Here is a 71,893-nt window from a genome sequence, read left to right on the forward strand (position 1 = left end):
TCTCAAGGGGCGAGTGTCAAGTGATCTTGACGACCTTGTCAACCGGACTGACTCGCCATTCACGGCAGCCGTCAACTCCTTCCCCCTGCCAAGTAAGTTCCGTATGCCAAGTATGGATAGTTACGACGGAGTCAAGGACCCTCTAGATCACTTAGAAACCTTCAAGACCCTGATGCACCTTCAGGGAGTGGCAGACGCGATTATGTGCAGGGCCTTTCCTACAACCCTGAAGGGCGCAGCGAGGATTTGGTTCAGCCGGATAGCGCCCAACTCCATCAGCACCTTCAAGGAGCTAAGCGCTCAATTTACTACGCATTTCATCGGAGGACATCGGTATAAGAAATCCACGGCTTGTTTAATGAATATCAAGCAACGGGAAGAGGAGACGTTAAGGGCCTACATATCACGCTTCAACAAAGAAGCACTCTCGATCGACGAAGCTGACGACAAGATATTGGTAGCAGCATTCACAAACGGGCTGAAGGGGGGTAAGTTTTTGTTCTCCCTATACAAAAACGACCCCAAGACCATGTCGGAGGTCCTTTACAGGGCCACCAAATATATGAACGCTGAAGACGCACTACTATCGCGAGAAGATAGACCCAAGAAAAGAGATAGACCGGAGGATTCCCGACAGGACCAGGGGCGGAAGAAAGGAAGGATGGGAGACCGAAGGGAGGACAGACGTCCAAAACCAATGAGCGGAAGGTTCGCAAATTTCACCCCGCTAAACGCGCCAATTGACCAAGTCCTAATGCAGATTAAGGACGAAGGGTCCCTGACGTTCCCAGGAAAGCTGAAGAGTGACCCCAGCAAAAGGTCCAGAGACAAATATTGCCGCTTTCATCGTGACCACGGCCACGACACGGCCGATTGCTACGACTTGAAGCAGCAAATCGAAGCACTTATCCGACAAGGGAAGCTGCAGAAGTTCGTCAACAAGGGGAGAACGGATCAACCCCCACAAGAACAACACCTCCGCCGAGAAAACGAGCGACCAAGACCCCCAATTGGAGACATAAGAATGATAGTCGGAGGGACTGCTGCGGCCGGATCGTCAAAGAAGGCTCGCAAAACATACCTTCGGATGGTACAGAATGTCCAGTTGACGAGCAGAGTGCCAAGGATAGCAAACGGAGAAGAACCTATTGTTGGGTTCACGGAAGAGGATGCACGGCGCCTACACCATCCACACGACGATGCCCTCGTCGTCAGCGTGCGGACAGGAGACTACAACGTGCACCGAGTGTTGATCGACAACGGCAGCTCGGCCGACATATTGTACTATCCGGCATTCCAGCAGATGAGGATTGACAGGGACCTGCTAATACCGACAGACGCCCCGCTCGTTGGTTTCGGAGGGAGTAAGGTATTCCCTCTGGGTTCGGTAACGTTACGGGTGACAGTAGGAGATTACCCCCAACACATCACCAGGAACGTGACATTCTTGGTGGTCGATTGCTCGTCCGCCTACAATGCTATCCTTGGACGACCTACGCTCAACTCGTGGAAGGCGGCAACATCAACTTACGCCCTAATGATCAGGTTCCCAACGGAGTATGGGGTAGGAGAGCTACGCGGAAGCCAAGTTGCCGCACGAGAATGCTACGTCGCTATGATGGAGATGCAAGACCAAATCCAGGCCTTGAACATAGAAGAGCACCGAACGGTGGCGGAACCAACAGAGAAGCTGGAGGAGATAACTCTTGACAGTTCCAATCCGGACAGAACAACCAAGATCGGAACGCTTGCCAAACCCGCAATCCGTCAAGAGCTCGTAGCTTTTCTGAGGAGCAATAAGGATGTGTTCGCCTGGAGCCATGACGATATGCCGGGAATCGATCCCTCCGTCATGGTACACAAATTGAATGTATTACCCTCATTTCCACCCGTCCGACAAAAGAAGAGAGTGTTCGCAACGGAACGAGACCAAGCAATAGCGGAGGAAGTCCGCAAACTCCAAGAGGCAAGCTTTATCAGGGAAGTCTACTATCCCGATTGGCTGGCGAATGTGGTGATGGTAAAGAAAGCGAGCGGTAAGTGGCGTATGTGCGTGGATTTCACGGATCTTAACAAAGCGTGCCCTAAAGATAGCTATCCCCTTCCAAGAGTCGACGTCCTAGTAGACTCGACGGCTCAACACCAATTATTAAGCTTCATGGACGCTTTCTCGGGTTATAATCAGATCCGCATGCACGAGGCCGATCAGGAAAAGACTTCGTTCGTAACCAGCCAAGGACTATTCTGCTACAAAGTAATGCCATTCGGCCTGAAGAATGCGGGGGCAACATACCAAAGGCTAATGAACAAGATGTTCGCGCAGCAGATCGGGAGGAATGTTCAAGTCTATGTCGACGACATGCTGGTGAAGAGCCAGAAGGAGGAAGACCACCTCGAAGATCTTAAGGAGACGTTCGGTACGCTACGATCTTACAACATGAAACTCAATCCGGGAAAATGCGCATTCGGCGTAACGGCAGGCAAATTCCTAGGTTTCATGGTATCCCAGAGAGGGATTGAGGCTAACCCGGACAAAATCCGAGCCATACTAGAAATGGCACCCCCGCGAAATGTGAAGGAGATACAAAGCCTTAACGGCAAGATAGCGGCGTTAAATAGATTCGTGTCGAGAGCCACGGACAAGTGCCTGCCCTTTTTCCGCACATTAAAGAAATCATTCGAGTGGACGGACGAGTGTCAGCGAGCGTTCGAGGAACTAAAGGCATACCTATCCTCACCACCCCTATTGAGTCCCTCGCAACCTGGCGAAGAACTTTTCCTCTACTTGGCTGTCTCCTCTGTCGCCGTCAGCGCTGCTTTAATTAGAGAAGAGGATAATGCACAGAAACCTGTATACTACGCCAGCCGGGCGCTCCGCGGCGCCGAAGAAAGATACCAACCAATGGAGAAACTCGCTTTCGCATTGATAACGGCGGCCCGCAAGCTCAAACATTACTTTCAAGCCCACACCGTGAACGTAATGACCGACAAGCCCTTGCGAAGGGCACTGAGTAATCCTGAAGCCGCAGGTCGACTGACACTGTGGGCAATAGAATTGAGTGAGTTTGATATCAAGTACCGTCCGCGTGTGGCCATTAAAGGACAAGCTGTAGCCGACTTCATAGCGGAGTTTACGCGTGACGAGGACAAGGGGGCAGAAGAACCCCCCAAGTGGAGCATCTTCACCGACGGGTCATCCAATCGGCGAATTGGAGGGGCCGGCATAGTGTTGCTGTCGCCCGAAGGGGACAAGATCGAATGTATGGTCCGTCTCGACTTCCCCATTACCAACAATGAAGCAGAATACGAAGCGGTGGCGGCAGGACTCGACCTAGCCAAAGCCGCCGGAGCTGAAAGTGTGGCCGTCCATTGCGACTCTCAGGTCGTGACCAATCAAGTAAACGGAGACTACGAATGCAAGGGGGAAAGGTTGAAGAGATATCTTGATCAAGTGAGAACGAGAGTCAACGGACTAAAAGCGACGGTCGTCCAAATCCCCAGGGGAGAAAATGAGCTCGCCGACCGGCTAGCCAAAGCCGCCTCAGCAGAACATGTGATGACACCGGGTAATGTACTTTCCTTCGTTCAACTCTATCCACTAATAGACCCCGACAATATGCAGGAGATACGCTCCGAAAGAAACTGGACCACCCAGATAGCTTCATACCTGAAGGACGGGTTACTGCCACAAGAGAAGGAGGCAGCGAGGAAGCTGAAAGTCCAAGCGGCGAGATTCGTCTTGATAAGAGACGTTCTTTACAAGAGAGGATTCTCCCGCCCTTATCTAAGATGCCTCGGGGTTGAAGAGGCAGACTACGTAATGAGGGAAGTGCACGAAGGGATATGCGGGAATCACTCTGGATCGCGGTCGTTGGTGCACAAACTGGTACGAGCTGGGTATTACTGGCCGACCATGCAGAAGGATGCCGAGTCGTACGTTAAGAGCTGCGACAAATGCCAGAGGTTCAGCAATTTTATCGGACAGCCAGCTGAGGAACTGACCCCTATGACGGCTCCATGGCCGTTCGCACAATGGGGACTGGATATCATGGGACCCTTCCCAACTGCGGTAAGGCAGCTCAAGTTCTTGGTAGTGGGTATTGACTACTTCACAAAATGGGTAGAAGCGGAAGCCTTGGCCACCATCACAGAAAAGAACATTAGAAGTTTTGTCTGGCGGTCCATCGTATGCAGGTTTGGTATTCCTAGAGTCCTTGTCTCGGACAACGGGAGGCAGTTCGACAACAGCCACTTCCGGGATTTCTGCACACAGCTAGGAATAAAAAACCACTACTCATCACCCGCCCATCCTCAGGCCAATGGCCAGGTTGAAGTCACGAACCGATCCCTGCTAAAGATTATCAAGACTCGGCTCGAGGGGGCAAAGGGAATATGGCCCGAAGAATTACCGAGCATACTGTGGGCGTACAGGACAACGGCGAGGACTCCGACAGGAGAGACGCCATTTCGACTGACATACGGGAATGAGGCGGTCATCACCGCAGAAGTTGGCCTCACAAGTTACAGTGTCACCAACCATGACGAAGCAGGGACGAACGAACAATGAGGCTACGCTGACCTATAGCATGAGGAAGCGCAGCGGAAGCAAAGATCGCAGATACCAGAAACGCCATGCCCAGACATACAACTCCCGGTCCGACAACAGAGACTTCCAATAGGAAAAGAGCCTCTTACTCAGGAGTCACTGGTGCACTAGAACCCTGTACACAGGGAAAAGCTCCCCCAACTGGAAGACACTTACCATCACTGCATGCGAAAAGGAAAGCAACATACCACTGAGAATACGGAGGGGAAAAGCTTACGATCCATGGAAGCGGAGCCATTTGAGAAATACACTACCAGTATAGTAACACTGCGAACGGGCAACCCAATTTTCCATGCTTCTTTATTAAACTTTTATAAGTTATTTTCTTAACATGTCTGTTCTCTTGCACAACCTGTCGTGCCTTTTTTAAGCCCAAGGGGGCAGGCACTTTACCTTTACGCAATTAGATACCATTATAATCTTCTTCTACTTTGATGTCACTACAATTGTCCTCGAACTTAACGAATGCTAGTTTAAAGTCCATAATGTGGACGGATCACCAAAACGGTGAGAATTCTACATGTCCACAAAGTAGACGGATCACCAAAACGGTGAGAATTCTACATGTCCGCAAAGTGGACGGAGCACCAAAACGGTGAGAATTCTACATGTCCATAAAGTGGACGGATCACCAAAACGGTGAGAATAATACAAGTCCAAAAGTGGACGGATCACCCAAAACGGTGAGAAATTCTACAAGTCCATAAAGTGGACGGATCACATAGACGGTGAGAATAATACAAGTCCACAAAGTGGGCGGATCACCCAAAACGGTGAGTAAATTCTACAAGTCCGGAAAGTGGACGGTATATGCGTCATAATGTGGACGGATCACCAAAACGGTGAGTAGTTATACAAGTCCACAAATTGGACGGTGTAGCCTCCACAAAGTGGACGGATCACAAAGACGGTGAGAATTATGCAAGTCCATAAATTAGACGGTGTATCCGCCACAAAGTGGACGGATCACCGCAATTCAACACTTCCACAAATTGGACGGTGTACTCCTCAAAGTGGACGGATCACCCAAAGCGTTTAATAATTCTACATGTCCATAAAGTGGACAGATCACCAAGACGGTGATAATTATACAAGTCCATAATTTAGACGGTATCAGTCTCAAAGCGAACGGATCACCATAATTAAAATTAGAGATATTTACGCACCTAAAACGGTGAATAATTCTACACGTCCGAAAAGCGGACGGACCTACAAAACGTTTAGTAATACTATGTGTTTGTAAAATGGACGGTATAGCAAAAACGGTGAATAAATTACGTACGTACATAAAGCAGACGGCTCTAAAACGCCCACAAGGTGGACGGACAACATGACGATATAAGTCAGCTTCAATAGTTTAGCTTATAAGTGGACGGATCAACAGACGAGCTTGTGCAAATTAAAATTCAAAATAAAAGTAGACGGAGAAAATCCTTAACGGATACAGATCACGAAAAGACAATGAATGAAAAGCATTGTTCAGTACAAATGAAACTTCAACCAAACCGTCTACAAATTATTAACAATACATAAAAAGGGAGACGGATCCTCATCAACAATTATATGGGTTACTCTGCTTTATTGGGGTTGACAACAGCGACCTCATTCGGCATAGCGGACTCTCCGTCACCCTGAGCTGCCTCTTCTCCAAAGAGATCCTCCGTATTTTCGGAGGCGACGGGTAGAGCAGACGTCTGACCTTGATCAGTTAGTGTTATCATGGACAAGTCCAGATCTGGGTAGGCCTTCTTCACCTGACGGAGCGAATCGTCGAAGCCTTGAAGGAACGATCCTGCCAGCTCCTTCAGCAAAGACTCGGAGTTGCGACATTCGCTGACGGCGTCATCCCTTGCATGACGGAGTTTTTTCTTCAGATCCTTTACCTCGTCTGCTTTAACCTTCAAGGCCTTCCCAGCCTCCTCCGTCCTCTGTTCAAGTTCTTCTCTTGTCTTCTCAGAGAGTTCGAACTTCTACTCCATCGTGGCCTTCCACTTGTGCAGCTGGCTAAGCTCCTCTTCCGTCTGCCCAAGCTTTGACCGTACCTGTTCCAGAGCCGCTTCACGGTTGAGGCAGCGGTCCATCAAGCCCTTCATCATAACCAAGGACTGAAATAGACAAAATTAGAAGTGTCAAAAATGAAACTAGGGAGTGGACGGACATAAACTGAAGGATAAGGAAAGTTACCTGTCCGACGGCAAATAACCCCGTCTCCCCCATCACCTCCGTCGAATGATTCCCAAGATCCTCATAATCCTCTGCAGAAAGTATGGACGTAAGCTTCTCCAAAGCGAACTTCGAGTCCTCACGGAGAAGGGGAGGGGGCTTCTCCCCGCTGACGGGTGGAGCATGCATTAGGCCCTTACCGGCCCCTTGTTTAACTTGGGTGACGGCCTTAGGGCCCTCAGCCATCAAGCCCACCACGGGCTCCATTGACACCTTTGGCTGCTTGAGTGGACGGTCGGACTTTGGTGGCTGCTTCCTCTTACCCGATGACCCCGGCACACTGGGAACAACGATCTCACCCGTCTTCTTTTGCTCGACGGCTAGAGATTTTATCATTGCCCTTCTCTTGGCGTCGTCCATTTCTGCAATACAGGACGGATGATGATATTTTTTCAAAAATAAAATTTCAATTTCAAGGGTAAAAGTAGACGGACTCACGTTTGTGTATTCTTTCGTCGTATGCAATGGCCTCACGGGTAGGTTCTGGACCGTCACAATACCAGTGTATTGTCTTTGGATTCACTAACTTAGCCCAGGTCCTTTCCTCTGGCCTAGTTTTTCTGCAAATCTCTTCAAGGAAACTAAATTCCTCGAGGCTAATCTGCGGACGCTGTCTACCTGCAAAGACAGACGGTCAAAATACGCACATAAAAGTGTACGGATATGTAAAAAAGGACAAGTAAGACGGATATATACGTAATTGGTTTATTATTCCCCAAGTTGTATCGACGGGCATGTACTCCGTCTCTCCTGGACAGGTCCTCATCCCATCTGTCCACCCTCCAGGAAAAAAGTACGGACTCTTCGCAGTCTCTATTTGAGTCTGGGGTCTCAAAGTTATAATCTTCAACAGGGACTTTCGACTATCCAAAAACAAAACCCCTTAATCTGACAATCTCATCTGGAGGAACAGTGAGAAATTCACGGGTACCCCATCTCCTTCTCGTCTGACCATTGCACCATAAGAATCCTCCATTGCTATGAAACCTCCAGCGCGGAGAAGACTGTGGACGGATCAGTTCCCATAATGAAGATTCTCTTGGATGCTAGATACGGAACCGGCAAGTCCAGCCTTCAACACTGCTCTAACACTCCAACGCCGTCTACCCCAATAATAACATTCTCCGACACGTAGGGAGAACGATTGGAATGTAACTGATCTGAAATTTGTTTAAAGTTCACTAAGTCTCTCCCGGATGACGACGTATAACCTATGCACTGATCCACTCTGGAACATGATAACGCCTTAGTCATCAGCACCACACACGACTCCATGCTTTATTCGTTCCTCGTCAGCAGACCCCCTATTTCAATATCCCACATCCTCACTGTTGAGACGAAGAGGATGCAAGACCGACCCTTATCTTCGCCTGACATCTTGGTCTTTATGACCGGACGGGTATACACTCTCGTATTCCGTCCCGTCACGAACCACCGATTGGTTACTTGACGCACTAGACATTTCCTACAATTAATGATGAAACCTAAGACTTGATGGGTTTAAAAACATTGACGGGTATAGTAAGCCTAACAACAATGCTTGGACGAAAATGTAACTTGAAGAAATTGAAGTAAATACTTACCACACCTGGCGTAGAACGGGTGACGGTTGTGGTAATTGGTGGTTACCAGTACTCGACGGATTGCTCTGACAAGGTTGACGGTTCTCTCTGACAGACGTTTTCTGTTTGGAAATGCGAAAATGAGAGATTGAGACGCCTCATATATATAGGAGATGCACGGAAGACGAAGCGACGCTTCGATCCTATACAACGGCCATTCAGAGATTGACACGTGGCATGCTAATAAATGCTGACAACCTGTCTGCTCGCATCAACAGTTTGTAACCGTCGACTCGATTTAACCGTCTGAAATTGCAAGATACCCGTCATCATGTCTGACGGTTAAATCCATATGAAACCGTCGTCCTATCTGACGGTTGGATCCGTCAAACATTTTCAACCTTCTGTTTCGCGAATCCCACTCCGTCATCAAAATACCCGTCACGCCCATACATTAGAATCGTCACTCCATTGGTCCTTTGACCTAAAAGCAGACGGACCATTGGGGTGAAGGGGGCAACTGAAGATAGTAAAATTTAGTCTGATGGGCCTATCTTAATGGGCCTGACGGATGGGTACTGTTTGGTCTTTGTAAAGATGGGCCCACGCGCTCTGAAGGCCCATCGCAGACAGACATGGTAAGGGCCCATGATCCGAAATCTCTATTTGCCTAGAAAAGCCCTAAGATCCAATAAGGGAAATTGTATCAAAGTCCCATATTGGAAAGATCTGGAGGTTAAGAAGAAAAGCAACTCTCTACCACTATAAAAAGGAGTAATATTCACGCAAATCAAGGTAAGATGATTTGACCCTCTCTAACGCCTCAAAATAACTCAAGGGACGAATTCTGACTTGACCTTCGGAGGGCTTTTGGCCGACACCACACCGGTGCTCTCTAAGGGTTCTTCTTCCGTTTGTTCTTGTTGTGCAGGTTCGTTGACTCGCGAGTACGGTGTGACTTATTGGTGACAATTCTCAACGTCATCAATAATAATAATAATAATGATGATGATGATGATGTAACATGAAATATGAAACCAAGCTATTGCTTTACGAAATTGTATATCTAAAAGAACGTAAAGAAGTTGAAAACATGTTCATACTTCTGACCCTTTTTACCCAATTGTTGGCGCTTGGCATTGCGAAAAGTCACTGGTTTTGGGCAAGGTTATCACAGTCATACTATGCTCTTACGTATAAACTATATAGGCAAATTTTCACCATCACATCAACCAGTATTAATAAGTTGTTTATAAGCTTTTTAAAACATTTTTTTCCCTTTTGATTGGGGTGAAATCTACAAAATAACCTTCCAAGTTAAAGCATGCGAATATTTTGGACTAAATGAATTTTGCTTGTGTTTTGATTAATTAGTTTAGTTTCCAATTTATTTAACTTATAATTTGATTATTAGGTATAACTTTTTTAAATCTTTATTTTTAAAAATTTTAGTTAAAATTTTTTTTTATCCAATTTATTAGTTAAGTAGATTGTAACTCGTATTTACACACAAAAATATTTATCACTAATGATGATAAGATAGTCTTATCTAAGTGAGTGAAGTTGTCATCTTAGCTCTTCTACTGAGTATTATGAATGAGTCACTTGTACTAAAATTAAGAAAATTAAAACAAAAACTTGGCACAAAATTAGACTACAATTAGAAGCTAATTTGGATTTAATTTAGATTATGATATGATAAAACCTCTTGTTGTCAAATAAAGAACCTAATTGATCAAAATCTCGCCTATACTAAAAAAAAATTATTTGTATTTTGACTTAATGATAAAGAAAAATAATCATTGAGTAAACATTATAAATTTCAAATCCTATTATATCTTTAACAAAACGAAAACAAAAAAGCAAAAAAAAAAAAAAAAAAAAAAAAAAAAAAAAAAAAAGCCAATACACGATGGAAAAAGTAAGCTCAATTGCCCAAGTCCCAACTACACTTATATCCAATCGATAACAGAAAAGAAAAGAGAGGTGCATGGTAATACCATATTATCAAACACTCATTCTTGGTGATAAAGAATCCTGAAATCAGGTTTAGGTTTTCTTGTTCTTGTTCTTTTTTTTTTTTGGCTAACATGTGTTAGACATATTAAGACCTTAGTAATTCAAACCAATTGTAAGTCCATATACTTGTACATAAAACAAGCATATTAACTTTAGGTTAGTCTATAATTAGACTAATGTTAGTTAAGTATTCTTTAGTATATAAATTATACATTGAGTTAATCGTAACACAAATGTTTAATATTAATATATAGTCGTCAAGAGTTTTCTTATCGTAACGTAAACCGTCCGATCAAACCATGTAAATTTTTGTATGTTTTTTTTTTCTTTCATGCTTCCACTCATCGTTTAATCATCACATATAATTAGTCACATAATAACTTCAACAATATGAATGGATGGAGTGAGATATATATCTATCATATTGTTGTGGCATATATGGATATGATGATATAAACGCCTACAAGCAGGTCAATGGAAATAACATGACCCGGGCCCTTTACAAAGAAGGGTACAAACTGCTAAACTTTTTTTTTGGTTAATAACTGCTAAACTTGACCTGACAAGAATTGAGTTCTTAATGACTACATTTATATGTTTTTTTTTTAAAAAAGAAAGTACTACATTAAATGGCATGATGTACATTATTACCGAGGAGCAGATATATCGTATGGTTTTTAAGGAAAATTCTGGTGACACAACCATTTGTACAACTTTATGCACAACTCGTCCACGTGGCGAGTTGTGCACAAAGTTGTGCAAATGGTTGTGTCACCAGAATTACTCGGTTTTTAATCATCACAAGATCTCACGAGATCTCAGTTTTGGACCTTTTGGCTATAAAAATCGAAAATGATATCTTAAAATATCGAAAAATAATATCTTAATTGAAACATTATAAAATTATAAGCTATATTTTGGTTAAAATATCAGTTTTCTTGAAAATATATTTCTAGTAAGTTTTTCTCTTAACAATCTAATAATAATAATTATTATTTTGCTGAATTCTTACCATGATTTCATTTACTTCCTTTTTTGTTTTTTTTTGTTTTTTTTTTTTTTTTTGAGAGAGAGAATGATTTTTTTTTTTTTTTTTGGGAGTAACCAGTAATACTTAGTTTACTTATAGTGAGAGCTTTTTTACATTACTAAAAGAAATGTTTTTTTTTTTTAACATATATACAAAGAAATTAATGATCTTAAATGAAGAGTTTTTTTAACTAGTCCCAAGTACTTGAAAGGAGGCTAAGTCCATAGAAAATGAAGTGATATCAAAGGAATTTTTTTTTTCTAATCTCAATGGTCACTCTTTTTTTGTTCTACTCTATATTCACAGTATGATTCTAAGAGTGAGAAAAAAAATACTTTGGATATTTAAAATTGGACTCAACCCTTAGTTCTTTTCACTGTGTTACTTTATAATCATTTTCATGATATTTACCCCAATAAAGTAAAAAAAGGAAGAACAATTAACTTTTATTTGGACTTGGTTTGTAATATTTCAAATATGACTGTATGGCTATTTAAAGTCAAGTTTATAAATTTTTATTGCTCACTCTTATATTAATTTATTATATTAATTATCAATATATATGATATTATAGATGCATGAAAATCATTTTGAAATATCTTCTCGAAAAATCTCCAATTTTCATGGTCGAGATCTTAAAAATATATATATATAATTAAATATTAAACATTGGTTACTACTTACTACGGTATTTCTTGGACTGAGTCTCGATTTTACCAGATTATTCCATGATCATAAAAAATTCATAGATATTAAAAACCTTGATAGACTAAAAAATCTATATGAAATTTCTAGAACTTGATTTTTTATTTTTATTTTTTTGTCTTTTCAAAAACACACTCCATATTGGTGAGTCATCTTTCCTAAAAACCCTTAATTATATTGCCCAAAAGTCGATTAATAAGGTAAATCAAATATATAATTACTTCAATAATTAAGCAAAGGTTACGCCATAGAAAATGACAAATGAGGCTACCTGCCACAAAGGCAACTAGGTTACGCATTAAGACTTTGACTGTTAGCCTTGTGAGTTGTGACATCGTCTATGCACAAGTTTCAACCATAGTACCACTACAATATACACAGATTTATTAAACAATGTATCATACTAAATTTAATAATTTATCCCGAAAATCCAGCTCTCTTAACTCCTTAAAGCTCATTTGTGTCTTACCTGTGAAACGCTCAAACTTAATTCTTAGTAAATAGTTTATTTTTGTGATAATAAGAAAAAAAAGTAGGAGACTGGGAGCGTGGTTAAGGTGTTGACATTTTAGGTATGACTGCGCATAGGGCATAGATAAGCACTGAGATTTGTATATTTTAATAACAAGTGTGAAAATAGTTGGATCGATTATTTATTTATTTTATTTTATTTTTTGTAAGGGCCGGTAAAGTACTTTAAAGATGGGGTGTATATAAAGTTCGAAAAGCCAAAGAGATCTACTTCACAAGCAATGGATTGCATGTCAAAAATGCCTAGCTCTTGTGGTGAAGCTAAAGAAGAAAAGAGCTTTGAATCTACTGGCAACCATGAGAATCAAGAGGCTGGACAGGTATGGTAAACCCTTCATTCATTTCTTCTTGTGAATTCTGGATTCGGGTTTTCTTCTTACTTTTAAATTCTTGAGGTTTTTCTTGGGATCAATATCATAGAAAGTATTGGTTTTGTTAGAAAATCTGAATTCTCACAGATAATATGAGTTTCCCTCTCTCTCTCTCTCTCTCTCTCTATATATATATATATTTGAAGGGTGTCTTGACTTCATATAACAATGGTTCTTTTCATGCATATTTGATTGAATTATGAGTTTTTTGTCTTAAAATTTTCTTCTTTCTTCAGGTTCAATGAATTTAAAGAACCTTGGTTTTTTTTTTTGGTTTATGAAGTTGCTAAGCATTTATAATATGCTTTATTTTAATACAATTTTTGGGAGATCATGGATATAACAAGAGTTATTTATGAAATATTCTTATTGTAATTTTAGGGTAAAAGTAGAAGAGAAATATTGCTGGAGATGGGTATCTTGAACCAATCTTCACCACAATACAAGGCCTCGGGAAATGTTAAAAAGGTACATATATATACGGTATAAGTTTTTAGTACTAGTATATGAAACATGCATGTTCGTTGAAACTAGTTTTGTAGTTTATGGTTATTTGCTTCCACTGTCATTTAATGCCTCTCCCTCTCTCTCTCTCTCTCTCTCTCTCTCACTCTCTCAAGAATTTTGCACCTCTTTTGTTAAACATATGAGACTCTATGCGTGTACTGATGTGTGTGATAGAGAGAGAGATATTTTATTAAGAAAAATTGCACCTCCCTTGTAAAGCTTATGAGGGAAAGTAATAGTCAATGGACATGTTATGGAAATGAACAGATCTAATTAGTCAAAATCCATGCAAGCTATAGCTATGGCTGAAAAGTCATAATTATATGCTCAGTTGTTCAATGAACGATTGAATAGGGTTTGCGACTAGTTCAATGAATATGAACCTTTTTCCTCTTAATTTACAAAACATGATGCTGAATTTCTGCTTTACTGTACTTCATCTTTATGCCGGGATCCGAGTAATTACCACTTTTAAATCCATGAATTTCTAATAAATGATCTCAAAAAAATTATTGAACAAAAACACTAGAAGAACATATATCATATATGTACTTGTTATCCAATTGAATTTATTACTTTTAAATCCATGAAGATATGCTCTTAAAAAAAATACTGAATGAAACCATATATATATCATACATGTATGTTGATAGTTAGAGCTCATTTTCGGCTTTTGTTACATGAATGTGCTTTTTTATATCCCTTTATTTCCAAGTTTAAATTGTCTATTAATTAGTTTCTTTTTAATTACATAATCTATTGTTTTAGTTGAAACCCTAAATTTTAAATTAAACCTTAGATTTAAAAATTTTTTAGTTGAAACTCTGAATTTTTAAATGGTTTCAGTTCATCCCATCAAGGAATCATTGTTAGATAAATGTAAAGAAAAATAAAATAAATTATACACATTAGACTTACCTAGCTAGACTTGCCTTGTCAAATGAAAATGATAGCATGTTCATTTAATTATACTTATCGTTTACGAAAGTCATTATATATGCTCCTTTTAAGAGACATAATACTACGTGCAACTCAAATGAAAATAATTTTGGTATATAAATTGAAAGACGCTATGTTTATAATATTTTTACAATAAATCATAGATGGTTAGTTATTATTGGTTCAAATTTGAAATTAACACTAAGATTACTTTTTTGCCCTAACAATAACAACCAGTAACAACCTATCACTTAGGATTTGTTGTAAAAATATTGTAGACATATCATTTTTCATATAAATTAGTTCTACAAACAACTTATGTGAATTTATGTTACTTTTAATTAATAATAACTTGCTAAAATTGTGAATTAATCAACGATATAAAATGTTTATAGTTTAGTTGAATTTAAAAAATAATAATAATATTCAAAGGAAAATTATGTAGTTTTACCATTTTGTTTATAACTCTTATGTTTTAATTTCTGTACGTGAACAAAAGGTGGGTGAATTCTAAATTCTAAGAACTTTCATGACTAATTTTTTCCATCATCTAGGAGAATGAACTTGAATCTGCCAAAGCCAAAATGGGTGAGGTGAAAGAAGAAAATGAAAGATTAAAAATGAGGTTACAGCAAATTGAAAAGGATTACCAGTCTCTTCAGCGGCGTTTCTTTGACATCATTAAACAAGAAACTCCCAACAACTTTACTGAGTCATCAACTCCCTCACATAATGAAACTGAAGAACCTGAACTAGTGTCTCTTTGCCTTGGAAGAAGTCCAACTGAGCCTAAGAAAGAAGAGAAAGCTAGCAACCCTACCAAAATCAGTACCAAAGATGAGGAATGGAAGGCTAGCCTTTCACTTGGATGGGACTCTAATAAGTTTCAACTATCTACAGAGATTGTTTCTGATCCAAGCCCGGAGACAAGTTTGGAAGAAACTAAGCAAGCAGAAGCTGGAGAGACATGGCCACCAAGTAAGACTCTAAAGACAATGAGAAATGGAGATGATGAAGTTTCACAGCAAACACATGTGAAAAGAGCTAGGGTTTCTGTGAGAGCTAGATGTGACACTCCAACGGTTAGTACTAATCCATGTAGTTCTTTTTTTCTTTTTCTTTTTCATTTAGGACTTACTAAACCATAAGCGATTAATAATTTAATGTATAAGTGAGGAAGAGTGTGTTAATTCAAATCGATGAAACGAAAAATGTAGAAGAATACCTAAAATAACATTAATAGAAGTAGTAAAAAAAAACAATTTAATTAAGGAGGTAGTTGAGAATATGATTTTAAATATAACAGAATGATAGAAAAGAATATATTTGACTGACCTTGATTAGTCTATTGATGATTCATTGCAAACCTTAAAATTCTGGGATTAAAACTGAAGTATTGGTTAGTAAATCATAGAGTGCTTTCTTTTGATAACTTTGATAAATTAGTTGTAATAGCATGCAATACAATAATACATGTTTTTCCAACAGCTGAATGATGGATGCCAATGGAGGAAATATGGACAGAAAATTGCCAAAGGAAACCCATGCCCTCGAGCTTACTATCGTTGCACAGTTGCACCAGATTGTCCAGTAAGAAAACAGGTATTGCTATCTTGTTTACAAAAGTTCCTTTTGTTTATAAGTTGATATTGAGGCCTTATTGCATAGGAATGGTAGTCCAAATGTTTTCTATGATTCTTGAAAGGGTTTAACACTTTTTTAAATGATTACAGGTGCAAAGATGTGCTGAGGATACTTCCATCTTGATCACCACCTATGAAGGAAATCACAACCACCCACTTCCAGTTACTGCCACTGCCATGGCTTCCACCACTTCCGCTGCTGCTTCGATGCTATTGTCTAGCTCTTCAATGTCTAAACCAGGCCTTGGCTCCACAGCTGCTGCTCCTGTACCTAATGGATTACATTTTAATCCCCTGGATAATTCAAGAGCAAAACAATTTTACTTGCCAAACTCTTCCTCACCCCTTTGCCCAACAGTCACTCTAGACCTCACTACCTCTCCACCCTCTTCATCCACTCCTTTTAATAGATTATCTTCAAGCTTTGCTTCAAACCCAAGATTTCCTTCAACAAGTCTAAGCTTCTCATCCTCACAATCCAACATTCTACCAACAGCTTGGGGCAATGGATACCCTAGTTCTAACTCAGTACCCTACAACAAAACCCACACTGGGGGGTCCTTAAATATGGGGAAACAATTCCAAGAGCAGCAGCTTTCCTACCAATCTTATTTGGAAAAATACCACCAAGCTTCTTCTCAAGAGACTTTAACAGATAACCTAGCCAAGGCAATTGCATCGGACGCAAGTTTCCGATCCATGATTGCTGCCACAATTTCATCAATGGTAGGAGGTCGACCAACCCCAGGTAGTAACCAAGGTGGAGGGGAAAGATAAGGCCAAAACATGAAGTGGGGTGAGCCAATTCAGGCTGTTTCTACTGATTCATTGACCCAAAACGGAAAAGCATGTGCATCAAGCTACTTCAACAGATTGGCTTCATCCCCTTCCCAGACATCAGGCTTGATGCTTATGCAGCCTCCGTTGCCATTATCCATCTCCAAGAGTACTCCTACATCTACTTCTGCCATTGGGGATCAAATCAATTGAATGGTCTTACATATCACCTTGGATGTTACAATGGTTGAAGCATCCTTTTTCTCTTCAATGCCTTGCAAACAGGCGTTATTTTGCATATTTTCTATACATGAAGCTGGTCATATGGGACAAGCCAACATTGCACCAAGACCATGACAGTAAAAGTCATCCTTTGAGCATATATTTTCTTTTGTTCTTACTTTTTTTTCAATATCAAGTAAATGTAAGTCTGAACAGATCAGGTTTTGAGCCATCCATACCAGAGTGTAGAGCAACAAGTCAAGAGCTAAAGCCCGCACAAATGAGATATGAAAAAGAAAACCTTAACTTTTATTGTTTCTGCAATAACCTGAAACAAAAGAATTTATTTCTTTTATATCATCCATCTATGCTTAGCTATCAATTAAACTTAGAAAACAGTCAGTAACTGCAAGCTTATTGAGTAATCTAATAATACATAATTTCAATTACAAAGATACATCCCCATCCCCATCCCCATCCCCTAGAAACAAAGAAACAAAGGGGAAATCAATAAGTTTTGATACTCACCAAATAACCCCAAAACATGGTAATTTTACTCGCATCTCTAAATTTAGATGTTACAAAGCAATTGTGCTAGTTGTAAGGAGAAAATATCATTGATGGTCGCACGTGTAGTACTTTTTCTTCTCTGCATATCTTTGACATCTCATCAGAAGGCAGAATATAGTAACAGTGCACTTCATTTGCTACTTCCTCCTTTTACCTTTTCCAACAGCCTCTCCATTATAGAACTTTGCAAGATCACTCTCACATCCAAAAACCTAACAACAAACACATTAGGGCTTTGCCACTAAGTGATATTGAAGAATGATTGTTAATAATGGACTTGCAACCTGTTTTCAATAATGAATTAATGATATTCTGCCCCTTAGACCTTTTTTTTTTTTTTTTTTTTTTTTTAATGAAACCTTATGCTACTATTTTTTCCTTGATATTTCATTTTCATTAACCAGTCTAGTTATTAACCATTATCTGAGGCTACTTTAGATGGGAATTTTATTTGAAATAATACATTGTCACAGTTTGTAAAGACATGAGTATTCATATGGCCGGGTGTGTATTTTAAACGGATTGAGCAAAGTGTTGTTTCAGAAAGTAGGATTTTCTCTTCTTTGGAAAAGGAAAAAAAGAGGGGGGGGGGGGGAATTGGGATTTTTTGTGTGGGTGGGAATGGGTTTGGAAACCCACCTCAAGCCAACAACTTATTAGAACTGAAACTTTTTACGTCCACTTCAACTTAAGTACGAGTCAAACTCCCACCCTCATTACATATTACAATCTTAACCTGGATATGCACAATGCCTTAGCCGCATTGATAATATAATTTACCCGAAATGAGTTTAAATGACAGAAACATAAGGGCTGAACTGACATTACCAGTCCAAATCTGGCTAATTCTTCAGGACATATCATGAAACCTTCAGTAGTTCATGAAATGCCTCCTGAGGTATATCAACAGAGCCAACTCTCTTCATTCGCTTCTTTCCTTCCTTTTGCTTCTCCAACAACTTCCTCTTTCTACTAACATCCCCACCATAACACTTTGCGAGAACATTTTTTCTCATAGCCGAAATCCTAAAATCAAATTAGATAAATTTAGGTGAAAACTGAAAGTTGAACAAGCAGTTACGCTAATTTAAGGAATGCAACTTTGCAATGAAAAGCTTCACAAAATTTCAATGACAAATGAAATCCAGTATACATCTTTGCAGCGAACACATTGGTAAAATTTGCCACAAATGAATACCACAAAAATGTACTAAGGAATCGGATTTTTTTTTTTTTTTTTTCAATGACAAATTTGCAACACACATTTCCAAAATTTGTCATGAAATAAAAACTTACTAAGGAATTAGAGTATTACCCAGGGTCAGTAATTATATATGAAATTTTATAATTTTACATCAGCTTTTAGCATAAATAAATTACCAAAAACTGACTTTCTAACCCTCAAAAATATTTACAGAACTTACGTCTCCCTTGCAATGACCTTCGATCCAATTGCAGCTTGTATTGTTATCTCAAACATTTGCCTGCTCAAAATCAGAAGATATGTGGCTACTGTTGAATAAACAAAAAAAGAAAAAGAAATACAAAATAATAATGCTTAACTACTAACAGACAGACCTGTCTATGAACTGCTTCAGTTTCTCCACCAGTTCACGACCAACACGTTGTGCCTTCAAGTTATGAACAATAGTTGCCATTGCATCAACTGGCTGTCCATTCAAGAGGACATCAAGCTTCACCAGATCAGATTGTTGATATCTGTCAATGACATCCATAAAGTGCATCAGACAATGGGAAATTATATTGGACCCTAAATTTACCGAAAAAGATTAGAGAAATGGCCATCTAGAAGACCTAGCTACTTGTGACATCGACGCTCATAGGCTATAATGAAACTAATTTTATTTGATAAAATATGTACAGACACTTCTGCTTTGTGAGTTGGTTCACTAAGAAACATAAGCTCACTATTAATGGCATCAGATAGTGATTGCTGTGCCAGACAGTACAGCCCATACTAGTTATTATGAAAATTATAACATATTCCAAAATCACTGCTCTACACTTTTTATGGGAGAGCATTAGCATATTACCCCTATTGGTGGTGCCATTATTTAATATCTAAGGTGAGGCTGTGTGGGTGCACATACAGGTGAGGAGAGAGAGAGAGAGAGAATCAAAACTTACTCAGCATCCTCATAATCAAATGATGCATATCCTGATGTTATACTTTTCAATTCATTGTAGAAGTCAACAACGATCTCTCTCAAAGGTAAGCGATACTTCATAAATACCCGCTGACTGCATGTATTGAAGTCATATCAACATTTCAAACATGAATAAGTGCATCTAAGGTTAGTTAGAACAAGCTAAAAATAACCGTTTAAAAATGGCTAAAGTACATTTAGTCCCTCTATATGTTACCGTGAATTTGGCCCCCAAGTTTAATTTCAGCAATTAACAACCTAAAATTTGGTTTTACTGTTTTCCATTCCATCAAAACCTGTTGATGTTGGACCATTAAGTGCATGAAACGATGCCATTTTTTGCATGTCTTTAAACTATTACAAATTTATTATAATAATTTTATAGAGGGCCAAATGTGATCCCTTTTAAATTGACATCATATTTGTTTTTATTTCTATTTTTAAAAGTACACCGTATTTGGGTTATTATCCAGTAAAACAAATTCATACAAAAGATTGTGGGGCTGAAAAGAAGAATTCCTCTATAGGTCCTTCAGCACCTTGCCTCCCACCCCCATCATTACCAAAATCACCCATGCCCCATTGTCACAGTCACACACCAAGCCACTGCCATTGGACCACATAACCAATGCCATCAACCTCAAGCTCACCTAACTATACATCATCAACCTGGACCCAATCCTTATTCTTACCTTCAACATTCTCCAATAAATTTATGTCGATCAGCCTTGTTCATGGAAGGGATTTGATGGTTTGGTAAAAAACTTTTCCAATTGGTAGTTAGGATTTGCTGTTGGTGATGTTTAAGGGGTGCAGGCTTGATGTTTGGCCATGGGTGAGTTAGCGATGATTGTGGGGGGTCCAGGTATCACTGGCATTGATCTGGAAAAATGGGTGTCATTCTTTCATGAATATAGTCCATGGAGTAAGGTGACCAGCAGATGAACGGGGTTTTGAAACTCACTTTGGAATTCTTGTGGGTTTTCGTAAAGGTTATGGGGTTTTTGTGCTGGTGATCAGTGGATGAAGGTTTAAGTATTTGGGGTTGAGGCTGTGCTCTTTCTAGCCATGGTGGCTGCACATGGCATTTGGTGGTGGTGTGGATTCGACCCATGGTTTTTTGGGGTTTTTTTTTTTTTTTTTTTTTTGAATATTTTATTTTCTTCTATCATAATACTATAGGTTGTGGGTTTCCAGATGTGTCAGCCAGTGGTGTGGGTTTGAGTTATGGTACTTTGGGTTTTTCTTTTGTTTCTTTAAATGTTTTCTGCTACTGTAGTTGCTTTGGATGTAGTTTTTTTTATTATGGATGCAATTTGGTGAAGGTGTGAATAAGGGTTGTGGCTGTTTGGATTATACTTTTTGCTGCAATGATGCCATGGAATGTGGTCTTCTAGCTGCAGCATAGGTGGCATTTAGAGGAGTGGGATTGGATTGTGATTATAGGTTTTTTTTTTTTTCCTTGCACAAAATCCTTCCTTACCTTCTGGAATGACATTGTTCCACGAGTTCACATGGTCATGCAAAGGTTAGCCATCTATTTGTTTCATAATTCATTAAAAATTAAAAATTAGCAAAAAAAACAAAATGGAATTATACACTAAGCAGATGGAGCTTGACGGAAGGGCCAATTCATGGCAAACCCAAAGTTCAGGCTGTTAATGACTTAAATTGATATTTGACAGACCAATTTGACAGCAACATAAAAGCTAGACAAACTAAAATGTATTTTAACCATTAAAAAACAACATTATTGCTTAATATAAACATATGAGCAACAAAGCATACAATTTTCTGTCTATATATAAAACCCAATTCACTAAAATTCTAGGATAAGAAGAAAATGAAGGAACATAGCTCAACAAAATATTTAAGGTAAGACCACGGAATATGCATAAGAATATATTGTAATTACACATTCTGATAAGTGATAACCCATACATATTCTGAACAAAGGAGGATAATTAGAACATAATTTAAGACTAGTTCTGGCACGAATTTTACCTATCAATGAATGAGTATTCCAACTGCTGTCCTCTACGCTCAGAGCATAGGGTAATAACAGGCCCCACATACCTTCAATGGAGGACAAATAAAGAACAGATAAATTATATGGTTCACCTGCTGCCAAAAAATAACTATGACAAGGGAATATGAGAGCTTACTCACTAGGAATGATAACTGTAGCTAATACTGTAGGTTCCCAACAAGCTGTAACACGTTGCTTGGGATTTGAGGGCAATGCAGCAGGATTCTGTACTTGAACTTTGCTAGAAATGGGACCAACATAAATTTTTTGGTAAAGCATATGGGAAACGCTATCTCATTGACACAAGATTAGAATATATACCTTCCATCAGAATACTCAAAAATATAGGGAACAGTTGGAACAGTAGAAATAACATGAGCTCCATACTCCTGTTATTGCATAAACAGACATGAGTTCTCAATATTTAGAGGCCAAAACAATGTGGGTAACAATAAGCAGATTGTATCTCAAAATTATGATTTATAACCAAACCAAATTAAATAATTTGAGCCCTATCCTAAATCATACTTAAGATATAGTGCAGACACAAGATGGATGTGTTCAATTAAAAAGAGATTCCTGGTATCATATAATTTCCTTATTTATTGCCATATCAACTCTAAATGCCACTTTTTGATATTATGCCCCATAGCAATCATTATCTGCAAAGAGAATAACTCTTTTAAACAACCCAACATAACTTTTTGGCTTCATATAACAAGAAACAAAAGAAAGATCACCTGTTCAAGACGCTGATGGAAAACATCCATGTGAAGTAAGCCTAAGAAACCACACCTGTGGGTAGAACACAACAAGCACATAAAAGATTACTACTTATGAAGAGGCTCAAATTCAAATGTTAGAAGGAGCAAAGTTCCTCATTTAAGTAGGAGCTGAAACAAGTCATTCACTAGTTGATGCCACACCTAAAACCCAGACCTAGTGCAGTGCTACTCTCTTTAGTAACAGAGACGCTAGCATCATTGCATGTCAGTCTCTCTATTGCATGATTAAGCGCTTCGAAATCAGATCCATCAGCTGGATAAACTCCAGAGAAGACCATATGTTTTGCAGGCTTGAATCCTACATTTTGGAAATTCACAAAAGGCATCAGGACCTGGGAAATCTAAATGCAAATTACAGCCAAAAAATCTGTTTACTTTACAACTACCCACTACAAATTCATAATAATAATAATAATAATAAAGAAATAAATATCTGCCAAATTATTCATAATCCCTCTTCTCAGAGAGAAAGAGATGAAACAGTCCAATGATAAGGGTCAAATAGTAAAACTGACGCAGCCATTTCCTCCAGTAACTATGCTAGAGATTAATCTCTATATGATTCATGAAAAACTTGGCAGTGACTAGCAATAAGAATAGTAGCTTTTACAAATGTGACTTATGGCTTCAGAGCCAAAGCCAGACTGAAACAGAACAAATTAACCATCCTAACTATCCCTATATTTCAAAATTTAGATACCCCAACCTCAACAGTATTCTGATACTTTATTGGCAGAGGAAGATTGTGGACATGAAATAGGACTTTCACAGGTGTCACCCAGTGCATTTATTACAAAAGGAAATAGAATCCATGCAACATAACCTAATTTCCTGCAGCCTTAGTTTAAATTGTCATTAGGTAAAAACTTCAAATACCACCAATTTTTTTCACTGTGGGTCAAGCTTATAACAATTTACTAATCAAGTTCACAGATTCAATTCCCTAAATGTCAAAGAGGTATGAGTGAACGTTGATAAGAAAAGGGTGCTAAGGGTATAACCAACAAATATATAATCCCAAGACATAATCACCTTCATTATCGATGGTTATGCTTGTAAACTGCTATATTTTCAAGTTTATCTAAGATTTTATTATATAGCAGTACCCTTTTAACTGCAGCCAGTTTTGTAGTTGCAGGAATGCATTTATAATGCAATATACAAGAGATCTGTCCCTTGCAAGGCCAACAAACACTCATAGTTGACATGCTGAAACATTATGCAGTCATCCAGCTAAAATTCTATAACCTTTTCGTTGTCAGTCATAATTTTTCTCAACTTTTGTCTATAGCTTCCTTTGTCATGCTACCTATTACAAGCAAATAAGAAACCAGCATGTGGCATCATATAGATAAAGATATAATCCTCAGCTTAGATTGCCTGTTTATGTAGCTTATGAAGCTCAAAAACCCCTGAAATAAATTCATATATCATATATAGTTGTTAGTCACACATGATCCGCATGTTAATTAACAGTTTCTTTTCCTTATCTTTTTTTATCCCAATTATTTTAGGATGCATCTAAGTTTATTCTTAAATAGCACAATATTTGACTCTTTTATCTTTGCTTTAACATGAAATTTTTTGTCAGTAATATCTAGAAAAAGTCAAATAATGATCACACTAGAAGGTGTAAGTGAATTTCCAACAAAATGATTGATAAGTACAGTAATCAATTAAAAAGAGGGGTGCACCCATGAATTTTTTTAAAATTGTGAGTATATAGCACTTTCATTATCTTCTCCTGTTGAAATGAATTACCAAAATACCACCACTTGGCTGGGAATCTGATACTAAACTCAACTTAATTCCTAATTTGCCAGCCTAGTTGCAAATAGCAACAATAAATCCATGAAACAGGAGGTTAAAAAAACCTAAAGTGGGAGAAAATAACTACAGAAATATATGTACGTACCTGGAAGGGGCTCTACAGTACTTCGGTTATGAGAAAGTGTGTCTCCAACACGAGCCTCTTTGGTTGAACGCATGCCACTCACAACATATCCCACTTGTCCAGAATGTAGGACTCCAGTAGGGGTGAGTTCAGGATGCATAATCCCGACATCTAAAACATCATAAGCTTGGCCAGTCGCTGCAGATGAAATCTTATCCCCCTTACGTAGCACACCATCAACAACTGCAACATGGCATATTACTCCTTTGTATTCATCATAATATGAGTCCAATAGAAGCATACGCAAAGGTGAACCACTCTTCCCGGGAGGAGGAGGTATGCGCTCTATCACTGCAGGAAGGACTTGCTCCAGACCCTGCCCTGTTTTGGCCGATGTTAAAAGAGCATCACTAGGGTCAAGATCAAACATTGATTTTAGTTGAGCTTTGACACGATCAGGATCGGCAGTTGGCTGGTCAATCTTATTTATGACAGGTATTATTGTCAAGTTAGATTCAAAAGCAAGATAAAAGTTTGCAACAGTTTGTGCTTGAACACCTTGGGCAGCGTCAACAACCAAAAGAGCACCCTGGCAAGCTGCTAGGGATCGTGATACTTCATAACTGAAATCCACATGACCAGGTGTGTCAATCAGGTTTAGTAGAAAACTTGGCTGATCTTGTGCATCACTTATTTTAGTACCATGAAAATTGTGCTTGTGGAACATGGTTGCTGTCTGAGCCTTTACTGTAATTCCCCTCTCTCTTTCTACCTATTAAAATTTCATCAAATTAGTGGCATATAGAATAAAAATCAAGTAAAAGTGTAAAACAACATTTAATGTAATACAATAACCGAATGTGGAACAACAGAAGTCTTTTGCCATCGTTTTCTCAAGCTTACACACTCCCCAAGACACCTGATATTTTTGTTAGATAGAAATTTGGCACAAGCAACTTAAGAAATTCAGAAATTTGGCACAAGCAACTTAAGAACATAAACTTCACACAAAAACAAACCCATCAAGAGCACCACAAACTCGAAAGCAATAAAAACTCCATAGAATACCCAATTCATGTCTCTTTCTAAACAACTAAGCCAACATAAACTTCACTATTCACTCAGAAAGGAAAAAAAAAAAAAAAAAAAAAAAAAAAAAACCCCATCAAAAAGCACCATAAACTTGAAAGAAATACAAATTCCATAGAGTAACCAATTTGTGTTTTTTCCTAAACAACTAAGCCAACTCTTTTCTTTTCTTTTTCTCATTCTAACCAACTATGAAGACTCCAACTTCACTGGGAAACAAACTCATTAAAAGCACCAAAAACTCAAAAGCAATAAAAATACCGAATCCATGTCTCTTCCTAAACAACTTGGCAAACTCTTTTCTTTTCTCTTTTATCATTCTAATCAAGTAGGAAGACTCAAACTTCACTAGGAAAGAAACTCATCAAAAGCACCACAAACTCAAAAGCAATACAAATTCCATAGAATACCCAATTCATGTTTCTTCCTAAACAACTAAGCAAACTCTTGTCTTTTCTTTTTCATAATTCTCACTAACTAACAAGAGTCTATACCTTCACTCAGAAACAAACTCATCAAAAGCAATACAAATTCCATAGAATACCCAATTCATGTCTCTCCATAAACAATTTAGCAAGCATATAGTTTACTCTTCACTCAGAAACAAACCCATGAAAAGCATCATACACTCAAAATAAATTCCATATAATACCCAATTCATGTCTCTTCCTAGACAACTCAGCAAACATAAACTTCACTCATCACTCTGAAACAAGCCCACTCGAAAGCAATACAAATTCCATTGAATACCCAATTCATGTTTCTTCCTAAACAACAAGAATTTTTTTTTTTTTTTAAAGTGCTGATATACCTGCAACTTGTCAAGGTACTGAGGCTGACCATGGCCTCTCTTAATGGTACCTGTGAGCTCCAAAAGCCTGTCAGCAAGCGTAGACTTGCCATGATCAACATGAGCGATAATGGAAAAATTCCTGATCCTTTCTGTAGGGTACTGGCTCAAATCTAAGCAGTTTTCTTTGCTGTTTTGACGAGAATGAGAGCAAAAGCCATTGCTCAAACCAAAATGGTCGTTGTTGTTGTTAAGTCTTGTGTATAGCGGGTTGGCTTTGAATGTAGAGGGAAATGGGTGTGTGAGAGAGAAGTGTTTGAGTGATTTTAAGGTCTTTGAAGCTCTGCTCAGATAACCCATTTGGGGGTTTGGAAGAGCGAGAGACACAGAGACTGCTGGAGACGAAGCTTAATTCATAGTGTCGCACTGGAACGGCGTCGTTTATGATGGGCTTCAAAAGTGCAAATCTGTTAGACTACAATTTGGGCTAGTGGATACTTTACACTTGGCCCAAAGAAAGGTTAGGGTTAAGCTGACTTTTTTCCTTTTTGTAACGGGTTGTTAATTTCATTATTTTGGAGTTATATATATATATATATATATTAATTAAATTACAAAAATCTTATTGGAATTCAAATTAAACTTTCCTGGAAGGGGGTTGGAAGAGGAAAGAAAACCTACAAAACCAATAGTATGGGTTAATCTCATATACTTTTTTTTTAATTTTTTTTTAAACTGAATATATATATATATATTTTTTAATATGTTAATGTAGAGTAGGTAAGAGTAACATTACAAAATCAAGAATTACCAAATCTTGTTGTGCATTCATCTCTACCCAATGGGCAAAATAAATGTTCAATCCACTAAAAACATAGACCTTTATTTGGGGGAGGGGGGATTGCAAAAGCAAGAGACATGCATATGGGCAATGGGTTGATTTTATTTAAAAAAAAAATTATAATTAAGGATAATTATATTCAAAAAGAGGGGAAGGATTCAAATCCATCTCTACCTTATGGGCAAAAGAGCCAATTAGGAAGAGAATAGATAATTATAGGCTTATACCAATTATAATGAGTAATCCAATTTGCTAAGTCATGTGCTGAAATCCTAGAAACAAAGCAAAAGTCCCAACTATTAATGCTTTTATAAGTCTCATTTATTTAGTAACCAAGCCTTGGGCCAACAAAACTTTGGCCCAAAACTTAGGTCTTGGGTTTGAGTTCTCCTAATCCCCACCAGTGAGTATGTTGGTGTCAATCTTCCTTTGTGTTGTCTTGGGTGTGTAGAAGTTGCCATCCTCCTCTCCTACACACGAGAGAGAGAGAGAGAGAAATGACTAATGAGCAAAAATCACTTCACTGGTGTCATTTCTACACAACAGTTGCCATGGGACATATTTGGTCTGACTGGTACATTAAAATTAACCTTTACCCACCATAAGCCTCGATGTGACAATGTACAATCTCACCCTGTCATCATCTCTTTGATTTCCATATTGGTTCTCATCTCCTTGATTTTGATGTTGGTCTTTGTTGTAGCCCGGACACAACATGGTGACACACACAACACTTAATTAATACAACAATGTGTAGCTAGAAAATACTAGGAACATAGAAAATATTCATTTATAAGTTTAATACGGCCGATTGAGATGCAATGAATTTAGAACATTTGCAATGGATAATATTAATTTGCTTTTATCATATAATGAGTTATAAAAAATTAGCAATTATGAAAATATATTTAAAAGAAAAAAAAAATTAGAAAATTGTAAAATTTTCATTGAAGCATATACTTGATTCAATAATAATTTTGGCAAGAAAATTTGGATGAGTTGCAAGTTGACTAGAAGTAGTTATAAACGAACTTGAAGTTGATTTGATTAAAAATAAGTTTAAAATTTTAATTGAATCTACAGTTTTGAATGTTTTAGAAATAGTTTTAAATTGTAATGACACTTAATACGAAATTAAAATATAATTAGAATCATATTTGGATCATTTACTGAGCTTTTACTTCAATAAATATAATAAATATATAATTATGCTTCTTTGGCTATCAGCTTGTCAAAGTGTTAGTGCATCTTCCTTTATTATCTTTTCACTGGTCAAGTTTCAATCTTAATCAATTTGTAATCATTCTAATCCATTACATTTTGGGGTCAAGATGAAGCCTAATGTGTCGGTAGCTGATAGCCAAAAATCTAAAGTTGCCTTTTTCTTTAGGAAGGTCCTGTGATCTTAACCCTTTATTTAAAAAACAAAGGAAAAAAAAAATGTCACATTCTTATTTCACGAGGAAGAAGTTTGTATATTCTGAAAAATGAGTTGGATGTTGATGTTATTTTAGTCGGCAAATCCAAAATTCCAAAACGAAGTCCTTGTTGTATAATAAATTCAGTTGTCGGGACAGCGTAGAATAATGACGTCCCACTTGTCTGTTGAAAAAAACCCAGCTCATCCATTTAGATTAATCATTTTGCATTTGAAGATAACCCTATCTTTCACTCAATTACGACTCCTTGTTTTTTTTTAGTGAACTTTGACTCTTTCTTAAAGAATAATAAAAAATTGGTTTCAAATATAGGCCAATATTAATTGCATTTTTTTGGTAGTAACTATGTTGTGGTCGGAGTCTTCTCTCCATGAAAGCATAAAAGCACTTACTTTTCCATTGTCTGCTAAAAAATTGATGTCTATCTTTTCCCAAATTATATACTGGGGCTGTTTGATCTATTTAGAGGCCTAAAACGAAAACTAACATTGAGACATTTTATATATATATATATATATATGACTTAAAAAAAATAAATATTATTTTCTCTGTCTCACTTTGTTTGTCCTCTATTCCATTTTGGGATGTCCCAAAATATTGTCCTGTTTTTAAAAATAAAAGTTATTAATTTACTAATGTTCCTATTATACCCCTATTTTATTAATAATTCAAATTTTTGATAAATTTGTTTAAGGGAAGTTTTGAAAACTTATACATTTTTAAAAGGTAGACAAGATAATAAATGATGTTCCCTTAAAAAGTTTGACTTTTCAAACAGGACAGACAAAGTGGGACGGAGGGAGTATTTAAACTCTATTATCTTGTTATATATGTAAAATTATTACTAATTAACATGACTTATGTAATTTTCTTTTTTAGAAAGTTTATAGATACAAAAAATTTGACAAAACTTTTCACACCTATTAATGTGGTAGATTAATAGTGATAAGTAGTGGTGAACTTAAGTGAGAATTAGTAAAAATTTGTCAACTCAACTATTGTGAAAAATGTTGTAAACTTTTTTTTTTTTAGAAGCGCTACATTCACAATATTTTTCATAACAAATCCTAGATGTTAAATTGTTACGGATTCTAATTTGAACCTACTACTATAATTATTTTTTTGCTATCAATAACAGCCTGTAACAACTTACTACTTATGATTTTTTGTAAAAATGTTATAAAAAATGTTGTAGATGTAGCATTTTTCTCTCTCTTTTTCTTATCTTTCATTTGATAAAAAAATTTATTTTATTTGTTAGCTAATATTTGGGCTTAATTAATTAAAAAAAAAACCTATTGGTTAAAATTTGGAGGACTTTTTTCTACTTGGGGCCTTAAGCGATCACATCAACTGCATCTATTATAGGGCCGACTCTAATTATACATAGTAGGAAATTAATTCTTTGGGTTCATCTTGCATTTTTAAATATTTAAGACTTTTAAAAAATAGTTGAAGTCAATTTAAAAAGGCTCAATTAGTAAAGTATTTTATTGTTGAATAAAAAGCTTGAGTCTAAATTTGTTTTCATAAAAATAAAAATTCATTGGTGTCATATGATGATAAAGGATAATTACCATAAAATAGATGCTATAAATTCAAATATTATTGGATTTTAAAAAGTTAAAATTTGAAAATAATATTAACATATAATTTTTTTTTAAGAAATATACCATAAGTTGTTAGAACCTTTTAGCTTAGTGATGTCGATAGTTCTTCTTTGAAGAGAATCAAGATTGGAACTCTCTTATTTATTATTGTAGCTATAGAATTAATAATAAAAAAAAGTCCATTAATTGAAAAGTCCAAATCTTTTGTACCACTTTTTGTATACTATTCTATGTTTCATCAATCACTATTTGTCATGTTTTTATTTTATTTTTCTTATAGAATAATTAACGTTTAAAATAGAAAGTAATTAGTAATTAGTAAAATATAGAGTGGTACATAAAAAGTGGTACATAAGATTTACATTCCCAATTAAATTTGTCAGGACTTGGAACCTAAATAGAAATGGGACAAGCCTTAACCATTTGAGATCACAGTATTTGTAATTTATTGCATTCTCTTTTTTCTTCTCTCACACCTTTAAAATACTAATGCACATAATAAATGTATGAGCTATGAAGTGGCTTTCTTTAAAGAAAGTCATTTATTTTTATGTACAATTTCTGAGAGAAAATTAAGAATTTAGGTAAAAAAACAAGAAGCAAAATAAAATCGTGGGGCTATGACCCATGGTCCCTCTGAAATCTGAATGCAATTGACCTATCACCCGACCTCCAATAACCACTTCCTTTCAGCAATTTCTCTTCAAATTTTTTTTTTCTTTTCAAAAAAAAAAATTATATATATTTTAAAATTTTTATTCCTTTGTGCAATATTAAAATATTTGAGTTCTCATTGCTTTATTTCCCACCCAAAAAAAGAAAAGAAACAAAACCACTTTAAGTGAGAGTGAGTGAGTGAGACTGAGAGAGAGAGAGAGAGAGAGAGGTTGAAGTTGAAGGGCTCCAATCCATTATACTACTCCTATCAAGTAAGTCTTCCTGAAATTTTGTTTCTTTGTTTTTGTTTGTTTTAAAGTTCAAATCTTTATGCTGTGTCAACTAAAAAAGAAGGGTCAAATTTTTAATACATACAAACTTTGATTTCTTTGTATAAACATTTCTTGAACTATTTCATACGCCTAGCTATCACCATTCTCCGTTTCTCAGGTATGTCTCAGATCTGAGCCACTTTGCTCAAACCCACTTTCATTTCTCTCCCTCACTCTCTCTACTCTAAATGTTGGTTTTTTTTTTTGGTTGTTATTTTGTTTGGTGTATTGTATATTTTTGTTTAACTGAGTGTTCATGTATGTAGGTATGTTTTACTTTGTGCAGATCTTCTACTGTTTCAGTGTTTCTGTGTGTTTATTCTATTCACATTAGTTTCATATGAGAGCTTGGTTTTTGGGCAGCTTGTGGATTTTCGTATTGTTTCTGTATTGGTTTGTGGGCACTGTGTTTCCTTGTGCTTATTGTAGTGGGTCTGTGGTGTTTATGAGGCTGTGTCTGATTTAGAATATTTGGTTTTGTGCAAAATGGTGAATTCGGGTGCATTGAGAATGAATGAAGGAACCAAGTTTTTTGCATTTATGCTTTATTGTAATTTGCCTTCAAGTGTTTAGTTTACTGGAATGTTTACTTTTTTTAGTGGAAATAAGATTAAAATTGTGGTTGCATCTTTGTTTTGAAATTTGAATTTCTATGCTGGGTGCTCTGATTGTGAGCTAGAGGAATTTATGTGAGTTTGTGTTATGGTCAAGAGTATATGATAGCTGCATGCTCACTGCTTAATTTATCTTTTAATTCATGATGATATGACATGGACAACAACCAAGAGAATGAATTCTTTTGGGGGTATTTGGAGAGTGGGAGGGGGGGTGAGATGGGAAGGGTTTCAGTAGCTGTGTATAGAGGTCTTGGTAATTTTTGCTCGGTAGTCCAGAGAGAATTTTTTAGTTTGGATGGTCTAAGTGCTTTTAGTGTGCAACAAAGAAATTGCTGTTTATTTCTGTTTGAATGATGTTTTGATTCTGTGTTATTTATAAGGACTTAGAGTGAGGTTATGTGGGCTCAAAAAAATTGGTTCAGATTGAAATTGGGAATCATGACTTAATCTTTGGTTTTCTTTATTTATTTATTTATTTTTTTTGGTTCAACATAAAGCTTATCCCATGTTTCTTTTCAGCTTGTATATATGTATTTTGAGCTTTAACTTGTTAAATCATACAGGGTTAGGAAAATAAGTTCAATTTCTTTGGTATAAGCCTTCTTGCAATGGGAAAGTCTCCAGGAAAGTGGATCAAGACCATACTTTTTGGGAAGAAACCATCCAAATCTAGCTTTCTAAAGGTACTTAGTTATTGCCTTTCAGTATTCCATTGCTGCTCACAGTTGTGATCTGACTCTTTCTCTCTCTGAATCCATGCATGTGTACATGATTTGATGTATCATGTTGGTTTACTGGTATGAAGGGAGCATGTGGAGCATTATAATTATTTGAATGACATATTTTTACATATTTTTGTACTTTTACAGTTGTACTGTTCCCTTTTCTTGAGATATTGATATCATCTTGTCATGTCAGAATACCATACTATCTAAATATCTCATGCCTCTAATGATTTATGCTCCATTAAATTATGTAAAAGGCATAATTATATAATGTGGCTTATAGCCCATCTGGAGGTTGAATTGGCTGATTATCGATGTTTTGCAACTATAGCCTCTTCCTGATTGTTGGATCAAAGTGTAGAAGTTTATGTGAGGTTAGCATTATGTCTAGGTATCATGTATCATAAATCTAATTCATGTAATACTTGAAATTTCAGTACATAATATGTTTTCACATATCTTTTGTCAATTGATGATTAGAAGATATAGATTTACCATTTTGCCTGTTGCTTGTTACTTGCTTACTGCTTATATTTAGTGGAAATTATGCACATGCCTTCAATTTGGTTTTTGATATACTCTGAGCAATGTTTGACTTGGGCCTGCACTAATTTGTGAATCTCATCTCATGTGAAGAAATCTACAACCAATAAAGAGGCAACCATTGCCTGTAAGGCAGTGTCTGGTGATTTGTCAGCGAATCCTTCTGTAGTTTCAGACGTGGCACTTCATACCTTGGACAGAATTGAAGAAAAATCAGAAATTGGAGTAACTGCCAACCTACCACATGATGCAGTTGTCTCAATGCCTGCAAAGCAAGGTGCACATACCGAAGGAACCATGGGTTTGGATTCAGCTGGCGGTGCTGAGATTACTAGGCAAGAACAAGCTGCTACAAAGGCACAGGCAGCTTTTAAAGGCTATTTGGTAACTTTTCTTGCATGAAATAAAAAGATATGTCATAATGGTTAATTACATGAACCAGAAATTTGAAGCTAATTCTGCGATCCTTTCTAGCATGTCTTTCCGGTTCTCTAATGCGTTGTATGCCACATCTTCTAGATACATGCATACCCTTATGGCAATGTGTTGGGGTTTTGACTACAGTCTCTTATAGTACTGTCTTATAATTGAAAGCATTCGTGGTTTTAAAGTACTCATGAAAGCCATTATGAGATAATATCTTGGTGAAACCATCTAAAAATTGATGCTATGGAGTACCAGTACATACTGCGAATGATTGTTTAAGCAATTAGCATTATTAATGATAGTCATAAAATGAAAATTGAGATAGAAATACATACATGTAAAAATTTTATGGTACATTGTGGGAAAAAAGCACTATATGCATGTGTGCACATTGATTTTTAATTTTCTAGTTAATCTTTTAGGGTTTTGGCTTGGGGGTGGGGAAGTATAGATATTGTGGAGGTGTCTGTATTTCTATTGTATGAGGGTCTTATTTCAGTTACTGACATGTATTCAGGTGGGATCACAAATTTTCCTCTTAATGTAAAGAAAAAGGATGTGTATGGATTACGAAACACTATATTTAGTGGGTTTTTTTTTTTTTTTTTTTTAAATTAATTATTTATGTGATTTGCTATTAGGAAATTTTGTACTTAGATAATTTTTGAACGAAAATTAAGTTCTCATTGGCTATCTGCGAAACACAGATTCATAAATTTTTCTTTCATTAAGTTAAATGTAAGGTTATCTCAATGTAATATGGATCTAATTTAAGTATAATATCTGTGAAGGCTCGCCGGGCATTTCGTGCTCTCAAGGGCATCATAAGGCTGCAAGCACTTATTCGTGGACACCTGGTTAGGAGACAAGCCGTTGCTACTTTGCACTGCATGCAGGGAATTGTTAAGTTACAGGCACGCATTCGTGGTCGAAAAGTCAGACTTTCTGTTTGTGGGCTTGAAGTGCAGAAAGGATGCAGTGTGGTAAGTTTTCAAGTAACACCTAAATTGGTTTTATTTAATCTGTAACTGGTCTTTCTGAATATCTATATGATGTGGAAAAAAGAATCTTGTAATTTTTCTGTTATACCCAATATTGGGAGTTCTTTATGCACTGTGTTTATACAAATCATTTAAACTTAATTAAGCCTTAATCCCAAGTAAGTGGGGTTGGCTATATGGATCATTTTTTGCTGTTTAGCCCTATATAAAACCTTGTGAGTTATGTTCATCATATAGAAGAAATTCTAAAATTACATTTCTTGGGGCCTCTGGTATATTATGGATTACCCTTTTGCACTAAATCCATATCCTGTTCATCTTTGAGGTATTCGCACTTATTAAGTAATTGCAGGAATATAAACCAGCTCTGCTCAAATCTTTTAAACAATATTAATCGGGTTTGGCTACCCAAAAGGTTGTCATCACTTGTTAACCATTTGCTATTGTATCTTATATCACAGCATCAACCATTTGCTATTCTCATTGTCCTTAACAGTGCTTTCAAAATTGAACCACAATGATCTCTAGATGGTTTGATCTAATTGCAGATGAGTGAAATGACCTTGCTTGCTTTTTGTCTTGTTGTCCTGATTTAATACCTGCCCCAAAAAGTCCTTGATTGATGCTAATTTGAGTTTTCAGATTTGAATGAATGTCATGTGTGTCACTCATCTATTCATCATCCAAATTTAATACATGCTTCCTTATAGACTTTCTATTCCTTGACTGTCAGCATTTATCTCAAGAATGTGATGTCATAATGCTTTTCAGTTCCTTTTACTTTTTGTTCTTTTTTCCTTTTCACTGTTGAGGTATTGATTTACTTGGATAAGCTCATTTCTTTTTGAGCTTATTACATTTTCTAGGTAGCTCTAAATGTGGTAATATCTTGTGCATCTTATTCTGTCTTTGTAATATCTCCTTCCCTTTACCAGGATGTTGCACGGGTTGAGCCAGTTGGATTACATACAACCAGTAGGCCAGAAAAGCTGTCAACAAATGCTTTTATTTGTAAGGTATATAAGCATATGGTTTTTTTAGATACATCAAAACTTTCATGGTTTTAACGATTAGTATATCATTTGCAATTGAGAAAAAAAAATGTTCTGAATTTTAGAATCATCTTCTGTATAAGATTAATCCACTGACTAGTCAGCCATTTCACTACAGTTATGTGTGCAAAAGGTAGTATAGACTGTAGTATGGGTGCAATAATTGGGGAAATTAAGTAGCCATAGCATTGTTATCATTAACCTTCTCAATATAGAGTGACCCATGTAACACTGTGGTTTACTTACCAGATAAGGCTCAAGCTGCAGAACTTGAGTGGCCTCTATAATCTACATTTTAAATGATTCATATAAGAAAAGAAAACTATATGAAATTGAAACAAAGTGACAAAGCAAGTAAGATATTAGGATATTATATATCTAGTCTTTTATTTTTATTACAGCATGTAATATAGGAGTTGATGGCTTTCAATGTTGCTCATTATATAGCTTCTTGCTTCATTGCCAACTGCTATGCCCTTGAGCCTCCACTATGACCCAGTTGAACCAAATTCAGCTTGGGATTGGCTAGAACGCTGGACATCATCTCAATTTTGGGGACCACTTTCACAGCCAAAATGTGTTCCCGATGCTAAATCTCATAGACAGCAAGACAGCATTCAAACAGGGGAAACTCAATCAAGCAGGGCAAAACGAGGTGTGCGCAAGGTCCCAACTGTAAATGTTGAAAATAATTCACTGCATCCCACATCTGAGTGTGAAAAGCCTAGACGCTACCTCAGGAAAGCTATGACCCATCAAGCAGAACCAGTGCATGAACAGACTCCAGATGAACTTGAGAGGGTGAAACGGAATTTGAGGAAAGTTGCTGTATCCAACTCAGTGACTCCTGATCGGTCAGAAGCTATGACTGAGAAGCCAAAGTTAAATATGCGAAAGGTGTCAAACTCCACAGTATCTGATGCTCCTCAGAAGGGTAGCAATAATTCCTCTGAAAAAGTAAATGACCCAATAGTAGAAATACCTCCAAAACCATTGGCATTGGAGGAGACAATTGATATGATGCATGATGATCACCCTACTGGTGAGCGACTTCCTTTAGAAACTGTTGAAAAAATTGATAAGATTCCAGTGGTGAATGAGGAGCTAAATACAAAGGAGGATCACACTAGCAAGGAGAACCAGAAAAGCCGGAGAAGATCTTTCCCAGCAAAGCAGGAATACCCAGAGAATGTTTCACAGAATACTCCAACCCTGCCAAAGTATATGCAAGCAACTGAATCTGCCAAGGCAAAACTTAGAGCACAAGGATCCCCGAGGTTTGGTCAAGATGAAATGGAAAATGGTTTCATCAGGCGGCATTCTTTGCCAGCTTCCACTAATGGTAAATTGAGCTCAATGTCACCACGGGTGCAAAGGTTAGCTCCATCAAATGGCAAAGGAGGGGGCAAAAGTGACAGATCACTATCATCCTTTAAAGATGGTGAGGGTAAGAACCTTGAACAGATATGCAGTTTTTTGTACTTTTGTTATCAGCTGGTTGTAATGTACTTGATTTTTTTAAATACATTTTTGTTCTACACCTGTTGTATCCATCTGATATTAAGCATGTTGCTTATATCTCATCATCTTGTTTCTAAGATTGTTTCAAGGGCTGCGAGAAATTGTGTTACTTATCTCTTGAACTTCCAAATGTTTCTTAAGTTGGTCATGTAAGATGTAAGCCAACACAATAGCCTTCTATCAAATGCATAAAAAATGATTTCCATTCTCATGTGTACTTTCTTCTTCTTGCATGTTGGCATAAAAGTCAGACCATTCTTTCTATTTCTGTGTCACTCAATTTGTAGTTTATATATATTAGTTTCCAAAAAATCTTCAGTTGTGTACTGTTGATGCTGTTTCTGGAATTTTGTTCCAAATGATTTAACCATTTGGTGGATTTAAATTTCAGATAAGGTGGCCCGGCCAGGGTGGAGAAGGTGAGTTTGGTGCCATCTGCTTTGAGAATTCAGATATTAGAAAGGTATGTGGAAAAACAGGGGTGTGGTGTACCTGGAGTCTTAACCTTAGTTCTTTGTGTTTTGTGTGCTAAATTCAATGTATAGTCATGGACTTGCACTTCAGCATAATTGTCGGTTGAAATTAGCATCAATGTTTCTCTGCTCCACCATAGAATTCTCAGATGTAAGAAATCTTAACTATGCTTAACCCAGAATCTATGAAATTTAATATTTAGCTTGTTTACTTTATTGATTTATATTTTGTTGGTTATTTGATTGACAAAGCGCGGTATCTTTTGATATACTGCATTGGATATCAAGGAACGGATGCCATGAAATATCCTTAGTCTAAATGTTTTACCCCCAACTCCATTTTTACTGCATGCCTTGTAAAATTCTCTCTTTTTCCTTGACTGTAAAATTTATTTTCCAAAAAATTCATCTTTACATATTTTAAAGGCCAAAAAGCAAAAACACCCCTTGGAGTTTGGTTCAATTGCAAAAACACCTCTTGAAGTTTCAATTATTCCTTATAACTCTTTGAGGTTTCCATATCCCCCAAATTGACCTTGGACTAACTCCCGTAAGCTCTTATGGTTGGAAAAATAGCGTGACAATTGCTTGTCCACATTAAGAAGACTTACCAATTGATTCACGTTACTAGTCACATGTTGGTCATATGATTTTCCGTCTATAAGGTCAAACGAAAATTAATCAGAGGTCAATTTGATGGATATGGAAACCTTAGATTGTTTTTGCAACTAATCCAAATCCAAGGGGTGTTTTTGCATTTAGGCCTCTTTAAAACCACTAAGTTTCTCAATATAGTAAATTTGTTACCATGAAGCTTGACAAGCAAAATGGGCTCAAATTAAAATCTATAAAAATATGAGCTTGGTGCTGAGCCAATCTGATGCATAAAGTCAAGATCCTTTTTTCTGACCTAGTGATTTAACACTAGTCTGAGTATTTCATAATTGATCTAGGACAGATTAGGAAAGGTCAGGATTATAAGAAAGTTAACGGAGAAAGCTGATAATAGGAACTGGGAGGTTCAGGCCTTTGTCCATCATAAGTCTAAGAAAACATGTCATATCTTTTTGAACTTTGTTATTGTCCATAGACATCAATGGTGCAACAGAAATTAATTCATAAATGCAATTTCTCCCCATCGCTGTGGGGAAGAAAGCAGCATTTATTACAAACTTACAATAGAGTGAGGTTCCAGAGTATGGTTTTGATTAATATATCAAAAAGTTACCTTGTAACCATTTACAAGATAAATGCATCCATTGCTTACAAATATAAATGGTGGCACCCATGTCATTTGACGACTTAATTTTCCCCATCTTGGTATAATGTAGGACAGAATGTGGGGATTTTTTGTTTCACTATCTCAAGGATGCAGTACAAATTTCAAAACCCTATCAAGTTTTTTAAGTATTTGAAATGTCTTTATTTGGAGCGGAAGATTTCAATTTTCAGACGAACATTCGGGATTGAGTTTCATTCATGTGATAGGGTTTGATGTGGAATATTTTCAGATGAAAATTTGAGATTGAGTTTCAATCATGTGATGGCCTGATGGTGGTTTGACGTGGAACATAACGTAGTTATCAATTTTTATCACTTATTTATTTTTGATATTTTATGTAATTTTAGGATTAAGTAATTTATGATTTTATTTTCTCTATTTTAGGTGTTTTTAAGCCGTTTCTAGTCTAAGTAGTCTTATTATGATAATGTATCCAATAGAATTTGTTTATGATTTTTTTTAAAAAAATTAGAAAATAAGTTTTCTTGGAGCTGTTAAATAGGTTGATAATCTTTATAAATGAAATGGATAGTCTGCAATCAATAAAATTAACTTTTCTTTAGGATGCCATATTAGTGAAAAACAATCCTCTTCTTTAGGAGACTGTACTTTTCTATAAAGGGAATCTGAACTTTGAACTATGCAATCTCATTTTCTGGAATAGATTGATTTTACATTTTTACTTGGGACTCCGAGTGCTAGCAACTCTTTATTGTTTAGGCCTTGAGGGCGACATTTATGTCTTTGATGGTTTGATACTTTTGTAGTAGTCTCAGTGTCTGACAAGCATTTCATTTAAGAATATACAAGTTGTAATATTGCCATCAAGCGGGGCGAAGCGGGAAGGGGTGGGGCAAAATTGCCATCCCTATATACAACTACATCTACCATATGATTATTGATGTAAAATATTTTTGTCCAGTTGTGTTCTTGAGATCAGACCAGGCTTTGTGTCTTGAGAGGATATAATGAATTTTTATTTAATGTTTTTCTCTGGCAATGAAACAAGACTACCAACTTGCTTTATTTACTTTTTATAAAAACTTAACACTACCCCACTTGGATCTACTAGCATAAACTAATACGTTAATGTAGAGTGTCATGTGCTGCTTATTAGATGATCAAGCTAGTATTTATATCAGCTTGAGCAGCTTGGTTTTACCTAAAAATATGTTTTCTTCCACGCATCAAATAAGGACTTTAAAGTTCAAACATCTTTTGAATTAAAATCTACAAACTTGGGAACCACATATAGACCTGTCGCCTCTTAGGTTGTGTCCATGACCCTAACTCTTGAGAAGCTGATAAGAAATAGTCTTAACCACTTGTGACAACGAGACACCATTGGTTAATTAATGCAAAATGGCAATGAATTCAGTATTATAAATTCATAATGGCTCAAACCATATGAGACTGGTACACTTTTTCGATAATTTGATAGTTGGAGTAGAGGATATTTGAATCTTGAATGTCTTTGTCGGATACATTTGGAGGTGCAAATTGAGTTACAAAGTTCTTAGCATATGAAACAAGTTCTTATAATATAATGTCAAGTTGTCAACTTCTATACATCGTGCCCTAGAAGAAAAGAGAAAAAATAAAATTTCTCACAAGTAGGTTGCCCTGTGTTAAATAGACCAAGGAATTAGGAATCCGATCCATATCCTACTAATAGCTTTGGAAAAAAAAAAAAAAAAAATTCCAAGGTAGCCAGCTAGTTTGTAATCTATTCCACGAAAGAAAGAATTCAGTAAAGATCAGAATTGCAAAACTGCAATCTTTGGCATATTCTCAATCAAAAGTCAAGATTGCATTCAATACTATGACTAAACTTTATTATCCTGGCAATAATTTACGTGCAAGATTCACATTATTGGATCAAATTTTAAGGATGTTATTGATTTAAGCTTCAAGTTGACTTTCCCTTCAAATCAGCTTTTAATGCTACCTCATGCACCACGAATTATCTTTTATTATCAATCGCTACAAATCATCATTAGGATTGCGGAGTAATTCTACGGTACCCCCAAAAAAAAAGGGGGCTACGGTACCCACTAGTAGGTAACCTGTTACATCAGGTTACTTTTTTTTCATATTTGACGGTTCCATCTTCACATTGTGCAGTTCCAATATCACATGTGACAGTTCTTTTCTCACATTTGGTGGTTCCCTTACTTTTTTCTCACATTTGTCGGTTTCATCCTCACATTATGTAGTTCCAACATCACATGTAACAGTTCTTTTCTCATATTTGGTGGTTCCCTTACTTTTTTTTCTCACATTTGATAGTTCTATCCTCACATTGTGTAGTTCCAATATCACATATGACAGTTCTTTTGTCACATTAGGTGGTTCCCTTACTTTTTTCTCACATTTGACGATTTCATCCTCATATTGTGCAGTTCCAATATCACATGTGACAGTTCTTGTTTCACATTTGATAGTTCCCTTACTTTTTTTTACTCACATTTAACGGTTTCATCCTCACATTGTGCAGTTCCAACATCACATATGACAGTTCTTGTTTCACATTTGATAGTTCCCTTACTTTTTTTTTTCTCATATTTAACGATTCCATCCTCACATTGTGCAGTTCCAACATCACATGTGACAGTTCTTTTTTCATATTTGGTAGTTCCCTTACTTTTTTTTTTCTCACTTGACGGTTCCATCCTCACATTGTGCAGTTCCAACATCACATATGACAGTTCTTTTGTCACATTAGGTGGTTCCCTTACTTTTTTCTCACATTTGACGATTTCATCCTCATATTGTGCAGTTCCAATATCACATGTGACAGTTCTTTTTTCACATTTGGTAGTTCCCTTACTTTTTTTTTTTCTCACTTGACGGTTCCATCCTCACATTGTGCAGTTCCAATATCACATATGACAGTTCTTTTGTCACATTAGGTGGTTCCCTTACTTTTTTCTCACATTTGACGATTTCATCCTCATATTGTGCAGTTCCAATATCACATGTGACAGTTCTTGTTTCACATTTGATAATTCCCTTTCCTTTTTTTTTTCTCACATTTAACGGTTCCATCCTCACATTGTGCAGTTCCAACATCACATGTGACAGTTCTTTTTTCACATTTGGTAGTTCCCTTACTTTTTTTTTTCTCACTTGACGGTTCCATCCTCACATTGTGCAGTTCCAACATCACATATGACAGTTCTTTTGTCACATTAGGTGGTTCCCTTACCCTTTTCTCACATTGTGTAGTTCCTCACATTGTGCGGTTCTAACATCACATATGACAGTTCTTTTATCACATTAGGTGATTCCCTTACTTTTTTCTCATATTTAATGGTTCCATTCTCACATTGTGCAGTTCCAACATCACATGTGACAGTTCTTTTCTCACATTTGGTGATTCCCTTACTTTTTTCTCACATTTGACGGTTCCATCTTCACATTGTGCAGTTTCAACATCACATATGATATTTTTTTCTCACATTTGGTGGTTCCATTACTTTTTTTTCTCACATTTGACAATCTCATCCTCACATCGTATGGTTCCAACATCACATATGACAATTCTTTTGTCACATTGGGTGGTTCTCTTACTTTTTTCTCATACTTGACGGTTTTATCCTCACATTGTGCAGTTCCAACATCACATGTGACAGTTCTTTCTCACGTTGGGTGGTTCTCTTATTTTTTTCTCACATTTGACGATTTCATCCTCACATTGTGCAGTTCCAACATCACATATAACAGTTATTTTCTCACATTTTATAGTTCCTTTACTTTTTTTTCACATTTGTCGGTTTTATCCTTACATTGTGTGGTTCCAATATCAAATGTGATAGTTCTTTTCTCACATTTGGTGGTTCCCTCACTTTTTTTTCTCACATTTGACGGTTCTATTCTCACATTGTGCAGTTCCAATATCACATATGACAGTTCTTTTGTCACATTGGGTGGTTCCCCTTACCTTTTTCTCACACTTGACAGTTCCATCCTCACATTGTGCAATTCCAACATCACATGTGACTATACTTTTGTCACATTCAGCGGTTCCTTTATTTTTTCTCATATTTTACGGTTCCATTCTCACATTGTACAGTTCTAATATCATATGTGATTGTTCTTTTGTCATATTTGGTGGTTCCTTTACTTTTTTCTCACATTTGATTGTCACATTCGGCAGTACCAACATCACATTTGATAGTACTTTTGTCACATTTAGTGGTCCTCTTTTTTTTTCTCACATTTGATAATTTCATCGTCACATTGGGTAGTACCAATATCACATCTAATCGTACTTTTAGATTTGGGCTCACCACTAAAGTCACTTTTTTACTTACTTATTATATGTATGTTTCTAGCAAAAAATGATTGATGAAGATGGCAATCCCACATTGAAATGGTTTAAAAATATATATAGGGGACAATGACAAGTATATGTCAAAATTGATGTTTTGTGAACAGGTAATTTTACTCATGCAAATACACTTGTGTATTTTACACTAACACATGCTAATACATTGTTTATTTTTATTTTTCACGTTAAGTAGTACCAACATCATTCTTGACTATACTTTTGCCACATTTGGTTATAACCTTGTTTTTTTCTCACATTCAACAGTTCCATTGTCACAATGGGCATTACCAACTTCAAATGTAAGCGCACTTTTGCACATTCGATAGTTCTTTCTTTCTTTTTTTTTCCTCACCGATTACCATAATACCTCTAAAACCTAAAAATGACTGAATCACCCTAACACTTAAAAAAAAATTACCAAAATTACCATAAAACCTAAAAAATAACTGAAATACCATTAGAACAAAAAAAAAAATTGATTGAATGACCTTGAAACTTTAAAAATGACCAAAATAACGATGAAACCTAAAAAATGACCAAAATACCCTTAGGACAAAAAAATGACCACATGGCCTTGAAACTTAAAAAATGACCGAAATTACCATAAAACCTAAAAAATGACTAAAATAATCACGAAACCTAAAATATGACCAAAATACCCTTAGAAGAGAAAATCACGGTAATGCCCCCTATACCTAGAGAATATCTTAAAATACCCTTAGAAACTTAAAAATGACCGAAATAACCATACTACATAAAAAATGACCGAAATAACCCCAAAAACCTTAAAAAGGACCAAAATTCCCTCACAACCTAAAAAATGACCAGAATTCCCCCAATTCCCTCTAAAATTATCAAAATTCCCTCAGAACCTAAATGATCAAAATATCTTTAGAACCTAAAAACTGACCGTAATACCCCCGTAACCTAAGAATGACCAAAAGACCCCTGAACTAATGAATATATATATTTTTATATTGTTTCTATTTAGATATTTTGTATGTAAAGATATTAAACGTAACAAACTATAATTGAGCTAAATGATCCCATGTACTTATCCTTATTCAATTTAGGAGATACTATTGAACCAATTTGTTATATTATTTTGTTTTGTATTTAGTATAATTTCATGGATAGTGATAGTGAATTGATATTGTATATGTAGTGTCTAGTAGCACTACTGTAATTCATCATTCATGTGTGTAAGCACGAGTTACATACTAGTAATTATTAAAAATAACATTATGGACAAATTATTTAGGAGAAATGGTGAATAGCTTCTCCTTGAACCATGTTTTCAATATAGGATTTTACAAAAAATCTAATGTACAATTATAGGTTTCCAGGCTCTCGGCCTTGGATAGAGCTCAAGGTGAGTTCTAGCTATGGAGGATTGCGAGAGACAGTTTTAGAGATAGAGAGGAGATGGTTGCATCTTACTCTCTCCACATTACCATTTCACTTGCATCTTTTTATGAAGTGAGCTTAAAAATCAAATCTTGTTTTATGCTAAAATATCAAAACACAATTTCAAAGTAAAATACAAAATTTCAAATTTTGTACTAAACTTATTTATCCAAAATACGACTTTAAAGTGAATGCATTTACACAAAAATTATGTTTTCAAAATACAATTTTAGCACAAAATGTGATATTATTGAAATCGTTTCCAAATGTACATTATGTCCCGTTATCTCTTGACACATTGGCAGAATCTTAAGTTAAATCATGGTTTCAAACAAGGCAATTCTCATATATATTTTTTCACAACATTATTTTTAATAAATATTACTTCTTATGTAATAATTGAAGAAATATTACTTCTTATATACTATTTAAAAAATTAATTTTATGTAAAAGAGGCAAAAAAATAAATTTACACATTATTACATTTACTACATTCTCATTTTTCTTCTCAACTAAACAAAAGTTTAAATGTCATAATACTTCTCTCTTTTCACTGAGAAAATTTTGTTTTCAATTAGATTCCACCCCCCCTGGCTACCCCAAAAAAATATAATTCCACATACATCCAACAAAGAAAAGAAGAAGACCCATCAACAAAAAAAGAAAAAAAAAAAGAAAAGAAAAAAAAAGAAAAAGAAAAGAAGAAGAGCTATGACACCTAATTACACATACATCCAACAAAGAAAAGAAGAAAAGCTATGGCTATTCAGCTACAGTAAGGGGGCAGGCTCCAGCTGCTGTCTTAGCTAAAGCATTGACACCAATAGTAATAGATTGAGAGAAAAACTGAGGGAAAATTGTCTCAACTTGCTCCTTTTCTTTATTTAGGTATACATAGTCCTATTCTCAAAAAAAAAAAGGTATACACAGTCCTGTCAGTCACTTTCACCATGTGAAAAGTATCTTTGAGCATCAAATGGTTGCTTCCAGGAGTTTGTATCAGGTAACTCAAAAGCAGTTCCTCCATTCATGGGTGCAAATGCTGCGATAAAAAAGAACATGAACATCATACGAAAAACATCACAATTCCTAAAGATTAATTCAAAAAGAAAATGTGCAAAATGAGCAAAGGTCCATTCATCTCGCATGCTTTTAATCGACACATTTTAACAAATTCATTCCTCTTCATTTTACAAACCATTTGAATCCATATTGTCTTTAATGGCAGCTATTATGGGTCTATACCCTGAAAGTTAGGAGACGTGTTAGATCAATGTCAAGATTTCATGAACATGTAGTTTCAATATTTAGTAATTCACTAACTTTTTTAAGTGGCAGTGAGCCTTATTGCAGCAATTTTGCCAAATGAAATCATGACTAACTATCCTATTTTTTTGTTCTTTTGAATGAATTAAGAGCTATTTGTTTCTTTCTTCTCATACAAGGGTGTTTCAAACCAATAGCAAACCACTAACCAAAAAAAAATGCATGCTTCTCAATTATTTTTGATATGTAATAAAAATTTATTAAAAAGTGACTACGTCATGCAAAGAAAGGCAAGAAGTAGCCTGAGGAATTACAAAAAATACAAAAGATTATGTACAAAAAGATAGACTCAATAGCATTAGAATTGACTCTCTATTTGTGAGTCCCCAACAAAATAAGCTAGAAGCTAGTTCCTTGTACTCTCCATATCCTCAAACATTAGCCTATCTCACTCTCGCCAAATAACATCAAACATAACGGAACCAAATTCCAAATATCCAACGAATATGATAAGAGAGGATTTTTTTTTTTGGGGGGGGGGGTGTTCAATGTTTGCGGCCCACAAATGAAAACAGAAATAGAAAATAAAGATAAATCTATATATCTATAAGCTATAAAAATAGTCTCTTATTGGATCCATTTACTAGAGGTAAAAAAGCCAACTTTCTTCCAATACTTCAGAGAGATTGGGAAACAAATTCAATTACTATAGGCAAGTAGGACCAAGGCTAGATGGACTGCTCTAAAAGCACATATCCATAACTACTCACACAAAATAAAACTAGCTAGCAATTTGATTGCCCAGCAGAATAAAATGATGGTTCCGGAAAAACCAAACTGCAATGTTTAAGCCATTTTGCCCATCAACCTTCATCAGGACCTCAATCCCTAACTAGATAATAATACTAGAAAATGCAATAGACATAAAATTTCACAATAATATTTTAGTTGCTCAAAATCTCAGACAAAAAACTCATACATTAAAATACACAACTCACACAGACATTTCATCAAACAATTTCTTAACAAAGCTAAATTGACTCAGTTCACCAAACCTCACATATAATTCAAGTTAATGGAAAGAACTCAGAAGCCTAATCCAAACCCAAATTGTTTAATATAAAAGCAATATGTTCTCTACCATTAAATATAGAATTCTTAACATAGCAACCAAAGACCTTTAGTTTCAGCTTTCAGGCAGTTTCACAAGACTACAAGTTCATGTTTCACATTCCAAGTCCTATTTAGTGCACAAATTTTCTTTTTGCAAATGACATAGATACTATTTTCAAGATTTATTAAAAATACCCAGTGTACATTTCTTCTACATTTACAATTTAACATACACATTCATAACCAGAGGCACATCAGTGAACTTCTAAATAGTGATAATTATACCAAGGCCATGGTTCTTGTACTGCAAAATTGAAGTATGAATTTTAACAACTTACCCTATTCTCAGGAAAGGATTTTGAGAAGCAAAATACTCTCCTCTTAAACACACTTGATGGCTTCCCATTTTTAACACTTGAATCATGTTGTGTCTTCTTCGACCCTTTCTTTTTATACATCAATTGACCATTACCTTTACCATTTATAACAGGAAGTTGACTTTGCTCAGAAAATTTTGAAGTTGCTTTAAGAGAACTATCTCTGTTCATGTTGATTTCTAACCTCTCTTCTTTGTTTTTCTTCAATGGGAAATTTTCACATGGGTTTCCATTGGGGAAAAATTGAAGCAAGTGGCTTGATTTGCAATTCTAATCTGCCTATTACGAAATTTCAATTCAGATTTCACAACATTACTAACGCTTGTGTTCCAAAATTCCAAAAAAAAAAAAAAAAAAAAAAACCAATCAAATAGGCCCAAATCTTGACGATAAATTTAGGGAAAAGGGAGAAGGGATGAAGAAAAAACCTATCCTACTCTCACTTTCACTTGAAATAAATCATTAAACCCATCATTCAAAAACCCAAATCTTGCCGATAAATTCAAGGAAAATGTATGAAGAATAGTTACTTGAGATTTGTATGAAGACGAGGTGAAGATCGGCCAAGAACGATGAGAAGGAGCAGAATTAAAAGAACGCAGCAGAGAAGTAAAGAGAGAGAAAAGAAACGTCTCTTTTTTTTTTTTTTTTTCCTGTGATTGATTTTATATGTTACCTGCTTGACTGGTAACTAGTAATTCATTAAAATCACATAAATGGCTAGGATCAAAACAAGTGAAATCAATGGTTAGATTTATAAGTGGGTACCGTACCCACAAAAAAAAAAAAAAAAGATGGGTATGGTAGAATGACCCATCCTGAAGTTTCCAGTGGAGAGATGGAACTGCTGAAGAGAATAGACAGCGCACAATTATAAAGTAATGTGTTTCCCTTTAGTACTTCTTTTAGGTACTATTTATCTATTTTATCATGTTATTTATCTCATTTGATGCCTTTTTTGCTATACCATATGATAAAAAATATTCGAAGGTTATTACAGTTGTATGTTTTTTTGTAATTCTTTTTAGCAAGTCAATGTAGTTAAGTTTTGTGATAGCTAATATGCAAGAATAGAAAACACGCAATCCTATTATGTAATTCTCAACTTAAATTACAAAAGGTATCCATCCATGACTAGAGTAACCAACAAAAGCGCAATTGGAATTTGATTTTGCACACCAACTTAGAGTCCCATTGAGAATCTCATTTAGAACCTATAGTTTATCATTATAGCATTACAAAAAAAAGTATAGACACATACTCTCTTAGAGAGAGAACATCACGGTCAGAATCATTAGAACATTTCTCCCTGCATTCTCTCAATTTTGCTTTTTTTTTTTTTTAAATTTTTTTTTTTTTATTTTGCAGATCATTAAACCCATTGGTCAAAATCTATTATTGATTAAATTATATGAAATTTTTATGCTTTTTTAGACAGTGCAATTGGTATGGATGCTTGACTTTTATACTCAACTTTAATGGCTACATAATAATGATTTTTAGCTATTTAAGTTTAATACCTCTATTTATCCTAGCTAGGGACAAATGATTTATTATTTGGATAGAGAGCAAAAGGCTGATTCAAAGAGCTACAAAGATAGGGTAGCAACAAATCAGTAATTGACTTAAAAATTGGCATGCATAATTGATAGGGGAGCAGAAAATTAGTCAACTCTGGTTCGTCCAAAGGTGTCGTCCAGAGCCAATTGAGCAAGTTCGACCAAGAATCACCCTGGAAGAAGTAAATGTGTTCATGGACAATAATACTACTCTTGATCAGTGAAGTCTCCCATGGACGATAAAGTCGTCCATGAAGGTCGTCCATGGACGACCTTCAGATGTCCATGGACGACCAAATAGTCCTCCACTAGACAGACGAATACGCAACACTTGGAAGATTTTCGACTCTCTGTAGCGATTGTTAAACCCATAAATATCGCCATAAATCCATCAAATAAGTTAACTTTCGTTAACGGTTACAATTTTAATAGCCGTTGAGGAAGTTAACTCCGGACTCGTTGGCTTCCACAAATCTTGGGGAGATTATTTGGACAAATAACCGTCCCTAGGATCCCTATATAAAGGACCGGTCTGAACCCGAGAGAGGTAAGAACTTTTCTAAGACACTACTCCCAAATACTTGGAACTCCCTTCTCTGCGAGGCTAACTTATTCATCGGAGGGGGTTTGGCCGGTCTTCTCCGGTCTCCTCTTTGACTGTGTTTGTTTCTTGTAGGCCTTCAACCACTTCAGTAGCCCACCGAAGCCAGATCATCCACCTTACTGATTCGGAGCTATATCAGTTGGCGCCGTCTGTGGGAAGAGATTGTTTTGCAACTTTCTTTTCCGCGACAAAGGGTTAGGATGGTCAGGACCAAATCGAGGGCTACTAGCCCAGGCCGTTAAGGAAGTAGAGGCGCTTCAAGTGATCCCCAGCGTGATCGCCAATCTGCACCAGTCATGCAGACATTGTTTGTTCAGCATGTGCAATCTATGGCGGCTGCAATGGCGGAGTTGACTCGCCAAAACCAAGAGTTAAGAATGGAGATCAATCAAAGAAGACAGACACATGAGGAACGTGAAGGAGGAGGACAAACACAAGGTCATGGCGATAGAGAAAAATCCTGAGATTGGAAGTCAATTAAGAGGCACCATTTCACGGACGGTACCACACTTGAAAGAAGAAATGGATCAAATGAAGAAAGTCATGGAGGAAATGAAAGAGAACATGAGGAGGACGAATCCTATAGAAGATTTGGTCCACAGAACTGACTCTCCCTTTACGGCTTCCATCAACGGTCATCCTCTACCATCAAAATTCAAATTGCCTTCCTTGGATTCGTACGATGGAACGCGTGACCCATTTGACCACATTGCTACTTTCAAGACAACTATGCACCTTCAAGGGGTCCCAGATGAAATCATGTGTAAAGCCTTCCCTACCACCCTTAAAGGCCCGGCGTGAGTTTGGTTCAGCAAAATACCTCCAAGTTCTGTAGGTTCTTTCGAAGAGTTAAGCAAATTGTTTGTTAACAACTTCATCGGGGGACAAAGACACAAGCGTTCTTCGTCCAGCTTGCTGACCATAGAGCAAGGGGAGAACAAAAGCCTGCAGTCATTTATCACTCGCTTCAACAGAGAAGCCTTTAGTGTGGACGAGGTAGACGACAAGCTTCTATTGGCGGCCTTCCACAACGGGATTAATTCTGATTTATTTATCCACAAGCTATATGAGAATGAGCCTCAAACCATGGCTGAGCTCGTCCATTCGGCTCAGAACTTCATGAATGCAGAAGATGCGATCATAGCCAAGAAGAGGAAAAGAGCTGAAAGGATGGAAGCACACCCAGCACGCCACTTAGAACAAGGCCCTCGTCCAAAGAAGGGACAGACGGAATATAAGAAGGAACGAGATAATAGGAAGACGGGTCCTTTGGGAAGAAGCCAGAACTATACGCCCCTGAAAGCTCCACTTGATGAAGGGAGATCCCAAAATGGCCAGAGAAGATGAAGGGAGATCCCAATAAGTGCAATAAGAGTAAATATTGTCGCTTCCATAGGGACTATGGGCATGACACGGATGAATGTTATGACTTGAAACAGCAGATTGAGAATCTTATTAGACAAGGAAAGCTGAGACACTTCGTTGGAAGGGATCATAGAGATGAGAAGTTGAAAGGAAAAATGGAGGAATCGTCTCGGCCCCCACTAGGAGAGATAAGGATTATCGTTGGAGGAAACTCGATGGGGCAATCTTCCAAGTCGAAGAAGACGTATCTCAAAGTGGTGCAAAACGTCTAGCTCTCTAGACAATCACCAAGGACGAGATCAATGGACAAGCCGGCCATTTCCTTCACCAACGAAGATGCTGAGAGGATCCATCACCCGCATGACGATGCGACTCTCATTACTCTGCTTATTGCAGATTATACAACCAGAAGAGTGTTAGTTGACAATGGAAGCTCAGCAGACATATTGTACTACCTTGCCTTCCAACAGATGAGGCTTGGGCGGGATCAACTTTGTCCAATTTTCTCACCATTGATAGGGTTCGGAGGAATGAAGGTGCAGCCCGTAGGTACCATTACATTACCAGTAGTGGTAGGGTCATACCCACATCAGATAACTAGGAAAGTCAATTTCCTCGTGGTGGACTGTTCGTCTTCATACAATGCCATTATTGGAAGACCAACTCTAAACAGTTGGAAGGTGATAACATCTACCTACCATTTATCAGTCAAATTCCCTACAGAGTACGGGATAGGGCAAGCACAAGGAGATCAGTTGGCAGCTAGAGAATGCTATTTAGCCATGATGGCTTTGGACGAACAGGTGCAGACAATGAGCATTGAGGAAAGAAGGGTTGTTGCAGAGCCTACAGAAGTATTGGAAAATGTTCTTTTCCAAGAAGATGATCCCAAGAAATTCACCAGAATTGGAACAGGTATGAAGGAGAAGGCAAGAAAAGACCTCATCCAGTTCCTGAGAAAGAGTATCGATGTTTTTGCATGAAGCCATGAAGACATGCCGGGAATCGACCCAAGTTTAATCACTCATCGATTGAATGTGTACCCCTTTTTTAAGCCTGTTCGTCAGAAGAAGAGGGTGTTTGCCTCTGAGCGAGATAAGGCAATCAAGGAAGAGGTTCAGAAACTGACCACGGCACAGTTCATTAAGGAAGTCTATGGATTGGTTAGCCAATATTGTGATGGTGAAGAAAGCAAATGGCAAGTGGAGAATGTGCGTAGATTTCACTGACTTGAACAAGGCTTGTCCCAAGGATAGTTATCCTTTGCCACGCATTGATCAATTGGTGGACTCTACGGCTGGCCATCAGTTGCTGAGCTTCATGGACGCCTTCTCAGGATATAATCAGATCAAGATGGACGAAGCTGATTAGGAAAAGTCTTCCTTCATTACTAGCCAAGGCTTGTTTTGCTACAAAGTGATGCCCTTTGGTTTGAAAAATGCAGGGGCAACTTATCAAAGGTTGGTAAATCACATGTTTCGTCCACAGATAGGACGGAATGTAGAGATTTATGTCGACGACATGCTTGTGAAGAGCATAGACAAGGGAAGCCATTTGGACGACCTACAGGAAACCTTTGAAACACTTAGGCGATATAAGATGAAATTGAACCTAAGTAAGTGTGCATTCGGAGTATCATCGGGAAAGTTTCTGGGGTTCATGGTTTCGCAAAGAGGAATCGAGGCAAATCCAGACAAGATTCTAGCCATATTGGACATGGAGCCACCGAAGAATATCAAGGAAGTCCAATCTCTCACTGGACGAGTTACCGCTTTAAACAAGTTTGTTTCGAAAGCCACAGACAAATGTTTACCTTTCTTCAAAGTCCTCAGGAAGGCATTTGAATGGACGGACGAATGTCAAAGGGCCTTCCAAGACCTGAAGGACTATCTCACCACTGCCCCATTATTAAGTCCGTCCGTGCAAGGAGAAGAACTATACCTATACTTAGCGGTGTCCCCGCACGCCGTAAGTTCAGCTTTAATCAGAGAAGAAGGGAAAGTAAAAAAACCTGTGTACTACACTAGCCGAGTACTCAGAGCAGCAGAGGGAAGGTATCCGCTTATAGAGAAATTGGCTTTTGCACTGATAACAGTTTCTAGGAAGTTAAGACATTACTTCCAAGTTCATATCATCAATGTCATGACGGACCATCCGCTTAAGAAGGCAATGAACAAGCTGGAAGCCGTAGGACGGCTGATTCAATGGGCGGTGGAACTTAGTGAATTCGACCTTCGGTACCAACCGAGAAATGCAATAAAGGCTCAAGCCCTAGCAGATTTCATCGCAGAGTTCACTTCGAGTCACGAGGATCTTGGGGAAGAAGAGTACAATAACAAATGGGTCGTCCATGTAGATGGATCGTCTACATTGTATGCTGGAGGAATAGGAGTTGTTTTGCAGTCGCCAGAAAGAGACAAATTAAAGTACAAGGCCCGTTTGCAATACCAGACTACTAATAATGAAGTGGAGTATGAAGCCCTTTTAAAGGGGTTGGAGTTGGCCAAGTCTGTAGAAGCAGACTCAGTACTTGTCTTGGGAGACTCTCAATTGGTCATAGGCCAAGTAAATGGGACATGCGAAGCCAAGGAAGACAGAATGAAGAAATATCTAAGGAAGGTAGTACGCCTTGTAAAGAAATTCAAAAAAGCTGATTTTATTCAAATCCCAAGGGAAGAGAATGTGGAAGCATATATTCTGGCGAAGGAAGCGTCTGCGAATGAAGCGTTGGAAGAGTTGGATGAAGTACACTACATGCCAAGTATAGACCTTCCAGAAATGCTGCAGATAAAGGGTGACGGAAATTGGATGACCCCAATAGTGTCATACTTGAAGGACGGAAGGCTTCCAGAAGAGAAGGACGAAGCTAGGAAGCTTAGGGTCAAATCAGCCAGGTACGTACTTATGGACGAAGTGTAATACAAAAGAGGTTTGTCCCATCCTCTCTTAAGATGTTTGGCTCCGGACGAGGCAAACTACATGTTGAGAGAGGTTCATGAAGGAGCATGTGGAAACCATTTGGGAGCCAGATCACTCGTCCATAAAGTCATCCGTAGCGGATTCTATTGGTCAACCATCCAAACTGATGCTAAGGCATATGTCAAAGTATGTGACCAATGTCAACGCTTCAGCAACATTCCCAGACAGCCAGCAGAGTATCTCACGCCAATGATGGCCCCTTAGCCTTTTGCGCAATGGGGACTGGACATTCTGGGGCCCTTTCCAACTGGAACTCGGCAAATGAAGTTTCTGGTGGTAGGAATAGATTACTTCACAAAATGGGTGGAAGCCGAACCCTTAGCAAAAATTACGCAGCAGAATGTCAAGAACTTCGTCTGGAAGAACATTGTATGCAGATTCGGGGTACCTAGAGTACTAGTATCTGACAATGGACGACAGTTTGACAACACACCTTTCAGGGAATTTTGTGAACAGCTTGGAATGAAGAACCATTACTCCTCACCCTCCCACCCACAGGCCAATGGCCAAGCAGAAGTAGCAAACCAATCCTTGTTGGAGATCATCAAGACTCGGCTCGAAGGGGTAAAGGGAGTATGGCCAGATGAGTTACTAGGTGTTTTATGGGCTTATAGAACGACAGTGAGAACTCCAACAGGGGAAACTCCTTTTAAACTAGCCTATGGAAGTGAGGCAGTTATATCGGCAGAAGTACACATGACGAGCCACGGGGTGAGGAAGTATCAAGTTGAAGAAAATGAAGAACAGCTCTGTCTTAACCTTGACCTTATGGACGAAGTCAGGATGGATGCAAAGCAGAGGACAGCGAGGTATAAAAATCTCATGGCAAGACAATATGATGCCATGGTGAAGCCTAGGCGTTTCAACATCGGGGATCTCGTCCTGAAGAGGGTTACCTTGGCAACAAGAAACCCAGCCTACGGGAAACTTGGGCCAAATTGGGAAGGACCTTATAGGGTTATCAACTGCAAGAGGCAAGGATCCTATTATTTGGAAGTTTTGGATGGGCGGAGGCTGGAACACCCTTGGAATGTTGAGCACCTAAGGAAATACCATCAATAAGTGTTGACTCTTGACAAAAGTGTCCTTGGACGAGATACCTGGACGAGCAGAAGTGTTTGTTTACTACTATTGTGTGTTTTAAGTATTTTAATAATCCCCTAGAAAGTACATTAGTGTTTTCACTTTTGTGCTATTCATGGACGAGTTGGTTTGTATTTTTAATTCAATAAGGCACTAGCTCACGAGTATGTGCCATGCCTATGGACGAATGTTTACATAAATTTGGATTTTCAAATATATATGTGTTTTCAAGTATATTATTGGAATCCTTTGTATGTTCATTCAGATTGATCCACAAAAAAGAAAGATAAGCATGGACGAATGAAATCCTTGGACGCGAGGATATATCGTCTATAAGCTTTCCTCAAAAGGAAAAATGAAACATGGTACATCCGTCCAAAGCATGAGACGAGATGAAACCTGAGCTAAAAATAAAGCAAAGGTACATTCGTCCAAAGCATAAGACGAGATGGAACCTAAGTTAAGGGTATATCCGTCTAAAGCTCAAGACGAGATGAAATCTGAGAAGTGTCCGTCCAAGACATGGACGAACAAAGACTTCAAAACTAGCTTAACAATCCATTGCATTGGACGAGAAATCACTGGGAAGTCTAATCAAGGACGACAAAATAATCGTCCATAATTTTGAATGATGAATAAAATCTAATAAAAAAGGAAGTCATTCATAGACGAACTATACATAAGCTGAAAGGAATCAATTTGCTCTATCTTGGTGATGTAATAAAAAATTCACCCCCATACTCAAGACGAGGCGAACTGAATTCCTGGGTGGACGAACCACATAGTCTCAAATGATATGACTGATGAAAATAAAAATTTCATACATAAAGCTGGAAATGTATGTATTCAAACACGATGGAAGGTGAAAATAGAAGTACTTATTTTTTTCATGAAATTTAAAGAAGGGTGGACGACCCACGTCCAAAAACCCCTTAAGTTGTGAAAATGAAACTGTATATAAAACTCGTCCACAATCTTGGACGAGACAATTGTACTTATATGAACTGGAATAAAAAAAAAAAAAAAAAGAAGAAACAAAGCCCAAAACAATGGGCACTTCCAGATAAAAGTAAAACAAATTTTCCAAGGAAATTGCAAATCATATGGGTAAACTAGCCTTAGGGTCGTCCTGAGTGACTTCAGTATTAGCATCGTCCATTATGTTGACGTCCTCGGAACTTGTTTGCAACAAGGAACTCTCTGTAGCAAGGGGAAGCTTGAAGGAGTTGAAGTTCAAGTCGGGATATGCCTCCTTAGCATCAGCACGGAAGTCTTCATAGCCAGCTGCATAATGGCTATCTAGACGATTCTTATACTCGTCAGACTTCTTAAAGGCCGCAATAGCTTCTTCACGTGCCTTCTCCAAGGATGAGGCAAACTCTGAAACTTGTCCTTTGAGATGGACGATGCGGGTATCCTTCTCTAAGTTGTCAGCTTTAAGCTCTTCCACCTTGTTCTTCAGCTTCGTTTCGCTTCCTTGTAGACGATTAAAATCCTCAGTCAACCTAATGACCTCCCCCTTCTTGAGCAAAACCTCATTGTTTAGCTCCTTGGCCTTGTCCTTAGCCGTCTTAGCCTCTATAGCAAGTTCCTTAGCTTGGCATGTTGCTGTATAAAATTTTGACATAGCCTGCATTTGGACGAAAGGGAGTTAGACATTCTATTCAAGATAAAATTTTTACACACAGGGACGAGGGAAAGACTTACCTTGAAAAGGTCATGGATGCTAGAATGTTCAAATTCCTTCACTGACATGTTGTAACATTCGTTAACTTCACGCTCAGTGACGATCCCTTTGAACGTCCTCCATGCATAACCCTCGTCCAGAACCAAATTGGAAGGACGATCAAAGGGCTCGGACGAGCTAGGCTTGCGAGAAGCTTTGGGTGGAGGGGGAGGATCTCTCTAGACGGGATGGACTGTTTGGATGGGCTCCACATCCATCAAAGGTTCGTCCAAGTTCACTGTTGGAGGTACAAACTTGGGGACCTTGGGAAGGGAAGTCTTAGCAGACTTTTGCTTCTTAGGGCCTCGACGACTTGGGAGGTCGTCCAAGTCCACAGCACTGAATATTGGCTTAGACTTCCTCTTCCCAGCCTGGACGATACTTACTTCGACGAGTAGTCTCCTCGTGACTAAGGTTCTCTACAGTAGGCACTAGGCCAAGTCCCCAAGCTGCTAGATGATTGAGAGTAACCAAATCGTGGAAAGTCCTCCCAGGGAAGGCACAAACCACGTCTATCTGGTCTAGGTAAAATTTGTCCAAGCGTGGACGAACAACAGCTGCATCAACAAAGAGAAAGAGTTAGACGATTGAAAGATGGAAAAAAAGTAAGGAGAAAAGAAATAAAATGGAAAGAAAACATACCCTCAGGACGAAGACGACCTAGAGGGCTGGTAAAAGGTGGGAAGGGGGGACTACCCACATCAGCTGGGTCCTCAGCCCAATTTCCAGAAATAATAAAAAATTCTTTTTTCCAAAGCCGGTCAGACGAGCTATGGCCCTTAATTAAACTGTAATAAGAGCCCCTGGACGAGAACTGGTAAAAACCAGCATATTTCTTTATCTCCGAAGGCTTATAACAGTAAAGGAACTCGTCCACCATTATTGGACGGTTCCCTTCCAGTGCCTCACGCCATAACACTTGCATGGCATCTATCGTCCTCCAATCATTGGGGTTGAGCTGGTTAGGTCCAATACCCAACCTTTGGAAGAGGTCTCTACAGAAGGGATTTAGAGGAAACCTAAGGCCAGCTAAAAGGTAAGAAGTATATACCCCTAAACTAGAGGAAGGAGAACAGCACCATTCTCTAGCCTTGGGTAGACAAGGGTTAAGCTCTTTAGGAATTTGGTATCTATCTACAAGAGTTTTTAACTTGGCAGCGTCTAAGGTGGATGCTACCTCTGGGGCACAACTATAAATGACGTCTTCCTTGTCCTCTTCCTCCTCTTGAGGAGGGTTAGATGGCTGTTTGGACGAGCTAGCCCCAGATCCAGAAGCCATCCTACGTTGTAGTTCTTGGAATTCCTGTAAGGGAATGCCAGGAACTCCAGACGAGTAATGCTCGTCTGAGGAATCACTACAGGATGAGCTATCTACACTATCCTCACTACCCTCACTCCCAGAAGAAACGTCCCGGTACTTATCTATCTCCCTCTCTATACTACTAGACGAAGACATATTTAAGATGAAAACCTAAAAAGAAAGAAGAAATACCTGATAGAACTAGGACGAAGGCTAGACGAGGCTCTTGGACGAGATGGCAGAGGGGAAAATGAGAGGAAAGTAAGGGGCATGAATGAGAATGCACTATTTATAGGCCCCAGCAGCAGGGTCACTGAAGTGACGTTCGCCATTCAAAAATTGACATGTGGCGATTCCTTTGGGAAATGGGTTCGACACGACTGGCCAACCAATAGCCTCGCGACACGTGGCTCACAAAAAGTAAAATTTTATGAAAATCACAACAATATCCTGGATGACGCTTTGAACAAAGGGGCAACTGATAGGGGAGCAGAAAATTAGTCAACTCTGGTTCGTCCAAAGGTGTCGTCCAGAGCCAATTGAGCAAGTTTGACCAAGAATCACCTCGGAAGAAGTAAATGTGTTCATGGACAATAATACTACTCTTGATCAGTGAAGTCTCCCATGGACGATAAAGTCATCCATGAAGGTCGTCCATGGACGACCTTCAGATGTCCATGGACAACCAAACAGTCCTCCACCAGACGGACGAATACGCAACACTTGGAAGATTTTCGACTCTCTGTAGCGGTTGTTAAACCCATAAATATCGCCATAAATCCATCAAATAAGTTAACTTCCGTTAACGGTTACAATTTTAATAGCCGTTGAGAAAGTTAACTCCGGACTCGTTGGCTTCCACAAATCTTGGGGAGGTTATTTGGACAAATAACCGTCCCTAGGATCCCTATATAAAGGACCGGTCTGAACCCGAGAGAGGTAAGAACTTTTCTGAGACACTACTCCCAAATACTTGGAACTCCCTTCTCTGCGAGGCTAACTTATTCATCGGAGGGGGTTTGGCCGGTCTTCTCCGGTCTCCTCTTTGACTGTGTTTGTTTATTGTAGGCCTTCAACCACTTCAGTAGCCCACCGAAGCCAAATCATCCACCTTACTGATTCGGAGCGATATCAATAATTATATTAGAAAATCGTTAGACTTAACAAATGGTTTGGTCAATTAGGAATCACACCAAAGCTCTAGATGGAGCTAAATATATGTGTGAGTTATATTGGTGTTTTAACATTTGATAGCAGTACGATGCTTAAAGTAGAGTTTTTTTTGGGTTTGATTTACTTAGAGATATGTAACTATAAATATCTTTCTTAAAAGTCCAGTGATTGATGTCCAAATCAATTACAAAGAATTAGGTAGAGTGGGAAGCATTAATCACCCCGCAGTCTGCATTGCTTTATTCTAAAAAAGGGTTTCAATTGGTTTAATATGCATGTTGCTGAAAGGGCAAGGATACAATGAGGAAAGCTTTCAGACAAATACCTCAAACTCAACAACAAAAATAAGATGGAATCTAAAATTTCTCTCTGATGTTTTCTTTTGGAATGTATGGAATTATTATGCTGTACATTGAGGGTTTTTTTTTTTTTTTTTTTTAATTGAATTATGAAGTAACTATTTAATTTATTTGTTTTTATTTTCTGCAAAAAAAATTGTCTATAGTATATGGACTTATGGTATTTTTTACGGTGTTAAAGGGATGGAATGACTTCATATATATGTCAGTAGAGACTTCGTCTTGACATGGTCTAAAATTTTTCCAATAGGTGCATTTCTTGCAATATTCTTTTGTTTTTAATTAATTTTTTAAAGTTTATTTTCAATACCCATATCTCCATATGTACTCTAAAATGCCAATAAACCTTCACATCTCCATTTTTTTTGTTGCTGACTTCACTATGGTAACAGTACTATCTAGAAGTAATCTTTAGGCTATGATATCATGCTTTCTATCTCTACCCTATTTGTTTTCTTCTGTATCTTAATTCTAAAAATTTGTTTCTTTAGGTTTTTGTTGATGCAACGATGATTCTCCATCTACTTGAAGTTGAAATTGAATAAAAAAAAGAAGTTGTACAATCCAAGGTTATATTACCCTGGAGATGAAGAAGATTAGATGAGTATTTTGGTTCATTTCACTTCAATTCTTGATTTGTTTTGGGTGACAGAGTTGCAACATTGACTGTGTGTTGGGTTAATATCTATGTTTGTGTATGTTTTTCAACCATGGCATCTCTGTTGGATGAAGTTAAATGAGAATTCAAGAAATTCCAATATAGTTGCTTTGTAGATAAAATAGAAAAATTTATTATTGAAATCCATGACAGTTTGGCTGTGTAATCCATAGAAGGTTTGGTGGTAAATCCCTATTTCTATCTCCTCATAATCATTTTTTCCCTTCTTGGAAGAATATGAAACTTAATCATGCTTTCTGTCTCTACCCTATTTGTTTTCTTTTGTATCTTAATTCTAAAAAATTTTTTCTTTACGTTTTTGTTGATGCAACTGTTAGGACATATGTGATTCACTTGTTAGGAACATATGTCACTATTTTATGTAATTGGATAATCCTTTGACAAAATGCACTTTATTTGTATTTAGGTAGATCTAGGATGTGTTTAATACTTCACGAAACCTTGTTTCAAGTTCAAGTGTTAAAGTCATGCAAGTCTGTCCAAGAATCAACTGAGAAAGTACTGAATTTTAAAGCTCGATAGCTGCTCGACACCTGGCTTATCTGTCAAGCTCTTCACTTGCTTCTTATCGCAATCTCGACACCTCTCGATAGCTAGGTCGATCGATCAAGCAAATTTTTGTCCCTTCGACACCTCCTCGATTGATCGACCTTTACGAAATTCAGATTTCCAGATCTGATTTTTGGTCCATGCTAACATGTATGTGTAGAGTTTCTCTTCTCACAACCTTAGACATATATAAGGCTTATTTCAGAGGCCGTCACATAAAAGAATACAAGGAGAACGAATGCAAAAGGTGACTGAAGCCTTATTCTCTCTGAAAGAAGTTACAGCGTCTTTGCGCCTTAGGGTTTTGTAATCAAGTGCTTCTTGATCTTCATTGTTGATGAAGTGAAACTTTGCAGCCAACATCTTCTTCTAGTTGGTGTGTTAGTCACGTACTGGGAGCCGTGCATCATTGGTTAGTCACGTATTGGGATTCGTGCAAAAAGGGTGGCATTCATATATTGAAGAGTTCAGAGGTTCTAAAGCGGTAGAAGGTTTCTGCTATGAGTTCATCTACGGGGATTGTAGAGTCTAGAGACAAAGGTTTTGTACTAGATCTAAAACTTCTCTTTACTATAGTGAATTGCTTTTCGGGAAGGTTTTCCCCTAGGTTTTTTACTGTGAAACTAGTTTGTTTCATTGGTTTTCCTGGGTCATCATATCTTGTCTTATTTATTTTTTCCGCTGCATGATTTTGACATGATATTGATGTTTGTTTGTTTTAACAAGTTTTATTCATAATAAATCTAATTAACAACTTGGGTTTAAAACTTGTTAATTCTATCAACCGGGGTCTAAATTTCCTAACAGCAATGATGACTCTCCATCTCCTTGAAATTGAAATTGAATAAAAAAAGAAGTACAATCCAAGGTTATATTTCCCTAGAGATGAAGAAGATTAGATGAGTATTTTGGTTCATTTCACTTCAATTCTTGATTTGTTTTGGGTGACAGAGTTGCAACATTGACTGTGTGTTAAGTTAATATCTATGTTTGTGTATGTTTTTCAATCATGGCATCTCTACTGGATGAAGTTAAATGAGAATTCCAAAAATCCCAATATAGTTGCTTTGTAGATAAAATAGAAAAATTTATTATTGAAATCCATAACAATTTGGTTGTATAATCCATAGAAAGTTTGGTGGTAAATCCTTATTTCTATCTCCTCATAATCATTTTTTCTCTTCTTGGAAGAATATGAAACTTAATCTTAAAATGACTCTAATTCTTATAGGGCTCCCAAGTTGGAACCCTTCTATATTTTTCTCTTTTAGATTATGTACTTGAAAATTAGGGAAAACTGATAAGTAGGTTTGGTTTGTTTGTGATTTATTTCTTGGTGGCTTTGTGCATTGAGATTAGAGTTTGGATTTTCTCTACAATTTTTTTAATTTGTCATTGAGAATGAATTGTTAGTTCAGTGAATTTGGGTTTGATTTAAAGGTGGCTCGGTGTTTTTGAAAGTATATTTGTAAAAAAATTGTGGGTCTGTGAGTGTGATCTTACATTGGAGATTTTTACTAATTTGGTGGTGGCAGTGGTATTGAACTTGGACTTGGTTTTTGCATACAGGTTTACATAAGTGAATTAAACTTATCTTCTAATTAGATTAGATTTTATACTCCAATATTTGTTTCTATGATTGATTACAGACCACAGTTTGATATTTTGGTTTTCTGATCCTCCTTTTCTCATCAACACATATTCTTTTATCTTACTCTCATCTCTCTTACAAATTTTACTATATATAAAAAATAGGTACCCAAAATGCACAGAATATATTCCTTCTTTCATTTATTTATGTGCCTTATATAGGGGCTGTCTTATTGTTTGATTTGTTTTTTCGCTTGATATATCAAAATTTTGTAGATGCAACAACCATTTTTTTGGTTACTAATATTACAATTTGTCTAGATTGTAATAAAGCTTTGGCATTTTTTTTAAAGCATGTTGAGTATGTTACTTTTGAGAAAACTAGTAGTAATAATGCATTTATTTGTTTAATGACAGGCATATATTAATTTTGAAATATCAAAGGGTGAGGTTGAACGGATCAGAGAGCTTGATAAGAGACTTATAGACACATTAAAGCATTTGAAGGTCTAGATAAGCTATAAAACGTTGGAGGTTACTTTTAACTTTGTGCCTAGATAGAATAAACCACTCAAATTTCTTATATTGGTGTACTGTTTTAAGAGATTTGAGCTTTTATAGGGCTTTGAACTTCTGTTTTAAGAGATTTGTTTTGAGTATTTTGTATTAGATTTGGGTTAAATTAGTTTTTGGTATCTGCCTATAGTGTTTGTAATTAGATTTGTAAATGGAGATATGTGTTGGGTGTTTAGTACGTGGTAAAAGTGTATTTAAATATTATTAAAAAAAAATTCTTTCTAATAAATATAAATAAAAAGGTTCCGCACATAGTGCAGGTTAAAAAGCTAGTATTACTAAAAGCTGAAGCGTAGCGTTTAATGCTGCTTCTCTCACGTTGTGCCACATCAATTGCCACGTCATTTTTTTAATATAATTTGTCCTACAATTTTAAAATGGTTTTTACAATTTTTAGTCCTATAAATCCCAGCCCTATAAATGCAGCCTACTACTTATTTATTTACTTCTACTATCATCATATAATAAATCCATATAATTAATCCAGCCCACCTCTTATTTATTTAGTTCCACTATCAAGCCCAACCCAAAACCTTTTCAGTTCAGTTTAAAGGAAAAATAAATAAATAAAAAACGTTGAAGCCTTCAAGGTTTTGTGTGAGCCTTTTCAGCTTAAAGGAAGAAAAAAAAAAAAAAAGGTTGAAGCCTTCAGGGTTTTGCGTGACCAAATAGAAACGTGAGGAGACAGAGAGTTTGAAGATTGTAACATGGAGGGAAGCTTAAAGGGGGGGAAAAAAAAAAAAAAAAAAAAAAAAAACCTTGAAGCCTTCAGGTATTGCATGAGAAAACAGAGAGTTTGAAAGCTACCCACCTTCCTGCTCTACCATTTCGCAATAACGGCTACCTATTTGATTTCCTTCCTTCCTGTCTTCCTTTCTACATGGTGTATAAATATTGACAGAACTTGCCTGCTTCGGTTGAGGTATCTCTACATCTCAGTTCTTTTTTGCCCCATTATTTTGCTTTATGGTTTCTGTTTCCCTTATTAGATTTTTTTATAATTTCTATGTGATTCTAACTACTTAGTGTGACTCTGATTTCTTAGCATAGTGCTGTGGTGTTTGCTTCCACTGTCTACTTCAATATCATGATTGTATAACATGGATTGGGTTTTAGAATCAAAGCAAATTGTTTTTCTGGTGTTTCAATTTTCTACAGTAATTTTTCTACATATTTGTGTTTATTGTGGTCTTTGGTTTAGACTTGGTTTGATATTCATGGTTTTAATTTTAAGTCACTGTGCAAGTGTTTTTATTTTGTGCTAAGATTGTGTTTGTTAATCAAGATTTATAAGGCTACTATGGTGTGGCTGATTGTTTACTGCATCTTTCTTAGGGTGTTGAATTTTTGATTGCTGGGTGTTTTAATTAGATCTCTACCTCTTTTGGGTCTGTTCATTTTGAGTTTTTTGATTGTTGGGTTTTTAATTCTATTTGCTTCTGCTGTTTTTCAACAATTGATATCAGAGCGTACTTCAATATTATGATTGTATAACATGGATTGGGTTTTAGAATCAAAACAAATTTTTTTCCTGGTGTTTCAATTTTTGCATTATTTTTTCTGCATAATTGTGTTTATCATGATCTTTGGTTTAGACATGGTTTGATATTCATGGTTTCAATTTTAAGTCACTGTGCAATTGTTTTATTTTGTGCTAAGATTGTGTTTTTTAGTCAAGATTTATAAGGCCTAAATCTCTCTCCCCACCTAGGATGTATCAGTTTCAACTTCCCATTAAATATGTAATTAACTTGAAATATGTCTGGAAAATTGATGCATCCCATTAAAATACGTCTTTCAAGAAGAGCAAAACATTATACTAAACATTTTATGCATCCTATTAATCTGGGTGGGTCTTACTTGCAAGTTTCAACTAACCATTAAATATGTAATTAACTTGAAAGACGCATTGTAAAATGTTTTGCTCCTATTTAGTTAATTAGTTAATAACATACTTCAAAAAATTAGTTCTTTAGTTCAAATTAGTTAAAAAAAAAATTGTTCTTTAGTTCAAATTAGTTAAAAAAGAAAAAAAAGAAGAAAGCAAAGCAAATTAGCTCTTTAGTTCAAACATTATATAAATTACGTCTTTAGTTCTTTTTTGAGCAATACGTCTTCCCAATTAATATATGAAGTTGAAAGTATGTAATTAATTTATGAAAAAATATTTTTAATTAATTTTATAGATCTATTTCATGTGAGAATGATATATATTTAATGACAAATTTTAAATGAAATTGGAAGGAAGACCTAAATTGCAGGCAATTTTTTATTTGCAATATCTCGATAGGGGATATGTAACTTTTAAATTTGATAACTTTTAGACTACTATTGCTTACTGTTCAATCAGAGGCATTTGTAAAAATGTTCATGCCCAAGCCAGTGATAATTGAATGATTACTCTTTACGTTACTCTGATCAAATAAGTTGCATTTACTCTAGAACTTCTCCACTATTAGATTTGGTCACATGTATTTATGGTTTCTGTTTCCCTCATTGGGTTTCCATAGTATTTTTTCTATGTCTTTTTATTTTCATACTTTTCTTGGGAATTATATACAATTGAAAAGTTGTTTGACACCCTCTCTGGAAGCCGGGTCTTCCCTTGGGCAGTAGAATTGTTTGTCCCTTCTTTCTGAAGGAGAGTTTGTCTCTGCTGCTCGAGAGTTCTAAGGTCTAAACTCTAACTTCTCCAGCACTGTAGATTTGTTTTGTCCCTTCTTATGAAGGTGTTGTTAGGTTCGTTCCTTCTTGTGAAGGTGTTGTTAGGTTCCTGCGGGTACCACGTGTATTCCTTGGCTTATGGGGTTTTTGTTCAAGGGTTTTGGGAAACTGTTTTTACAGGTTGTGTGTTGGGAAATTCAATTAAACTCTATGGAGGGACCAGCACAGTCATGGAAGCGCCTCTCTCTGTCAATAAGAGAAGGGCTAGAATGCTACATCACGGCTTACCACACAGAGTCGTCCACCGAGCCGGAGAAAGAAGCAGACGGTGAACGTTACAATCAAGGAGTTTTTCCACAATCAAGGTGTAACGCAAGTTATGGCCCAGGATTCTATGTAGCAAGAAAAAAGTCTGATAACAATGGCCTTACCCTCCTTGACGACAATATCTCAAGCCATCCCATGGTGACTGTTGGACTTACAGAGGTTGAAGGTGAACGTAACGGCTGCACTGTAGAAGTTAATGCTAAGACAGCCACTCACAGGTCTGATTGTAACGCTAGGTCAGGTATTAACATCCATAACTTGGGTCCTGACTTCACGCATGGAAGTAATAGTGGGCTCAATATGGAAGTTAATGTCGTGGTCAATAAGGGGAGTAATAACGTGTCCAACTTGGGAAGTAATTCAATGAGTAACGGTTGGAGTGATATGAATCTCACTAATCATGGTAGCCCGAAATTTTCGCTGTCATTATCTTCCACAAGTAATGGGATGTTAAGCTGTCCTAAGGGCATTGATACGGAGTTAAATGTGGGGAATGATGACAGCTCACCAATTATTGCTCCTATTAACTCTAATTCCCAGCAATCCCAATGACAAGTGTTTAATATGGTCAATATTCCAGGCAAGGAAAAAAACGCAACAACAACAATGAAGGGTAATGAACCAGATTAGTCCAATCAGCCTTCACATCGTGCCATTTGGAAACCTCCTCCATGGCCGATCTTGAAGGTGAACTCTGATGATGCGATTTTCCGGGAACAAAATTCTGTGGATGTTGTTTTGGATATGGGAGATGGATTAGTGTTGTTTTGGAGATCGACTATTGATGTAATTGTGGAGGGTTCAGGCACAAATTATATTGATACAATGTTTCAAGAAGAAGATAGGGCAGGGATTGGAGTGATCATCCGAGAATGCCAAGGAAAAGGCTTGGCACACATGGTCGGAATCATCCCTCTCCCCCTAACTGTCATAGAGATTGAAACTTTGGCTATATTGAAGGCTTTACAGTTTGATGCTGATCTAAGTTTGGAAGATGTCACCCCAGAGGGAGTTTCAGAGATTGCAATGAACGCTTTGAATGCAGATTCGCAGTCTTTGGAATCCTTTGGTTTACTTAGTCATGATGTTAAATTTTTTGCAAATTTATTTCATTGTATTAGGTTTTCACATGTTCGTAGAGAAGGATTGTTGTATTCTCACATTAAGAGAAATGACAATGGGGTTGCTCATAGTCTGGCTAAAAATGCATTATGCATACCAGATTTTCAAGTATGGATGGAAGATGTCCCATCTCATATTGGTTCGATTTTACAATTGGATGTAGTTGAATTTTATTAAAAAAATCCATCGGTTTCTTTCTCAAAAAAAAAAAAAAAAAAAGAAGAGAAAAGTTGTTTGACAACATTTCAAATGATTAAACGGCAATGAAACTTGATCATAGCACAACAGTAAGCTGTCAACAATTACAAACTTACCATTATTTGCAAAATCAAACATTGTGTTTTAATCCACAGACTGTGTTTTAGGAACCACCGCAAAAGGATGAAATCAAGAAAAGTCCTAAACAGGCTTCTGACAACAAAACATTTGAAGTTATTGATACAAAACCATCTCCACACACAAATAATGATCCAAGTGATCCACCCACAAATAATGCTAATACCACAAAAGTAAACTTTCTACTGCTATATTTATTTGCAAATTCATTCAAAAAAAAAAAATATCTACAATATAATTTAATAAACATACTTTGGTGTAGGAAACATTGGAGAATTGTGAAATCAAGAAAAAAGCAGATCAAACTTCAGACAAAAACACATTTCAAGTTCTTGATACAAAACCATTAACAAACGCAAATAATGATGCAAGTGGATCAAAACAAGAAGACAATGATGATGCCATCCCATCAATGAGTTCTCCCTCTAATGTTGAAGATGCGGAACCAAATGACGATAACTAGTTCCATCAAGATCTGATCAATCATCAATAAGCTACAAAACAAAAGTCATCAAAGAAGAAGCTTCAAAGACAAATGATATTGGAATTTTATATTTTCCTACCTATATGAACTTATTTCAGAGTTGTATTATTTCTTCATATTTTGTCAAAAAAATCAAATCAAATACTTTCCTTCATTAATAATAAAAGTTTTTTGGAAATCAAATTGTTATCCAATTAAGCATTAGCACTAATAAAATCAATACCAGCCAGCAACTATAGCTACTTCTATTTCATGAAATATACTCATTTAAGTTTAATTACAAACTTCATTATTTGACAATCAAAACATCATCTTTTAGTTTAACTTCTAAATTAAACCACATCCTCCAAATCTATTAAAATATATATCTTTTTTTTCTCTCTTCTTTTAATTTTTTTATTTATAAAAAACGTGTTAAAATACAAACAATGTTATATTTTAAAAAAATTAAATCTAATTCATTTAGGTGGATTTCATTTGATTGAGGAACCTAAATATACTACCACCAACTATTGTGCCAAAATCTTACCCATTACCACACATATATTGCTTTCAATAATTGATTCATTAGTAATTTTTAATATCAAATTTTATAAGTGAATGTTGTTAGAAAAATAAAAGGACCTCTTTATGTTGCTCAATAGTGCTGTAACTTAACAGCCAAAAACAATATTTTATTTTACCTTTAAACATAATTTACAAATTTTTATTGCAAAGACTCTTCAACATCCTCTGTTTTCGATTATCTAATAAATCAGTTCATGAAAGTATATTAGCTTTCCATTTATTTCAAAATTTACACTATCCCAGTCTGAATCAAACATGAAGCTTTCAAATCATTTGCCTCTCACAACCAAATACTTCAATTATTTATGACAATTTCCCATTTTAAAAAATATAATGAACCTATCATCTCTTCTCCATAATTTTCTAATATTCTTACAATTAAAATCATAAAAATATTTTATTGTTATCAATTAAAATTATATAAAAAATCTATATTATGTCATCCTGTTTAAAAATAATTTATATGAATCTATTAAAAAATGGTGGCAAGTATATCTTTCATTGTAAAAAGGCAAAGGTTGAAGAAGATGAAGATTGAACAATTCAAACGACTCCTACACTAATGAACATCACTCACACGCTACTTCAAGGTTTGTCTTCAAGTAGCCACATGTTTATGTTATTACACCATATCATGGGACAAGATATAAATCTAAAAAAAAAATTGACGATCACCAAAATTAATAACTCTATCTTAAGTAACTGATGTGGACATTAATCAATTTGTAGCTATTTATATGTATTTAATAATACATTTTTTAGGTCCTTGCTGTATAGATATTGTCATAGGAGTGTTATAGGTTGTGCTATTTAGCATATACAGATTATAAGGATAGGATACATATGTTAGTGTCTTTTGTCCTGTTTTGTAGATATTTCTTTTCCCTATCTTTGTTCGTTTGAATGCCTCTCTTTTAGTTACTTCTACCAAAATTCAATACTTGCTCATCAATAGATATCCAATGGTTGTAAGTGAGCTTTTGTTGCTTGCTATTCTCCTTATTCAAACTGTCAAGAAAATGAATAAACTTCTCCCCTTCTCTACTCTGATTTAAAGAACAAAAAATCAACTCGTAGGTGCCAGGGTAATACTTTCTTAATTACTTCATGATTTGCCTAAATGAAGTTTCACATTTCTTCTAATTGGGAAGTAGTTTCTTTGTCATAATGGTATGAGCATACTATACTTTTTCAGACGGTAATTAACTTAGTTGGTTTTTTTTTTCCTAAATTTTTAGTATTACATATACAAATTTTAGAAGTCATAATTTTTCTGGAATGAAATTTAACTTTTTAAATATGGGGATACAAAATAAATAGAACTTGAACCAAATTGTAGGCATGAAAAGTATGTTTAAAGGAAAATAAATGTTTCTGATCAATTTTATAATATAGTATTAAAATATGTATTTTTTTAGCACATTAATTTCTTAATATGTGTTCTTTGTTTTAAAAAATAGTTGCAAGCAATTCAATCGGCTAACCAAAAAAACAAAAATTCTTCACCACATCAATCTGATTGGACTGCTTCAAAATCCTTTATTCCTTCGAAAAGATGAAGAAAAGCTCATTCATTGATGCTTTAGGGCTGGAAACAAACAAGCACTATTTTAGATCGAAGCTCACAAATATTTTGTGCAAGGTAAAACTAAAGCAAGAAAAGAAATCCTTCTTCAAGCCAACAAAGAAGGGGACAAAAGTGCAAAATATGGACTCGCAATTGCACCCTTATGTGAATCAAATGAGGAAGGAATCTAGCTACTATTATCAATTCTAAACCAACAAGATGGGAAACAATTGCTACAAAACTATTAACAAATCCTTCAACATACAACTTTTGGAACAAACACATTTTGCATCCCAAAAAGCCAAGCATGCAAGAAAAATGGAGTGGGTCATTGGGATCATGACTACCCTTACCCTTATGGAAACGAAAAATTACATGTAACATGCAAAATGTGCTCAATTGACTTGGAAATGTACAAATTAGCAAACTAAGTATGGTAGAAATTATGTCCCAAAAAATTAATTCAACAATAAAATTTCATCTTTCTATTTCAATTACTAATCTCTAATAATACAAAATAAATTCCATGACCAAAACATCCAATCACCATAAAAGAAATTATCACGCGCAACTCGGGGGTCCGCAACTAGTTTATTATAATTTTATTTGTATGTAGAACAATTTGGACTATAATGTCCAACAATTTGAACAATAAGGGAGCTATGCATATAGTTCCTAGACCTAATCTAGGTAACGACTCAACTTACGTCCTTTGCTCGGTCCACTTTAAGCCGAGGTGTACTTCCCACGGATTTTTGAGGAAACCTGAAAAGACCCATCTTGGGCACTTGCGACTACAGTACCCTCTAGGCCTGTAAATGAGCTGAGCTTTGTAGAGTAGTGAATGTTCAAGTTTGGCTCGACAGCAAAAATAGAATGTTCAAGCTTGGCTTGAGCTTGATACAAGCCTACAAATAATGTTCAAGCTTGAGCTCATTATAAAGTATAAAAGCTTAAGCTCGGCTTGGCTTGGCTTGATTCATTAGTCAAGCCAAGCTCAAGCTCAATATCAAGCCCAAACTCAAGCTCGATATCATGCTTTTAAGCTTGAGATCCAACATAAGTATATTATCAAGCCTATATCAAGTTTATTATCTAGCCTATTTGGTTTGGATGAGTGGTCTCAACTTATAATTAATTAAAATTTTAGAAAGATATAAGTTTACTTGTCAAGCTCATGTCAATTTTATTGCCAAACTCATAAATAAGCTTAGGCTCAACTTGTTTTGTTATTTTTGTATTGAGCCTTAGTGTTCACAAGCTTGTTCATGAACAATATTTTTTATTTGGGCTCGGCTCGTTTATTAAACAAGCCTAAAACTAAAACTTAAGCTTGACTTGTTTATTAACAAACAAACATGAACAAGCTTTTTATTAAACCAAGCCCGAGTTGTTTATGAATGGCTTGGTTCATTTAAAGCCCTCCTCAATAGGAACTTTGTGAGGGAATGAGGAAATTTTCCCTTTTCTGAACCTAGGATGGACAAAAGGGCAGGATGTGCCCTGGTTGGAAGGTATTCTTTGAAGAGAAGCTCACTTCCAAGGAAAAGTCTAGGGTGGTGATTGAGGAGGTTTAAGAGGAAGTCGGCTGGATGGATTATATGAATGCTGAAGCAATGGCGACACTATTGACACCTAAGATGGAGGGGAACGTGCCAACCATCATCTGTGAGGAGCCAAGTGATCCGCCTACATTCATTATACCTACTGATGGGCAATCTAGTATTTGAACTTGGGTTGGTTTTTCTAAAGTCATAGGAAAAAAATCCTATAACGTAAGTTCTAATGTACTTTTCAATATTTTTAATA

The 71,893-nt window shown here is 36.6% G+C and overlaps 4 protein-coding genes and 1 long non-coding RNA gene across 10 annotated transcripts; 2 read left to right on the plus strand and 3 right to left on the minus strand.

Moving 5' to 3' along the window:
• Nucleotides 1-6,174: 6,174 nt before the first annotated feature.
• Nucleotides 6,175-7,512, minus strand: LOC115972104. The gene is made up of 4 exons (XM_031092264.1): nucleotides 7,268-7,512; nucleotides 6,791-7,191; nucleotides 6,681-6,711; nucleotides 6,175-6,545 (listed from the first exon to the last, which is right to left on the minus strand). Exons 2-4 carry the CDS (start codon nucleotides 7,187-7,189, stop codon nucleotides 6,175-6,177), a joined length of 801 nt encoding a protein of 266 aa, XP_030948124.1. The 5' UTR covers nucleotides 7,190-7,191; nucleotides 7,268-7,512.
• Nucleotides 7,513-12,673: 5,161 nt separating this feature from the next.
• LOC115976828 (probable WRKY transcription factor 72) lies at nucleotides 12,674-17,363 on the plus strand. The gene is made up of 6 exons (XM_031098328.1): nucleotides 12,674-12,717; nucleotides 12,827-12,996; nucleotides 13,429-13,515; nucleotides 15,048-15,575; nucleotides 15,982-16,095; nucleotides 16,227-17,363. Exons 2-6 carry the CDS (start codon nucleotides 12,898-12,900, stop codon nucleotides 16,911-16,913), a joined length of 1,515 nt encoding a protein of 504 aa, XP_030954188.1. The 5' UTR covers nucleotides 12,674-12,717; nucleotides 12,827-12,897; the 3' UTR covers nucleotides 16,914-17,363.
• Nucleotides 17,364-17,453: 90 nt separating this feature from the next.
• LOC115976827 (translation factor GUF1 homolog, mitochondrial) lies at nucleotides 17,454-26,870 on the minus strand. 3 transcript variants are annotated; one of them, XM_031098324.1, is made up of 12 exons: nucleotides 26,482-26,870; nucleotides 24,603-25,353; nucleotides 22,829-22,985; nucleotides 22,643-22,697; nucleotides 22,224-22,291; nucleotides 22,039-22,143; nucleotides 21,878-21,949; nucleotides 19,854-19,967; nucleotides 19,284-19,424; nucleotides 19,130-19,189; nucleotides 18,534-18,731; nucleotides 17,454-17,917 (listed from the first exon to the last, which is right to left on the minus strand). In XM_031098324.1, the coding sequence occupies exons 1-11, from the start codon at nucleotides 26,818-26,820 to the stop codon at nucleotides 18,566-18,568; spliced, it is 2,028 nt and encodes a 675-aa protein (XP_030954184.1). In that variant the 5' UTR covers nucleotides 26,821-26,870; the 3' UTR covers nucleotides 17,454-17,917; nucleotides 18,534-18,565. The 3 variants fall into 3 exon arrangements, with proteins under 3 accessions (XP_030954184.1, XP_030954185.1, XP_030954186.1); XM_031098325.1 differs by having other exon boundaries at nucleotides 17,600-17,946; XM_031098326.1 differs by having other exon boundaries at nucleotides 17,600-17,989.
• Nucleotides 26,871-31,172: 4,302 nt separating this feature from the next.
• On the plus strand, nucleotides 31,173-37,921 carry LOC115976829 (protein IQ-DOMAIN 31-like). 4 transcript variants are annotated; one of them, XM_031098331.1, is made up of 8 exons: nucleotides 31,181-31,279; nucleotides 31,434-31,457; nucleotides 32,520-32,639; nucleotides 33,318-33,608; nucleotides 34,442-34,633; nucleotides 35,587-35,667; nucleotides 36,151-37,150; nucleotides 37,616-37,919. In XM_031098331.1, the coding sequence occupies exons 3-8, from the start codon at nucleotides 32,565-32,567 to the stop codon at nucleotides 37,645-37,647; spliced, it is 1,671 nt and encodes a 556-aa protein (XP_030954191.1). In that variant the 5' UTR covers nucleotides 31,181-31,279; nucleotides 31,434-31,457; nucleotides 32,520-32,564; the 3' UTR covers nucleotides 37,648-37,919. The 4 variants fall into 4 exon arrangements, with proteins under 4 accessions (XP_030954192.1, XP_030954189.1, XP_030954191.1 ...); XM_031098332.1 differs by lacking the exon at nucleotides 31,434-31,457 and having other exon boundaries at nucleotides 31,173-31,279; nucleotides 36,151-37,144; nucleotides 37,616-37,921; XM_031098329.1 differs by lacking the exon at nucleotides 31,434-31,457 and having other exon boundaries at nucleotides 31,173-31,279.
• A 7,708-nt stretch (nucleotides 37,922-45,629) lies between these two features.
• On the minus strand, nucleotides 45,630-48,095 carry LOC115978344. Its single transcript, XR_004088684.1, has 3 exons — nucleotides 48,006-48,095; nucleotides 47,437-47,754; nucleotides 45,630-45,761 (listed from the first exon to the last, which is right to left on the minus strand). It is a non-coding gene; the product is annotated as an uncharacterized LOC115978344 (long non-coding RNA).
• Nucleotides 48,096-71,893: the final 23,798 nt, after the last annotated feature.

This window comes from Quercus lobata, chromosome 2 (assembly GCF_001633185.2).
Source record: "Quercus lobata isolate SW786 chromosome 2, ValleyOak3.0 Primary Assembly, whole genome shotgun sequence".
Taxonomy (NCBI): Eukaryota; Viridiplantae; Streptophyta; class Magnoliopsida; order Fagales; family Fagaceae; genus Quercus; species Quercus lobata.

Coding starts and splice junctions, on each gene's coding strand:
- LOC115972104 (XM_031092264.1), bottom strand. CDS start 7,189: ATGGACGACGCCAAGAGAAGGGCAATGATAAAATCTCTAGCCGTCGAG. Junction 6,712..6,790: donor GGTTATTTGCCGTCGGACAG/GTAACTTTCCTT, acceptor TGTCTATTTCAG/TCCTTGGTTATGATGAAGGG. Junction 6,546..6,680: donor GATGAAGGGCTTGATGGACC/GCTGCCTCAACC, acceptor AGACAAGAGAAG/AACTTGAACAGAGGACGGAG.
- LOC115976828 (XM_031098328.1), top strand. CDS start 12,898: ATGGATTGCATGTCAAAAATGCCTAGCTCTTGTGGTGAAGCTAAAGAA. Junction 12,997..13,428: donor AGAATCAAGAGGCTGGACAG/GTATGGTAAACC, acceptor TTGTAATTTTAG/GGTAAAAGTAGAAGAGAAAT. Junction 13,516..15,047: donor CCTCGGGAAATGTTAAAAAG/GTACATATATAT, acceptor TCCATCATCTAG/GAGAATGAACTTGAATCTGC.
- LOC115976827 (XM_031098324.1), bottom strand. CDS start 26,820: ATGGGTTATCTGAGCAGAGCTTCAAAGACCTTAAAATCACTCAAACAC. Junction 22,292..22,642: donor TCCATCAGCGTCTTGAACAG/GTGATCTTTCTT, acceptor ATGCAATAACAG/GAGTATGGAGCTCATGTTAT. Junction 21,950..22,038: donor ACAGTTATCATTCCTAGTGA/GTAAGCTCTCAT, acceptor CCTCCATTGAAG/GTATGTGGGGCCTGTTATTA.
- LOC115976829 (XM_031098329.1), top strand. CDS start 32,565: ATGGGAAAGTCTCCAGGAAAGTGGATCAAGACCATACTTTTTGGGAAG. Junction 34,634..35,586: donor TGCAGAAAGGATGCAGTGTG/GTAAGTTTTCAA, acceptor TCCCTTTACCAG/GATGTTGCACGGGTTGAGCC. Junction 35,668..36,150: donor CAAATGCTTTTATTTGTAAG/GTATATAAGCAT, acceptor CTCATTATATAG/CTTCTTGCTTCATTGCCAAC.